Raw genomic sequence first — 72,089 nt, 5'->3', positions numbered from 1 at the left:
CATCAGAACTCGACTGAAGGAGACGGCTGTGCAAATTTATTGGAAACCAAATCAATCACTACGGATACAGTCTCCCAAACCCAGCGAGAACACAGTAAGCTGACCAGTGCCAGGATCTGAATACGTGCAGATCCAAATTCCGCCCCCCTCCCTGGTGGGTGTACCTACAGTGGGGGTGTCGCCGTGCAGTTTGTCTGCATCCAACATATAAAAATGAAAGGGACTCCAGTTTTCAACATCACAGTCCCTCTGAAACAACTGGTGGTCAATTAGCGTTTGTCGCCAGCAAAACTCTATTTTCTCCCCTGCACGTGGAGGTGAACACACAGAAGTGACTGATGATCCCCGCTGCGAGTGTAGCTAAGTGTTTCTAAGCAAACTGGCTCCATCACCCTCCTGATGATGAGGGGATCGTGTGAGCCGCGGGGCTCTGCACACTAACGGCCAGGCAAGGAGGGCGCTTTCTTACATTGGGGAGAAAAAGGCTGGAGCAGCACTCGCTGGAAATAAATTCTAATTAAACCTTCAGGTGCGGTTCCTGCAGCAGAACCCACGCCAATAGTTGAGGCTCCCTCCGTGCTGTCCAGTCATGTGAGCCAGGCTCATTAATATACCTGTGTGTTTGGTTTAGCAAGTGAATAATGTCTGTTTTCTGGAAATTACATGAGGGTGGAAAACCTTCCAAACATGTTCATTTATTTGCTGTGGAATTTGTTTAATCCTCTTAAGAGCATTTAGAATGAGAAACTTCTTAAATTAGCATGTTTGCCTGAGAGACCTTTCCAGGCACATGGGCCAAAATCTAGGACAACCGAGAAACAAATTCAAAACAGTTTCAGCTGCACAGCACCGCAGAATGTGTCCAGTTTGAGAATCAAGAATTTTTTCTCCACACACTTTTCCTCCTCTGCCCAAATTAATCAGCCTCTGCTGCTCTTGTATAATGAGTCTCGTATGAATCATCTTCTCTGCCTGTAAAATGGAAATGGGAAATACTTCTGCCCAATAAAATGTCATAGAACTAACCCCCAAAATTATATATATTAAAAAAAAAGGACTTTACGCTGTCCAGGGATATGAATAACTAATTTAATGTATCAATTGTTACTAGAATAAACTTTTTAGAATGTAACCCCTCCTCAGAAAACTTCAACTACTATTCAATAAAAATATCACAGGAAATTTCTGAAAAGAATTTAAAGGAAAATCATATTTAACTGAATCATATTCTAGGCACACTGAATAAATTCTCTTTAGAGAACTCCTACTTATTTTTTTAATAAATGACCTATAAGAATACACCCAGCATTAATCAGTATATCTTCATTCCTTTTTTTAAAATTCTGAAGGCATGCTATTTTTCTTAAACCAAATGAGGAGGTATTCACAAGCCAATGGACAACGGAATTACCTAAGAAGACATTATACAGCAGCAAGAGCAACTAGCACTATGTCAAACATTCTGCCTGTGAGTCACTCGTACCATCTCATTTTGACCTGACGGCTTGGAGGTGAGCTCCATCAGACCATTCGACACATGAAGAAACTGAGGCTATGGGTGGTCATGTTTCCAGTACTTGGTTGAGCCAGGATCCAAACCCGGATCTTTGTCTATAGAGCCTGTGCCTTTACCAGATCACACTACATTTCTCACTCTTCAAATGCACTCAGTCCCAAAGGTAACACACCTTCCTTGCGTTTCTAGGAGTTTTAGGAATTACTGAATTACAAGGACTAATCAGACATTTGTGTGGGCTAATTTCATATTTTCTGGTTTTACTGAATATGTTCAGGCCAAATTCATTCTACTTATGAGAAGTCTTGAGGCAGAGGAGAGAGGGGAAATAAGCCAGACATAAACAATTTCAAGGGATCCACTTCATGAAGGAAGCAAAGTATTAAGTAAACCACTTCAGCAACATGCTTGTCAATAAACCTTGGTGTCTCTGTCTCAACCTGAAGGAGGGTAAGCCCTCCAGCCCATCTGCCTTCCTGCCACATACCCTGGATGTTCTTGGTTCTGTGACACGTGTATTCTCCTAGGACTCTCAGTAGAGATTAAATGATAAAACTATATGCAAAGGGGATACCTCATTGCCAGACAGTAGGCACTGAACAAATAATAATATTATTTTGTTTCATGAAAATGGAAGACAAGTCTCCCAATTAAACATTCCTGATAGAATCCCAACAAGCACTTTAACTTATCTGCCAGAAATTGTAAAATAGCATTTCTTTTTTGAAGGCTGTATCCATTCTACCTACTTTTTACCAATCCTGGCTGTTATCCTGAAAATCTATTCCCAGAACTTGGCATCCATCTCCCATATTTAAATCCTTTAAGTTTGATATTATGATGAAGCTTGGGCACATAAAGATTCACACCATAATTCACAGAATAAACAAAGACCACAGGATCAGGGCCACCTCCAGACCCCATGTGCTCAGGACAGGCTCCAAACATCACAAAATCAGAAGCATGCTGTTTGAAGAGAAAGAAAATTGAATGTGATCAAGGAGGCTGACATAGAGCACCGGCCGGCTCACGAAACGACTCTGTCGCCCTCTCGTCCCACCTAAGTCATCTAACACAGTAATCCGTTGATCTCTAACTAAAACTAGAGTACGGGTAGGGTTGGAAAGTAACATTTTTTCCTACAATATATACATATTGTCAAATAAAAATTGGCACTTGTCATCTGCCTCTGATTTGCTTAAGTCATGAGCCACTGCAGCTGCTGACCTCCAACACCCTCTGACCATCAGGAATGGGGCGCTCTGTGCTCTGGGAAAATGAGCAGAAAAGTCTTCAGATAGTTAGACATTTTCAGGAAATTTTTTGAGCCCAAATTCTTGCATCTCTTCCTATCTGTAAAAGCACTAAAATCATTAACAGAGACACCTGCTCCTTGACTAGCAGCAGCCTCTGCCAAAACGTGTACTGGACCTCACGTCCCCCTTCACTGAAATCTTATATAATTCTGAGCTCCCTCTCATCTTCAGAGCAGTTCCTGCAAGCTTTCTGAGATGCTGTCACCTGGAATCTGGTCCTCATTTTGCCCCAGATAAACTTTAACCAACAAATCTCAAATTTTGTGGTTTATTGACAGTACCACAGAAACCAAGCTTACATACTTGAACTCATAGTAAACATTCAGTATCAAACATTTCTTGACTTAAATTCCTATTTAAATGTAAATAATTATTCCATTTCTTAAATGCAACATTTTTAAATATAAATTAACAGATATTTGTGAATCTTCGAAAAATATAATCTAGAAAAATTTTAGCAATTAAAAAAGCTATTGTGTGGAGCTTTAGAATTTCAAAAGTGGAAGAGAATAGTATTGTAACTCAACTTCTTGTTTTAAATGCAGGGATCCTGAGACCTCAAAAGACATATCAATGTGCCTGATTTTATACACTGTCCTTTAACAGAAAACCTAGAACTAATTTCCTGGTCTTTGAGAAACCAAGACTTCCTCTGCTGGTGCAGGGCTGAAAGTTATGAAAATGGGTCATGAGAAAGAATCAGAATATGGGGGCCTGGGTGAGGCAGCGGAAGAAAGGAGGGTCTCACCTGGTCGTGGGTGAGAAATAGGCTCCTGCAGTGCTGGTGTGCTGGGCATCCCTCAAGTGCCTGAAAACTACTATTTAGCACACCTGCCACTGAAATGTACACAAGCTGTTTAGCTAGAAGGCTGACCAGGAGGTTTTATCAGTGAAACAAAGAGCTATTTTCACCTTAATTCTACATCTACAGGAAGAGAAAGAATAGAAAGCTGATATTAATTATTAAAAATTTACATCAAGAACCAAGGAAATTCCAGGAGAAATATAAAGAATTGTTGGACATTTCATTATGGGAACTTACTGCCAATTCAGTTGTCTTAAAAACTGTGCTATAAAATATATTGTCTTTTGCTGTTCCAAACCACATTTGAAAGAAATAATGTTTCTTAAGGGTGTTTCTGGAAATTTCTTCTATTTCCTAACACCAAATCTCAGACCCTTAAAGAAATGGGGGGTTGGCATTTTGTCCACTGTTCTCTACGCAATTTGCTGTTCCTTTAAAGAACAAGGTGGGAATCACACTGAAAAGCATTTGAGCATCAGGCTGCTTACATTTCCTCCAGAAGTCTTGGCAAATAACGTGGAAATGAACAGCAGGACAGAAACCTGGTGGGCGGGTCCCTGGCTAGAAGATGAGAACAAATGTGTTCTCCAACGTGCTCTAGTAGCCACTAGTTTAAATGAACTGAGCAATTGTTCCAGCATACACACAGCTCTACATGAAAATCTCAACCGTTACCAGCCGCTCAGTGCAGCCCGAAGCAATGGACGGACTGCGGAGGCCCCTGGTGGCTCATCGTGGTGCCTTACACCAGGTTGAGAGGTGCCTCCCCGCCCACTCCCTCCCCTCCCCTCGAGGGAGATGGCTGGTCCTGAGTTGAGCTTACCTCATAGCAAGCTGTCTCTCAGCCCTCTGTCTAAAGCAAGGTAAAAGCAGGAAAGCTACCTGGGACTTTACAGAACCATTCCAAAAGGGAACTGAAGCACCTTTCTTCCCTCCTCTCAGCTGCCTGGAATGTGGACTTGATGGTTGACCCTCAGGCAGCCACTTTGGGCCATCAAGTTGACGGGCTGAAAATAACAGGCATCTGGTTCTCTGACCCTGGGGCCTTCATGCAAGCCAGCCCTGCGGTACTGATTGCTTGACTTCTTTATGTAAGAGGGAAATACAAGTTTAGCATGTGTAAGCCACTGCTGTTATCTGGGGAGCTAGCTGTTATACATTGCCACGGTAAGTCCTAATAATAAAGTTAAAGATTCACCAAAAACTATTTACCAAAAAGTTAATAAATGATAAAGAGTTCCTGATTTTTGTTTTAATGCTATGCAATGTAAATGAAGTTTCAGCATATGCTAGTAAAATAAGACACTGTGGAGGAAAAGCCAGAGATTGTAGAACAGAGACCCAAAGCATCCTCTTCTCCAAGGCACAGGAGGACAGTCGTGACTCTACGTGACAAGGCTGGAGTCACATGGGCTCCCTGTTTTCCTTGCCTTGGGTTGTGTTTTGTTTCCAGCCTTGGGAAAAATGGGTAAGGCTGCTGGTCAAATCATTTCAGGAGCAGATTCCGTCATGTAGAACCCCTGTCTCTTCCTTTCCTCTGCCTCCTGGAATGTTCTGACACAGTTAATCAGTCCAGCCTTCTAAATTGAGCAAATGGAGCTCAATCAATCTCTTTTAGACAGAGATAAGAAATAGACATTAAAAAGCATAACTAGGAAATCTTATCTTCCAGAGGTCATTGCACAGATGAAATAGGAGAAGAGCTGTGAATCACTCTGTAAACACTAAGTACAATACAAACAATATTAGTACTGATTCTATGTCACATTCATCAAAAAAGGAAAACAGAACAGTTTTTTACCAGAAGGAGAAGGTGCTTTGCAATTTTCTGTCAATTTAATTCTTCAAAATTTCTATAAAATTGATGTCTTTAAAAAAAATCAATGCACATTAGGGACTAATTTTAATTCCTTCATCTTCCCTTGTTTAACAGATATCAAGAATGATACCATTTCTAGACATTTTATCTAGGAAAGCCTTTTGTATACATGAGGCCCAGAGCACAACAAATTGTCAGTATCACTCAGGATAGGAAACCCATGTTTGATACCCGAACTTGAAGACATGAAGAAGATGCCTGACTTTTCCCACTGACCTTTCAAGCTATTATTTTGAAACACGTGTTTCTTCTTGGTCCAGAAAAGACAAGCATTTGTTGATGTGAGACTGTTTAAGTGAAAAGTCAACCCATCATTACCACTTTAGAGACTGAAACATTACCCTCCTCATCCATGTGGACATAGCATCCTTACTGATTCCTAACATGAAAAATGACCACCGATGACATCTCAGGATGCTTCAATGCAGAGGTTCTCTGCTGCAGTGAGGAGGAAAGAGTTGTGTGCTTCAAGACGCACTTACTGTCTGTAGCTCACTTGGCAAGACACTGCAACTTGTCTAAGCTAAAGCTTAAAAGTGGAAAATAGAGACAACATCCATGGCAGAGGGCATTCGGAGGCTAAATCCTTGGCCCCACTTCATCACTTCTCAAGAGCCGTGGGCAATACCTTGAGAAAGGCAGCAATATGTTACCCAACTCATCAAAAAGCTGCGCCTCCTACTAATTCACAGTGTCATCTGGCTCAACAGATCTCCCTGTGTCTCTATAGTGTACGTCTAATTTTTCTTTATTTTCTCGGTTGGGGGACACTGCTTTTTTGAAAATCCTCCTCCCTGCAGTAGAAGTTCTTAGTTTCCCAATCAGAATGCAGGCTTGAAGGGGGGCATCAGAGCTGAGAAAACATAAAGCAGTATTTATTCCTTGATATATTTTTTGCACATGGACTAAAAATCATTGGGTCAGTTGGACATCAATATCATATCTAATTTACACAATTGTCAACTGTCATTTTACTACCAGCTCCTGAAACAGTCACGTGGTCACTAGGTTTTTATTCTTCCCTTGACCCATGGATTTGATGATTTCAAACCAGACAAAATAGCTTTTTGAAAAGAAGTCTGTTTCACCTTTTGCTTTTAAACTAAACTTGTGTGCTTGACCCTGACTTCATTCTAACATTCACAAAAAGGTATCCAAAGACAACCACATTTGACATCATCACTAGATGTGTTGAATACAATGGTGAGCTGATTCTTCCAGATCATTAAAATATAAATGCACATTATCCTGTGGTCATCTTCAATTTGTGGTGTTTTCAGTAATCGTTACCTCTTTGGATATTTTATCACACATTTAGCATTTCTTTATGCAATTCAGTTACATTAGTATATAAGATTTCAAAAGAACTGCTTTCTCAAAATGATGACATTTAACATCTATGGTCTTTTTCAAATCAAGTAATTCAATATGGTTGTCAAGGACAGCAGTGAAGGTTGTATGTGGTGATTGATGCTTCAGAGTCTCCAGTCCTGCCCCATGCTCTTACAGGTGTTTATGCATCTTTGTCTGTGTTATCACATCAGTCTATTAGGAGCTGAAATTAAACTACCTGGATGCTAATTTTTCTTTTTAAAAACAATAAACTCAATTTCCCCTTCCAATTCTTTATTGTTTCTCATACTGAGGCTCACCACTTTTCCTAATATATATATTTGGTGGGGAGAGGGGCACAGCCCTGAAAGCCTGCAGACAGCACCAACTCTATAAGATTAACCAGAGGTGGCCGTGGATATTATGTGACTTCAGCCACTGAGCACGAGCACCTGCTGTCCCTCCAACTGTTCTGCCTCCATTGTTGACAGCCCTGAAGGTCACTGCACCTTGTAAAATTCTACAACATTACAGTCCATATATTTTTGAAAGTTATATATTTGTGAAAGTCGTCTGCTGTTTGTGTAAAAAGGGGGGGCTTCCCTTTGCTCATTTCATGCTAAACTAAGTCCAGAAAGACACACACACATACACACATGCAGTTCTGAGTGCCCCCAAGGAAAAGTTTGAAAGGCTTTGGGAGAGTGGTGGCACTCCAACCTTTGGAAATTTGAGCTCTATGAGAGCATCACTAATTCAGAAATTAAGCAGTATAATTCTTAATGAAGAGATTCATAATCACCCACTAGATAATTACCAGAATTTTTTTAAAGAAGTTATCTTCCCTAAAATCCAATGATAATTCAAATATCCATGGAAAGAAAGTAGATCAGTAATATCAAGCAATAATTTCTACACTTTTGCTTATTAGCCTTCAGCCCCAACCAAAGGACATACAAATAAGATACCTGGAGATAAAGAGATGGAAAAGAGGTATTAAAAAGCAAGAATATAAAAGAAGTAGTGGCCTTATGGAAACCTGTTCATTTTCTTTGAAATAATTTCTTGGTTACAGGAACTCACCCTTGAGGATCTGGAAATGCATCAGGAGGAAATCTACCAGGGAAAAGAAGGAGAAGTAATTCTCAGTTATCTCCGAGGCTGATCCTAAATGAAAAAAAATTTCCTTAGCTTCCAGAATAGACAACCTGCATGGTTCCCTTAGCAGAAGAGTGAGGAGGGGAGAAAACTGAATGTGTGTGCAAACCATCCTTCACCAACCGTGTTGGAACACAGAATTTTGGTGTTAGGGGCACTGCCTGACCTATAAATATAAGAGAAGGAACAAGCTCTAATAACGTTTTTGAGTGAAAAATGCTTTTAACTTTAAACCTACTCTAGGAAACATGCTGAGAAATCATGATAAGTGCTTGACGTGTAGCCTTGCTGTTTACGTTACATAAAGGAATGAGTCACCACATGTACCATTTTGGGAACGGAATCTGTGTTGCAGCCTCCTTCACTTAGGTTTTTGGAAACCCTTTGTTTCTGGCCACGGGGAATTAGGCTTGTTACATATCTAAGGGGAGGCAAAAACTCCAGGGCTCTTTTCCATTGCAAACCGCTTTTACTTGAGACCGGCTTTAAGAATCATGCTGAGAAATCAGAGTAAGTGTTTCTACACGTCACTCTACATTTTATGCTGGATGAAAGAACGTCTCTCCACATGGTCACCTCTGACATCAGTATGTGTGTTGGAGACGTCCTTCGCATAACTTCTTGGAAAGCCAGAGTTTCTGGTCTAGAGGAACTATGCAACTTACATATCTAAGGGGAAGCAATCATAGCAATTGTATTTTCCAGAGCAAACAATTTTTACATTGAAACCGGCCCTTGAAAACATACAGAGAAATCAGAGAATGTCTTACTACAATTCACTCTACCTTTTATGCTGGAAAAAACAACGCCTCAGCACATGCTGAATTCTGAGGGTTGAATGAGTGTGAATACTGCCAAACACTTAGCTTGTTGGGAAGACACAGTTTCTTTTGGGTGGGTAACTAGAATACATACATATATAAGGGGAGGTATTAATTGCAACTCAGTTTTACAGTGAAAATTATATGAACTTTGTACAGGCAATAAGAAACCATACAAGAATGCAGAGAAAGACTTTCTACTGCAATCCATTTCTATTATGCTAGATTAACGAACGTTTCTCCACAGCTAATTTCTGAGAGTTGAATGTGTGTGAAAGCAAACAATTCACTATTTTGTCAGGAAAACACAGCCTCTCTAGTGTGGGGAATCAAAACACACATATATATAAGGGGAGGACTAGCTACAATTCGGTTTTACAGTGAAAATTGCATTAACTTCAAAAAGGACAAGGAAACATACTGAGAAACCAGATTGTTTCTACGGTTCCCCACTCGTTTAATGCTAGATGAATGAATGCCTCTCAACATGAACAATTCTCAGAGCTGAATCTGCGTGAAAGACGACAATAATTTAGATTGTTGGGAACATAAGGTACCTTTCGATTGGGGAAACACACTACATAAAAGTATACGGAAAGGCACTCGTTAAAACAATGTTTTACAGAGAAAACAGTACGAAATTGAAACAGGCACAAGGAAAAATAATGAGAAATCAGAGAGTTAAAATTGCTCCACATTACAATAATGCTTCATGAACAATAGTCCCTGAACATGAAAAGTCTGAGTGATGGATATGTATGAAAGAATACAATAACAACAAAAACAAAGCTTGTTTGGAACACACAATTGATTTTGATCTACAGATATATATATGGGGAAGTACAAGCTTAAACTCAGTTTAAAAACAAATGGAATAAATTTCTAAAGGGCACTAAGAAACATAATGAGAAACCAAAATAAGTGTTACTATTGCAACCCATTCATTGATTTCAGATGAATGCAAGTCTATCCATGAGCAATATTTTGAGAGTTAACTGTGTGTGAAAGCAGTTAATCAACTAGCTTCTGAGAAATACAGAGATTCTATTCAGAGGGAAACAACAGGACATAAATATATACAGGGAAGAACTAGCTCCAACTCGGTTTTACACGGAAAACTGCATGAACATCAAGCCGGCACTAGAAAACACTGAGAAACCAGAGAAAGTGTTTCTCCTACAACCCGTTCCCTTTGTGCTGGATGAACGAACGTCTCTCCACATGCTCAGTTCTGAGAGATAAGCGCGTGTGAAAGCCGTACTTGACCTAGCTTGTTGAGAAAACAAAGATACTTTTCAGTAGGAAACACCACAACATATATATATATATGGGGATGTACAAGCTCCAAATCAGGTTTACAGTGAAAACTGCAAGAACTTCAAACAGGAATAAGGAAACATACCAAGAAACAAGAGTAAGTGTTTCTCCTGCAACACGTTACCTTTGTGCTAGATGAATGAACGACTCTCCACATGCTCAATTCTAAGAGTTAAGTGGGTGTGAAAGCCATCCTTCACTTAGCTTGTTGGGAACACAAAGTTTTCTTTCAGTTCCAAACTTCAATACATAAATATATATGGGGAGTTACAAGCTCCATTTCGGTGTTACAGTGAAAACTGCAGGCACTTCAAACCGGCACTAGGAAACAGACTGAGAAACCAGAGTAAGTGTTTCTCCTGCCAACTTTTCCCTTTCTGCTAGATGAACGAACGTCTGTCCACATACTCAGTTCTGTGAGATAAGTGTGTGTGAAAGCCGTCCTTCACCTAGCTTGTTGGGAACACAAAGATACTTTTTGGTTTCAAACTTGACTACAAATATTTATATTGGTAGGGACAACTCGATCTCGGTTTTACAGTGAAAATTGCAAGAAATTTAAACTGGCACTAGGAAACAGACAGAGAAACCAGAGTAAGATTTTCAACTGCAACCAGTTACATTTGTGCTAGATGAAAGAACGTCTCACCAGATGCTCAGTTTTTACAGATAAGTGTGTGAGAAAGTCGTCTTCACCTAGCTTGAAGGGAACACAAATTTTCTTTTCAATTTCAAACTCCACTACATACATATATATGGGGAGGTACAAGCTCCAACTGGGTTTTAAAGTGAAAATTGCAGGCACTTCAAATCTTAACAAGGAAACAGACTGAGAAACCAGAGTAAGTGTTTCCCCTGCGACCCGTTCCCTTTGTGCTGGATGAACGAAAGTCTCTCCACATGCTCAGTTCTGAGAGAAAAGTGTGTGTGAAAGCCGTCCTTCACCTAGCTTGAATGGAACAGAAAGTTTCTTTTCAGTTGCAAACTCCACTGCATTCATATTTATGGGGAGGTACAATCTCCATATCGGTTTTTCGGAGAAAACTTCAGAATCTTCAAACTGGCAGTAGGAAACAGACTGAGAAACCAGAGTATATGTTTCTCCTGCAACCTTTTCCCCCTGTGCTAGATGAACGAACGTCTCTCCACATGCTCAGTTCTGAGAGATAAATGTGTGTGAAAGCCATCCTTCACCTTCGCTTGAAGGGAACACAAAATTTCTTTTCAGATGCAAACTCCACTACGTACTTATATATGGGTAGTTAGAATCTCCAAATCGGTTTTACAGTGAAAACTGCAGGAACTTAGTACCGACAGTAGGAAACAAACTGAGAAACCAGAGAAACTGTTCCTCCTACAATCCTTTCTCTTAGCGGGAAATGAAATAACATCTCTCCACGTGCTCAGTTCTGAGAGATAAGTGTGGGTCAAAACCATTCTTCTCCTAACTGGTTGGGAACACGTACTTTCTTCTCAGTTGAAAGATACATAAGCGGATATACTTTCGTTCATCTAGCACAATGGATATGTGTTTCTGGAGGAACCCTCACCCTTGTTTCTCAGTCCGTTTCTTGATGCCGATTTTAATTTCCTGCAATTTTCAATTTAAATCCGAGTTGGAGCTTGTACCTCCCCATATGTATGTTTGTAGTGTTGTTTCCATCTGAAAAGTATCTTTGTGTTCCCAAAAAGCTAGGTAATTGTCGGTTTTCACACACACATCTCTCTTATGATTTATTTTTTTTCTCTCTCATAGTTTAGCTTGTGCAGTTTCATTCGTCTATCATTAAGTGAATAGGTGTCAGTTTTAACACTTACTCTTGTTTCTCATTATGTTTCCTAGAGCCGCTTAGACTTTCATGCAGTTTTCACTGTTAAATCGAGTTCGAGCTATTACCTCCCAATATATATGTATAAATTTTTTTTCCTGTAGAAAGAAACTATGTGTTCACAACCAGCCAGGTGATTCACGGATTTCACACAAACTTTTTCTCAGAATTCATCATGTGGACAGACGTCTATTCATCTAGCAGAAAGAGAATGGTTTGCAATAGTAACACTTCCTCTGGTTTCTCAGTATGTTTTTTAGTGTCTATTTGAAGTTCATGCAATTTTCACTGTTAAACCGATTTGAGCTATTACCCCCATATATATGTATGTAGATTGTTTTCCCACGGAATGAAACTCTGTGTTCCGTACAAGCTAGTTTATTGATGGCTTCCACACAGTCTTAACTCTCAGTACTCAGCAAGTAGAGAGACGTTTATTCATATAGCTTAAAGGGAATAGGTTCCACTAGAAACTCATACTCTGATTTCATGGTATGTTTAATATTTTCGGTTTGAACTTCATGATGTTTTCACTGTAAAACCTTGTTGGAAACTGTACCTGCCGATGTATATTTACGTAGTGTGTTCCTCACTGTAAACAAACTATGTGATCCCGAGGAGATTTGTGATTTTTGGCTTTCACACACATTCAATTTTTGAAACTGAGAATATGAAGAGGGATTTATTCATCTTCCCTAAGCAGAATGGATTGCTGTAGATACACTTACTGTGGGGTCTTAGTATGTTTCCTAATTCCGGTTTGAAATTGATGCATTTTTCACTGTAAAACTGAGTTGGAGCTAGTGCCATCCCATATATATATACACAGTGGTATTTCCCGCTCAACAAAACTTTGTTTTCCCAACAAGCTAGGTAATTGATGGCTTTTACACTGACCTAAATCTCAGAATTTAGCATGTGGAGAGATTTTCGTTTGTCTAACCTAAAAGGAATGGTTTGCAGTAGAAATGCTTCTCTGGTTTCTCAGTCTGTTTCCTAGTGCCGGTTTGAAGTTCATGCAGTTTTCACTGTAAAACCGTGTTGGGGCTAATACCTCCCCATATAAAATTATATCATGTATTTTCCCCATGAAAAACATTGTGTTTCCCCAACAAGCTAGGTGATTGACTGCTTTCACACTCACTTACTCTCAGAATTGAGCATGTTAAGATACGTTCTTTCATCTAGCATAAACAGAACAGGTAGCACTTGAAATAATTACTCTGGTTTCTCAGTATGTTTCCTAGTGACGGTTTGAAATTCATGCAGTTTTCAGTGTAAAAACGACTTGGAGCTATTACCTTCCAATATAGATATATGTAGTGTATTTCCCCACTCAAAGGAAACTATGTTTTCCCTACAAGCTTAGTCACAGTTTACATTTGCACATATTCAACACTCAGAACTGAGCATGTGGAGAGGCGTTCTTTCAACTACCATAAAGGGAATGATTTGAAGTAGAAACACTTACTCTGTTTTCTCAGTATGTTTCCTATTTCGGGTTGAAGTTCATGCAGTTTTCACTGTAAAACCGAGTTGGAACTAGTACGTCCCCATATATAGGTATTTAGTGTTGTTTCCCACTGAAAAGAATTTGTGTGTTCCCAAAAAGTTAGCTTACTAATGGGTTTCACACTCATTTAACTCTCAGAATTGAGCATGTGTAGAGACGTTCATTCATATAGCATAAAGGGAATAGTTAGCAATAGAAACACTTACTCTGTTTTCTCAGTATATTAACTAGTGCCGGTCTGAACTTCATGCATTTTCCACTTTTGAACAGACTTGGAACTAGTACCTCCTCATTTATACGTATGTAGTGTGTTTCCCCAATCAAAAGTAACTGTGTGTTCCCTACAAGCTAAGTGATAGATGGCTTTCGCACAGAGTCAGCTCTCAGAACTGAGCATGGGGTCAAGCGTTAGTTCTTCTAGGATGAAGGGAATTGGTTGCCGTTGAAACACTTATCTGGTTTCTCAGTTATGTTTCCTCGTGCCAGTTTGAAGTTCATTCAATTTTCTTTGTAAAATCGTCTTCAGGCTAGTACCTCCCCGTATATATGTATGTAGTTAGTTCGGCATTCAAAAGAAACTGTGTTCCCTACAAGCTAAGTGATTGATGGTATTCACTAGCATTAAACTCAGAACAGAGCATGTGGACAGGCTTTCATTCATCTAGTATAAAGGGAATGGGTTGCACTAGAAATAATTACTCTTGTTTCTTAGTATTTTTCCTAGTGTCAGTAAATTTGCGGCAGGTTTCACGGTAAAACAGTTGGAGCTAGTACCTCTCCATATATATGAATGTATTGTAGTTTCCCACTCAAAAGAATATGTTTGTTTCCAACAGGCTACGTGATTGTCGGCTTTCACACACTTAACTCTCAGAATTGAGCATGTTGGGTCTGGTTCGTTCATCTAACATAAAGGGAATGGGTAGCATAAGAAACACTTACTCAGATTTCTCAGTATGTTTCCTAGTGCCGGTTTGAAGTTCATGCAGTTTTCACTGTAAAATCGACTTGGAGCTAGTACCTCCCCATATATATGTATGTAGTGTAGTTCCACAGTCAAAAGAAACTGTGTGTTCTGTACAAGACTAGTGATAGATGATTTCACACACATTCAACCCTCAGAACTCAGCCTGTGGTGAGACGTTCGTTCATCTAGGATGAAAGGAATGATTTGCGGTAGAAACACTTACTAAGGTTTCTCAGTATATTTCCTCGTGCCGGTTTGAATTTCATGCATTTTTCACTGTAAAACAGAGTTGGAGCTAGTACCTCCCATATATATTTATATATTGTTATTCCCAACTCAAAAGAAACTGTGTGTTCCCAAAAAGCTAGGTGATTGATGGCTTTCACGCACAGTTATGTCTCAGAATAGAGCATTTTAAGATATGTTCATTCATCTAGCATAAATGGAATGGGTTGCATTAGAAACACTTACTCTGGTTTCTCAGTTTCGTTCCTAGTACTGGTTTGAATTTCATGAAGTTTTCACTGTAAAGTCGACTTGGAAATATTACCTCCCATATATATGTATGTATTGTTTTTCCCCACTCAAAAGAATCTGTGTGTTCCCTACAAGCTAACAGATAGATGGCTTTTGAACACATTCATCTCTCAGAACTGAGCATGAAGAGAGGCTTTCATTCATCTAGGATGAGGGCAATGGGTTGCAGTAGAAACACTTAGTCTGGTTTCTCATTATTTTTCCTAGGTCCGTTTTGAATATCATGCAATTTCCACTGTAAAACCAAGTTGGTGCTAGTATCTCACCATATAGATATCGTGTAGTTTCCAATAGAAAAGAAACTGTGTTTTCCCAACAAGCTAGTTGTTTGATGGCTTTCACACACATTCAACTCTCAGAATTGAACATGTGTAAAGGCGTTCGTTCATGTAGCATAAATGGATTTTGTAACTTTAGAAACACTTACTGCGATTTGTACATATGTTTTCTAGTGCCGGTTTGAAGTTCATGCAGTTTTCAATGTAAAATCGTGTTGGAGCTACAACCTATCCATATATATATATATATATAGTATAGTTCCACACTCTAAAGAAACTGTGTGTTCACAACAAGATAGGTCATTGACCAATTACACGCACATTCAACTCTCAGAATTGAGCATGTGGAGACGCGTTTGTTAATGTAGCATAAAGGGATTGAGGAGCCATAGAAACACTTAATGTGATTTCTCAGTATGCTTCTTAGTGTCAGTTTCAAGTTCATGCACTTTTCTTTGTAAAACCGAGTTGGAGCTAGTACCTCCCCATATATATTTATGTCGTGTATTTTCCCACTGAGAAGAAACTGTGTGTTCCCAACAAGCTAGGTGATTGACGGCTTTCACACACACACTCAACTGTCAGAATTGAGCATGTGGAGAGGCGTTCGTTCATCTAGCATAAATGGAATTTGAAAGCGAAGATAATGACCTACGTTGGTAGGAAAACAGTAAAGGGAGAATTAATTTTGGGCCTGTAAAGTTATGGTCAGCATACATGACAGAATTTTATTTTCAGCAGAAGATTTCTTTTTTTAAGCTTCAGAAAACTTAATTCTTTCCAGTAACTGGATATAGATAGTGAATGTTTTAAAGTCTTTGAGTAACTGCTTTAAAGTAGAACTGTTACTTTGCTTTTGGTCTTTAACCAAAGGGAATATACAGAAATCCAGTGGCAGTTCAAAAGCAAGGGCCTGAACCTTGCTTATTACTTGTTTTAAGTACAGTAAGAATAACTGTAGACTAGGGTACTGTGGGTAACTGAAGGGCTGCTTGGATATGTTGTATGTAAGTTATATTTTCAAAAATTATTAATATTATGAAAATCAATCAACCTTGGTGATCTATTTGGTATAATTTAATCTTTAATAATGTAGATTTTGATAGCCCTTTTATTTATGTAACTTATGAAAATAAGTTGGCTTTATATAACTACTTTCTAGATAAATGATTAAATTTTGGGTTTTTTAAATCATTTTCTTCTTAAAAATAGAATATTAATTACACAATATGTATTTTCCTTCAAGTTCATACTTTCTTCCCTAAACTATCTTGACTTGTTTAGATAAGTTAACCCATAGTCTGATTTATTTTAAAAACTCAGTATGTTCTTCTGTCTGTTGCTTTATTAGAGAGCAAGAATTCCTTATTATTTTTAATAAAATATACTTTCAGGAAACTATACTGGGATTCTTTCATTCACAGAGTCAAGCAATGATTCCTGTTTTGTTAGATCAGGTGTCTAAGCCTCTCAACTTCCAAAAGATTAAATGGACAAAGTTAAAAAATGCCATAAATGATCAACTAAGTACGTTTATTGTGTTCCTTGATTAAAAGTATAAATATGGTTCAGCCTTAAATTCGGATGTAAAGCTGTTATGAATTACATGAGTCTTCTCCAAAATTCTTTTTTTAAACATTTTTTATTGATTTATAATCATTTTACAATTTTGTGTCAAATTCCAGTGTTCAGCACAATTTTTTAGACATTCATGGACATATATACACTCATTATCACATTTTTTCTCTGTGAGTTATCATAACATTTTGTGTATATTTCCCTGCAAAATTCTTTAATTTGGGCTTTAATCCCTCCAGTAAAATACTGGTTTGAAGGAAGAAGAAAGTTGAGAAATGATTCAATCCAAATTCTATGGGAATAAACAAAGCTAAATGTTTCAGTCATTTTTTGAAGCAGAACAGATATGTTTTCTGCACTATATGATTTTAATAGTATTCATCTGAACATACAGTTTAGACACCATGAGACCACAAGCCAACAAACAAGATGTCAGGTAAAGCAAGAAAAAAAACTGAGGGGATTTTCTACTGAAAAATTTCCCCTAACTCGAACTAATAGAGAACAAATCTGACGCCACATTGGATCTGTTCCTTTAGTTTGAAGCACTGTGCCCTGTTTTCCAGGCTTAATCTTGCTCGCTCTGCACCTTTTGTAAAACAATGTTGCCTTTAGCCTAAAACCTACAGAAAAGCCTATTCTCGGGGCTCTGACCTTTAATGATGTTAGAACTTCTGCACTTATGCAGGGATGGCAAGTTGCAAAATAGAGAATAACCTTTGTTTTGTTGGAGGTTTACAGGGACACCACAGCCTGACCCACATGGATGGCTGCAGGAACAAAGAATGCCTGCAGCAAGAAGTTTGCACAGCCAACCACACCCCCTCCCCATTTTAGCTTAAAAGTGGCCTGAATTCCGACTTGGGCAAGATGATTCTCCAGGACATTAGTCCCCCATATTCCTGGTCTGCCAGCTTTCTGAATAAAGTTACTATACCTTGCTCCAAAACCTTGTCTCCTGATATATATTTTTATCACTGTGGTGCAGCAAGCAGAACAAATTTGGCCTCGGTAACAGAACCAGCTTTGTCATTCCGTCTAATGTGAAATCTCTCTGGGTGTACACGTGGTTGCCTGCTGCTGGTGGTGGTGATGGTGGTAGGCAAAAATATTTCACTTCTCCTGATTTCAATACGCTAAAATTTCCTGCTATTTATGTCAACTCAAGACTTTTACAGAATCACCTGCAGATGTGCTTCTGGAAGCTAAAAAAATTCCAACAATGAAAATAATTGTATTGTCTCCAGACAAGATACTTTTCCTAAAAACTGAATAGCTGTGAGACACACTTCAGGAGTAAAGATAGATGCAGTGTGCTTCATTTCCCATGTTGTTCCAACACAATTTTCCAGTTATATCAAAGTAAATTAAAATCGGTCTTCAATAGCAGATACTCTGGCATGATACAACAATGTCAGTTCCACTTATTTATTGAGCCAGAGCAGTTTTAGAGTAAATGATATTATACCAAACTCCTGCTTTATATCCTGTCTTCTCCCTGGTGGCTAATTCCTTCTTCTTTCTTCCTAAAAGTTCTCCTGTTATGGGAAGTTAGCCTTTACTCTGCACATTCAATTGGGAAGGCACAAATTAAATATATGAGGGGATGACATGCATATTTAATTCTTACTTATACATAAATACAAGCACAGAGGACCTGTGTCTTGGAAGACTTCACTTCCTATTGTAGGCAAGAGAATGGTGTATAGTTCAATCAATGATCAAAAAGCAGTTTTCTAGGATATAATAAAGCAATGCCTGAGTTATAAGACAGAACAACCCCTGGATATCAATCAGTGGCACCAATCAGTGTGGGCACATGTGTGCACACACACGACCATGCACACGGAGCAGCCTTGGAGACACTCAATCTGTGCTGATGGAGCAAATTCATGCTGGGGAGATGAAGAAGAAGTGCCTAATACAATCAAACCACGACACCTGAGGAATGGGTAATAGGAGTCAATTGAATTTTCTGGTTAGCTGAAGGTCAAACAGAAACACTTTTAGTTTCAAACGTCTTTACTAAAAATTTTCTTAAAGCACAGGAGCCTGTTTTCCTGCCTTCCTTATTGTCATATGGCACATTAAACATGACACATTCATGCTTCTCTGACTGTAGAACGGGAAAGGCCTTGCTGTCATATTCTGAACATTAGTCTATGTTTTGCAGCACAGTGGATAATGAAAATGGGGCAAATTGAGTGAATGGGAATGGACATAACCTAGCAGTCATTGACTGTGTGATTTGCCAACTTTCTCCAAAAAGCAGGGGTAGCAAGCAAATCAGATAAATTCAGGGATCTTGGGGTGGGGAGTCGGGTGGGCTGACTGCTGGGTGGTCTCAGGTAGCTGTTTTACTGTGTAAAATAGTGACTATGATCCACAGTGACACATTGTCAAATTCTTGTGCCTGTAGCTGTGATACCTGGCCAAGTCTGTGCAGCCAATTTTATCGATGGTGCATAATGAAAATAACTAACATTCCCTTAGGACCATCTTATGTGACATCCATTCACTGACACACTGAATTCCCTAAGCACAATTTTTGGTACATAACAGTCTTAAAATATGAAGCAGGGATAAAATGAAGCTCTGAAGTGTTGAAGCCTTGCCCGAAATCATGCAGATGGGAAGACGCCGTGCTGGGAGCTAAGCTCGGGCTAGACTACAGAACCTGAAGGGCCCAGCAAGTCCCCTCACCCAGGAACCTGGCCCACAGCCACTGCCAGGCCCTGTTCTGTTTCTATGAGTGCTCATGGGAAAGTGCCAGGGACTTAGTGTAAATATGACTTGATTAAGGAATTCAAACTGGGATAGCCTTTTGTTGGGGACTGTAACCTGGGAGTGAAACTGGCAGTGAAGTAAGGAAGGAAACTGCCCTGGTTGTAAGAATATTTCTAGGGAAGAAGTCTCCCTGATGGGCTGGCATGGGAATCGCTGTGGTTGTGAGCCGCCTGTTGCCCTGTGGGGGTGTGGGCAGGGAAGGAGACTGTTCAGACTGGTCAAAGTCACTACAGTTTGTAGACAGCTGAGTTCTGTTCCCTCACAGCTCAGACACATGCAGGACATGAGGATGCTTAGCTAATGACCAACAGTGGGTAGCAAAGGCCAAGTGTGGGGTGGGGAGGAGAGATGGGACCACCTTCTGGAAGAACCTCTGCCCCAGGGGTCCAGGAATGTAATGAATGATTGGGGATGCACAAAGGGTTTGTATGGCCTCATCATGTTGTTCCTACTTTAAACTGATAGTCTGGAATATATGGTAAAATACGGTGGAATGACTGCTCTTATTTTAGGTTCTACAAACTCTTAAATGGATGGATTTCTATCTCCATTATACAAGCACTGCTGGGTAACCTTTAGAGCCATGTGAGGATCAAACGAGCGAGTACTTATTAATACTATTACCATGCTTCTACTGAATTAACACTTCAGCAACTATATAATGGCCACGCTTCTTAACAACTGCCTCTGTAAGAGCTCTTGTAAGTCACAAATAATAATTATAAAGAAAATATATTAAAATAATAGCAATTACAGTTACAACAAATATGTTGTTTATAACGATGATAGTGTCAGCATCTCCCTCTCATATTAAACAATACCCAACACTGGATTCCTTAGGAAGCAATGCCAATGTATGTTTGGACTTTTCAAAGTCTTCAGCCCATGAAGCCTTTTTACTCACATTGGTCCACCACAGCCAGAATTGCTGTTACTTGCATGGTGGGCTGCCACGCTGCGATGTCCTGGGCTTTTTCTGGCACCATGCGTCTATACTGGGTAGTCAAGTTTCCACATACCCACTCTGATTTGCAATATATTGTTCTCCAGAGCCAACAGAGGGGCCACTGGAAAGAGGCCACAGATAAGGTGGTGAACCCAAACTGAATACCTGTTGAAGGAGTGGATACACAACATGGAGTGGTGGATGGATGGAAGGACAACATCAATTCCTTTACTCCTGTAAAGAGAGAGGGGCAAATGGTGAGCTAAATCCCAAAGAGAAAAGACATTCATGGTAATAATAATGTTTCAACAGTGAAAGAATCCAAACAAAAGGCAAATATAAAATCTCTCGGAAGAAGACTCATTACAACCTGTTTCTTTCAAGTATATACCCTTAGTATGAATAACATACTTAAAAATCTTCAACCAACCATAGTTATTTGCTGGTAATAAACTTGGGAATCTTGAAGCATATTATTCACTCTCAGTGTTGAAATAATACAATCATGGAAGATGATTTGTCATTGAGGATTAAGAAAAAGAATATTGTGGTTGTATATAAGAATTTAAATAGGAATAAGGAATGTACTTTTGGGAAAGCTCTGCATAGAGAATGTTGGAGGAAATGCACTGAAAACAGGCAAGTGAGCAAGCTCCCTTGAGTCTGAGAAGGTGAGTGCAGCACATTCAGAGAGTCTATGATGTTATTACAAGTCACAGTAAGGTATGCAATTAAAGTGTCTTCCTAAGCAAAATATCCTTCTTCAGGAATTTTTATCTTGATATTTCTATGATGTGTGTGGTCACAGGAAGTCAAAGTTATGGTGGTGGCTTAGAAGTTCTTTTCTCTTTATCTGTAATTTACAGGGCATTGCTACAGATCGGGCAGCAGAGATCTGCGGTAAGCTATTCCATGTGGTGGGGGAGCGGTTAGAAATGATAAGGCCAGAGTTCTAAAAGACTTTTAGACCCTAACTGGCAGACTTTTAAGTAAACTAGCACAGGTATGTAACTAAGACAGTAGATGAGATACAAGTTTGTAGTCCCTTTAGTGTTAATGCTCAGTCAAGGGATAGGGATCACTCTGGGCAGGAACGGCAAGACCATGGATGGGGTGGATGGGTAGGAGGAGCTGACATTTGCTTCTGACCTGAGAGGCAGGGGTGTGTTGCAGAAAAGCCGACAGTGCTGGAAAGATGCAGCAGGTCCACAGCCCCAAAGGAGCTGTCATATTCAGGGAGGTCACAGAGAAAGAACCAGAGTTAGTGATGCCACAGGGTCAGCAGCATGGCAGCAGTGATGTCAGTATCTGTTTCCATAACCCACCTAACCCTACATGAACACATCTGCCTACAGGGGGCATGTAAGTAGCAGAAATATGTGGAGTGGGTGCAGCCACTGGCAAATTGGCAAGTGGACATCCTAATGAAATGCATTGCTCACAGTCACCATATTGGAAAGTGGGCCCCACACTGTCAGATCCCCTTCTTATTCAAGAGAAACTAGAAATTAAGACTTCATTAGCAATCATCCCTGTTCAAACCCAGAAAAGATATCATTTATCATGACAACAAAGGCAAAGACTATTCAGAAATAAATTAATGAAAAATGTTAAATGATTCTGATAAATGACTTAAAAAAAGAAAAAAATGATGATTGAATTAACAGTAGAATGCACCATCCTCTTCAGTGGGCAGACTCAAATTTGGGGGACATAGAACATTTTTTCTCCAAAATAAATTTAGTATCTGAATGCAAATTTAGTCAATAATCCCAAATGGATTTAAGAAAAAATTCTGAAAGGTGATCCTAAATTTCTTCCAGAAATATACACAAATATACAAATAAAATAATGAGGAGGGATGTTTGAATTTGTAGTATTAAGGACATTCTTGAAAAGGATAAAATAGGACCGACTGTAGGAGGTATTAATCTATGGTCGTGAAAACAGTATGAATGAAATAGTATACATTTCAAGAATAGACGTGGATATTTAAGAGATTTTAGTAATATTATATAAGTGACACTTAAGATCAGTGGATTCAAGTACTGCTGTAATTAGCTAAATCATTAGAAGTCCTGGTACATTGTCCTCACTTTTGACATTAAAATAAATTCCAGATAATTTTTTACTTAAAAAATAAAACACTAGAAATAACCCAACATGATTTAATCTGTTCAGATAATCAAGCTAGAAGAACTTTCTAAAAAGCTTTTGGAACAAAGACCAACAAGAGCAAAGGCCTAGCAACTAAGCAAGGCCAGAAACGCCCCCTGTAAAACAAAACTGACCCTCGCCCAACCCTCTCTCACGGCCCTGTATTGCTCTCTGATACTTTCTATACTTTCTTCTTCCCTTTAAAGTCCAGTTTCTTGGAGAAGTGCCTGGGCTGATGACCCCTCCAGGGCTCAGAGCCCTGCAGCCCCCACGCCCCTAACCGCGGCACTGAGACAGGTGTTGCACTGCCGGTGGCTGTGTGTTTCAAACCAGTGGGCATTTTCAGCTCCTGTTTATTTGATTACCAGGTAGCTTTTGCCGTGGACAAATATTTTCCTCTCAGTGGAATGTTTTCCCCCCTTAATTTTTGTTTTACTTAAATAAATTTTAAAAGCCCAGGCAGAAAATTTGTGTGCACATATGCACACACACAGGCACACACAGATCTGCTTTTAAAGGCTACCTAAGTATAGTCCTCCTCCGTCTTTTCCTCAGTTTAGACAATTAAAGGTGGGCTTTAGCCCTTGCTTTTTTGCTCCACACACCCCCCTTTCTCACTATGCTCCTTTTAGTCATTGTTCAAATCCCTCTTAAGCCAGGTTACAGCCTTCTCTGTGTTGCCTCAACTAGTTTTCTCTCAACTTCTCTGCTATTCTTCTTTCTCTTGGTGGACCTCTCTTCTCCCATTTGCCACGTACATGGCCCTTTTCCCCAGGGCCTCATCTTCAGTCCTCCGCCTGGCAGGACTGAATCACCCGCATGGCCTCACCCACAGCTCCTCTGAGCTCCTGACTGGTGAATCCAGCTTAACAATGGACATCAGCCCTCAGATGTCCCATTGACACTTCGCACTCAAAATGCCACACACAGAACCATCTCCTAGAAACCAGCTCCTCCCCTTACACTCCCCCTGCAGATCCACTCTCCGGATGGGTCACTGGAAAGTTACCTCAGCAGCTCTGTGGCCCGCCACCCCGGCCCTGCAGTCCCCTCTGCAGCAGTCACCACTTCTGCCGCCCATGTCTCTCTCCTTCTGCCCAGGGCCTCTCTGCAGGCGTGTGCCACTTGTTGTCTGGATTACCTGGGCTGGTCCCCGAAATATCCTTTCCCCCCAAAATATGGGCATCCCCCCAAAAATACAATCTTCCATTCTGCTGCCAGAATAACCAGATATTCTTCAACATAAACATTATGCAATTCTCTTACTTACAAATATCCCAATATATTCCTGCTTCCTTAAGGATACACTGAAGTCTAAGCACACAAGGCCCATCATGACAGAGGCCTTGTGCACCTGATATTCCCACCTATGGATCCTTTGTTCTAGCCCTACTTGTTGTTCTTCAGTCTGGCCAAGCTGCTTCATGCTGTGTACTCTAATATGTCTCTACCTCTCTGCATGAAGTGTCCACTCCCTCTACCACAAAATAGAGAGCTAACTTCCTTTCACCTTTCAAGATTCAGTTCAAATATTTCCAGCTCTAGGAAGTCCAATTTGTGTTCACCTGCTTAGCAATCCATCAACTACTCGCCATGCCTCGCCTGGCCTGGGGAGTGCAGACACCAAGTCTTACCTGTCTTGGTCTCCCCAGCAGTTGATACAGTGTTTGGCATAGCAGTGCTCAATATTTGTTGGTTGGATAAATAAATGAATCAGTAAAGAGATGAGAGGTCTGCAATCCCCCCCTGTTACTCAGCTGCCATTTTGGAAAGTTAATTCTGCGGCGTTAAGGAAATGTCAGTGCAGGTGGTGGGCAGACAGAACAGAGATGAGGGCGTGGGGGAGACAGGCCTGATCCTGAAGAGCGCAGGAGAGGCGTGGGTAGGATAGCACTGGAGAGAGAGGGAAAGAAGGGGGCGGGTGCAAGGAGATGTTGAAGAACAACTGATATTAAATGCAGTAAATTAAATGGAGAACATAATATATGAAGGGAAGATCAAGTTAACACAGCAAGGGTGGAAAAGGCAGTACCAGAGACAAAGAGCTCTCACTTCATCCCTCACAGCATTTCACTTATGGCACCCGCCCTCTGGGAAGGCAGCGTCAAATTCTTGAGAGACTGGTGTTTGTGCTGTGGGTGCTCTAAGTACAAGATGGTATCTTATGGCTTCCAGATTTTAAGACTGATAGATTATTTCTCTTATGTCCCATGTCTGAGTTCTCAGGCAGCAGGATCATTGGCTGGTGGGGGGGGAGCTATTGTGGTTAACAACTCAGGGTTACTCTAATAATCTCAAAGGACAGTGGGGAATTCACGAAAACAAATAAAAGAGAAATTTCACTTAGAAAAAACCATATGCCATATAGAACCTTGTGGGGACATTGGGGGCAATGTTACCGCCACCTCATCTAACAGTTGTATGTGAGTGTGTTGAAACTACAAGCTCAAGTTACTTAAACACGTATGAGACCCAGGGTCCAGGCTGTGGTGCTCCAGACATGGACGGGAAGATGAAAAGCCTGACTACTGCCTCCGACAAGATCAGTCCAGCCGGGGAGCACAATGGACACGGACACGATCACGCACCATCAAGACAGGAATCAAGTGCAATTCATGCCTAGAAAGGAGAGCAGAAAATCTCTAAAAAGTGGAGGGGTCCCTGCCAAGGCTTGGCAAGAGTCCTTCCAGGCAGAAAAGCAGAGAAAGGTACTTCAGGCGAAGGAGACTAGGGTTGGTGGCTGGGTGTGAGGCCTAACGAGGCACGGGTGGAGGGCTCCAGGGTCATCTGTCAGAAGCTGTTCCCCTTCAGCAGCTAAGAGGCATAACTAAAAAGGCAGGTGGGATGTCATTAATGATCATGGGGAAAACTGGGAGGAGAAAACTGAGGTCAGGAGATTACCACCAAAGGCACTTAATTTTAGAGGAACAAAAAGAATTCAAAAAACACTTGGAAATTCTATCTCCCGTGAATGAAAAGAACACAAAAATAAGTTTCACTCCAGCGTTGAATACAGAAAAACAGACTGCCTACTCTCAGAAATGGATTGAATTTTCTAATTCATTACGGATTATTTAGATAGTGGGAAAATGAATAAATCTGGAAAATCTCTCTAGAATAGCTGTTACTCCATCCCGTTTTGCAGGGTAGGGGGAGGCTGAATTATTGGTATTTTAATGAGACTATAAAGTTCTAAATGTCCTATTAATTTCTCCAAAAGCATACTTTTCCTTTCATTGAACTTTATTTTACTTAATTAGAACAATAACTTTTTTCCAAGGCTTTTTTCATGTGTGTTAAAATACCAAATGATGTGCTGCCCCCAGATTGTTGTTGTTATTATTAATGCTGATAATAGCCCCAATAAGACATATTTACCATTATGACTCATTTTGGAATAACAGGTCATTGGCTTATAGTCCTTTTGAAAATAAGCAGAATAAACAAACATAACTTCTACACCAGAGACAGCAGCTACACCCTTAATGGCACCTGGTCACAAAACACAACAAAAGCAAAGATGAAACTCAAATCAGACACCAGGCCACAAAGCATAGCTGACTGAAGATGCCACAAGATGAGCTTTCAATCACCGAGGTAACCAGATGCGTTTCCATGTATAATGTATATTTTTAAAGCAGTTATTTTATATATAGAATGTAATTTAGGAAAAAAAAACTCCCTTTATCTGTAGACTTATAAACAGGAATCACAAAGGAGTGCCTTTACAGACATGAACCCGCATGCATAAATGCAAAGCCTATTGATCAAAATCCTTTCCTGTCTCCTAAGCTTAAAAAAAAAACTAAATAATTTAAGACAGTGGTGAGCTGAAAGGGCTCAGAAACAAAACGTGCACATCGTCAGCCTTCTAGTAGATAAAAGTGTGCCATGCATAATAGAAAAGTTGACGTTTCCTATGGAAATCTATTTTGAGATGCAAACATTTAAAGGCAACCGAGATCTCAAAACCAAGTTCAACCAAAGAGAAACAGAAGCCAACCAAGCAAATGTGCAGAAATGGACAAAGGTATTGGAGAAAGAGGGGATCTGTGTTCAACCGATACTCCAGATCAGCAAACTCATCCTGAATTGAAGCCAGTGATGTGCCATGAGGTCACTCAAGGAAACAGGCGGAAACCATCGGCCAGAAGAAATAGGAACAATGTCAAAGGTAGGTGTGAGATGTGGAAGGGATGACCCTGTGAACCTTGCTGCCATGAGGCAGGATGCTCTTGCGGGCTTTCTGCACAGGCTGGCTGGCTCACATGACTGTATAGAAGGATATCAGCCAACAGCTGTGCCACACGGGCTACAGCCTGAGCTGAGTCACATCTAATAACGGTTCTGAGTTCATCTTTAGATGACATGACCAGAAGGATCTGAGAATCAATGGTGGAGACGTACCTGAATATTCATTCCATTTCATTCCTTGGCAGTAAATCTTCAGCTTTCTACAACATAAATATTGACAAAGATACACACAGGCACCCTATTTGAAAGCCAGACTGCTTAATTGCATCTAATGGAGAAAAGCGGGCTCCGTTTCGGTATGCTAGGTCATTGTTTGCCTTGGTAACCGATGCTTCTGAGACCCAAAACATACTCTAGTATAACCAGCAACACCGAAATCTCCACTGATGACTTGCTCATTTCAAGGTATTTATAAAATAACCCCAGTTTGCCCATGGGATACAGATGGTTGTCCCTTTCCCATCGTGGGGTGGTCTGTTCTGCTTCCGAAACTGTGGTACCATTAGATTCATGACCCAGCTGCCAAACATATCAAATTATAAGGCAGGATATTATTAGACCAAGGTCATTAAAGTATAACTGACATTTCAAGCTGAACACATCATCTTCCCAAGAATTTAATTTCTTGTTTTCAGGATAAATTTCTTTTTATTGCTGCTGCCCTACCCCCAAATACTGTGAAAACTAGTCCTGACCACGTACCTTGGGTTTACCAAAATTGTAATGACTACTACTACTTTATCTCCTACCTCCTTTTCAGGTGGGCATTTCAGCTTTTAGAAGATATCTTCCTTCATGTATCTTTTTCCCCCCATTTCTCTGCTATTATCCACCATGGCCTTTCCAGTCTGAAAATCATCAGAGAAAATAAGTAAAAGCAAGTTATACAGGGTCTGTGAGCTGGTAATAAGTGCTGCAGAGGAAAATAAAGGAGGGCAAGGAATGTGTGATAGGGAGGAGTGGGGATGGGGTAGTGACCTTTGATTAAGGCAAAGACGGAGGCAAAGGAGTGTGCAGAGGAGGGGCAGAGGGAACAGTGATCACATGCCTGGAGGTCCCTCACGCTGGGCAGACAGCATGGAGACTGGTGTGGGCAACAGTGAATAGGAAATAAGTGGTGGATTTGGGGGTGGAGCCTAAGAGACTGCAGTGAGAATGTGGGCATTTTTCCATCTGAAGGAATTGCGGAGCCATGGAGGGACACCAAGCAGAAAAGTGATACTCTAACGTTGGATCAAACAGGTCCAAGACCCAAATTTAAGCTGAAAAAATCAAGGGCGAAAGAAGTGACATGCTGCCTCAAAGTGCAGAGCTTGAAAGAAACACAGCTTCGACTTGCAGCCCAGTGCTCTGCCCCCTCCTGGATGCTGTCTTAAAAGTTTATCTTTTTCCTCACTCAGAGGCGTGTGGGCCAACTGAATACTTCCCCTTTTTCAAATGCCAATTTGTCCTGAAATGAAATCGGAGTTGGCAGTGAAACAAGGCATGGACCTGAAGCCTACAGAGCTGTTGTCCCTGAAAGCAACAGCTGGTGCGTTGTTTACCCGTGGAGTTCAGCAGAAGAGACAGAGCAACAACAGACAACTTAGCGTCTGGCTGAGCTTCGGCTGACTGCACTGCATGTTTGGATGGATTTCAAATTTGGACAGTGAGGCAGCTTCACACGAAAGGCAGGTGTATACAACATGCATGCCCACACGTCTGTATGCACACACACGGACACACACAGAGTACATGATGTGACTTGTAAAGAGCTGTCCCTGCTAGGTTTCCCACTGCCTCTGATCTCAGCATTAACCTTTCACTGGCCATGCTCCCAAATTTGCTACGAGATTTCTTTGCAATGGAACATGCCCTTCGCTTCACAAACTTTCCACACCCTTTTCAATAACATTAGGGGAAGAGCAGGGAGCTCTGGGAAGTGGTGGGAATATGGACTCGAGATACCCCTGAATCTGAATCCACACTTCATGGCTTATTTCTTCTTTAACTTTATTTCATTCCAAATGCAACTGTTGCAGATCTCAGAAGATGATTTACACTCACTGCTATGGCAGAATGTTGTGGTTAGAAGACCCACCACTGGATCCTCTTAATCAACACGTTCTTCCAATAATTCAGATATTACTATATCACAAATGACCATTTCTATATTTTGGTATCTGGTTTTCAGTATAATTATCTTCCTTCTTTATTCTCTAAGTCATATGATTTTAAAACATTTTTCTGAGAAATGGTCCACAGGCTCTTTACATATGATAAGCTGATAAAGAGATCCTGGAGATCAAAACCACATATAAATCCTGAGATAAACTCAACTCTGTCACACATGGCTAGGTTTAGTCTGCCAATACTTTGTTTAGTAATTTTTGCATCAAACAACAAGGTCCTACTGTATAGCACAGGGAACAGCATTCAATAATTTTTAATAGCCTATACTGAAAAATAATATGACAAGGAATATGTATATATGTATGTATAACTGAATCACTATGCTGTACACCAAGAATTAACACAATATTGTAAACCAACTATACTTTCAACAAAAAATTTGAAATAAAATTGGGAGATGAAACTTCCACTGCCCAGGCTGCTGTCAGGATGAAACGATTCACAGCAGGCCAGGAAGTAGCATCCACCCTGACACATCAAAGCCCCATGTGGGATCTTCCTTTTGAGCAGCACAGGCTAACCGGCTGTGGTCACCTGTAAATAGGGTTGAAGTCACTTAGACCCTTGGCTTGGGATCACCGTGGCCACAGGTTTGGTGTCACTGCAGCTCCTACGAGAATGACGGGGTCAGCCTGCTGCTGAAGCTGATACCCAGGCTGCAGCCCGGAGCGCTGCAGGCAGGTCTGAGTTCCGGCCGGGGGCACGCAGCTCCACAGCCCCTCGGTGGCCTGCAGTGCGGGTGGCTCTGGGACCGCGCTCATCCATCACCCTCCCTGGCACCCAGACTCGGGAGTCTCCTGGGGGAATTTTTCTCTGCCTCATACTTCCTGTCTCAGCCTCTTGTGGAATCCGGTCCATGCCCCAGGGAAGCAGGGCTTTTACCCCCTGGACCCAAATCCATCACGGTATGGATCCAGGATGAAACTTCCATGTTAACTCACCTGGCGCTCCGTTCTTGTGCTGAACTGCCCTCCCCCGTCGGTGGCATTAGGTCATAATAGAAGTCCCGACTTGCTTGTCCTTAGCTAAGACTGAGCCTCTTGCTCATTCTTCCTGAGTGGAACCACTCATCTGTGGCAGAAAAGCTTGGGCTGTCGTCTACCCATCATTGTCCTCGGTCTTTTGGGTTTTCTGTTGGTTTATGGTTCTCGTGCAGGGATATCAATCTGCACATGAGAAGAACCTGTAGGCATTTTAAAAAATACCGACACTGGATCCGCCCCCCTTTCCAGCCAAGGCTGGAAGATTTCTCCATCTAGCAGGGGTTACACAATCATTTGCTTGGGAATTGACCACACATATTGGCATAATCATAGTAAATTGCCCTTTACTCAGTGCTTGCCATGTGGCATTTTCTACTTCATGTTGTCTTTGTACCTTCATTATCACATCTAATCCCTGCATTATAGATTATCACCAATACTGTTGAGGACACTCCCACTTGTTAAACTTGAATACAAGTATCTTTGATTCTCTTAATCTATTTCATTCCTGAGTTTCCTGTTCCTGAATTTAAAGAGTGAATTATGGACACATGTATTTAAGATTCTCTTATTATATGTATCTGACTCATCCTCTAACCAAATCATATCTGGAGAAGAGAGATTTTCTCTTTTAAACATTTGCTTTTTCTTATTATATAGTAGTGCATACACACAGTGGAAAATGTAGAAAACATATAAAGTAAGAAAAATATAGCCATACATTATCTAAACACCAAAGGAGAATGCTATGTCATTTTGGGCATTTAACTATTTTTCTTAATATTTTATCATAAAATTTCCCTAGGCAAGTTGCTTAACCCTGGAATTGTACTAGCGTTTTGTCAAGTACAGAATAACATTCCCAGAAATGACCCCAATATCAAAATAGTATGTGAGGCTGGGAAGGCCACAGGGCTCTCAGCTTATTCTCTGAGTCCTACAAAGAATGCTGTTAATTCACTGATGTCACGCATTCGATGCCTGTGAGTCGCTCACTCACTCAGCTGGCTCGGACTGAGACCTACTTTATACCAGGTGCCGATCCAAGTGCTGGGGAGACCCTAGGGGGATCCTGGATTACGGCATCACTGTCCTTTTCCATTTGCTCCCAGAATCCTACTCAAGAAACCCACATGGAATTGGGGGGGTGGAGGCAGGTGAGTTATGGTGAAATTCATTTCATTATGTTCCTTTAGACATATTTAAATAGCATGAAAATAGTCGCTAAATTTAATAAGTTTTCTTTTCCCTTCCTATGTATTTTTGAGGATGGGTATAGTTTTGGTGCAGCAAGAGTAATTGATAGATCTTTGGTATGTTAGGATTTTATACGAAAAATTAAGAAGGATACTGGCACCTTATACAAAGAGAAGAGGCAGTGAGGAAAACACAAGCCACCCTCGAATTTGGCTAGCATTCAGCATTCCTGGTTTTCAAACAAGTGGAACATAATTCAAAACATATTCCCTAAATATTTTAGCCCATAGTAGAAATACATGGAGGCAAAGTTCAGTTCACTGGAACCTACAACAATGTGCTTACTTAAGCGAAGGTATAAACAGACCACAGATACTATAATGCATCCTTTTCTTTAAACTAGTTCATGTGAGCAAGTTTCATTTCACATTAATTGCTCAGTAACAATTTAGGGAATATATCCTTCTCCTTGATTGGTAAAAATAGCTCACTGATAACCAGATTCTACAAAATTTATTGTTAAATAATTAACCTATTTCTTTCAGGAAATGCTTTTGAGTAATGTGATTTAAGTATTTCCTCTATCTGATCTATTTCTTTTCACAGAGAAAAATAGTATTATTTGCACTTGAGCTACTTTTACTCCTCTGGAAAAATCTGACTGTGAGATCAGGATAAGAGTTTTCTACTACACAGTACGGAAAAAAAAGATTCATTTCACAGCAAAGATCAGAATCTTGTTTTTTTTGAGGGGCGTGGTGAGCTGGGGGACAAGGGAAATGCCTTTGTTTAGAGACAGACCCCAGTAATACATACTGAAGCTGGAGGATGAAGCCCTTGTGAAGAAACGTGGAAGGACACACTGACACGCAAAGGTGTTCACTCGGCAAAAACAGAAAGAAAGAAAGAAAAACTAATTTAACTGCCCTATAAAGAGAATGTACAGAAACTTGGTAAGAAGGGAGAGAGAAGGAAGCTTAAGGATTGGAGGAGAAACAATGAAAGGGAACTTGGATGCGGTGGGCAGAATAGCAGGTTTCTGGAGCCTACAATGAAGGATGATAAGAAAAAAAGTAAAGTTTAAAAAAGTAACAAAGTTTAAAATAGTTTAAAAATTAAAAGTGATGTTAAAAAATAAAATTTTTTTTATAGTGACATGGAAGATTTTAAAATGATGGATGTTTCTTATTTCAAAGTTCAAGTGGATTGAGTTTCTCCTCCATGCTCCAAAAAACAGAAAGGCCTGCTTGTGTAAGTGGTTTTGGGGGACACCACAGAGAGGGGTGAGCTCTGCAGTTAGATTGGCCAGGAGTAGAATGCTGGTGTGGAAGGCAACACAGAAGAGAGATCAAGAGTTTCATGAGAACAGAAACTCAAAGCCAGAAATTATCTTAAAAACGTTAGTGTGGTAGGCAGAAAAATGATCCCCCCACCCAAGATGTCTATGTCCTATTCCCCAGAATATATGAAGAGTTCAGGTTCCCTGGCAAAGGGGGCCTATGTTTGCAGATGCGGTTAAGGTTGCTAACCAGCTGACTCTAAGAGAGATGAGCTGGATTATAGATGTGGGCCCAGTGTAATCACCAGGGTCGTTAAAGGAGGACGAAGGAGCAGAAGAGGAGAGAGAGGAGAGGACATGTGACCACAGGATCAGAGTCAGAGACACATAACCATGCTGATGTTTAGAGAGAGAAAAGAGATCACAGGCCAAGAGAAGCTGGTGGCCTCTGGGAGCCAGAAAAGTCAAAGTTACAGGTTCCCCTGAGGCCTTCAGAAACAGCCCTGCCAATACTTTGACTTCAGCAGGCTTCTGCATTCAAGAACACTTCAAGGTTAAATTTGTGTTGTTTAGTGGAGACTTTTTCTTTTTTCTTCCTACTACCATGACGTTTGGGGATACTTGTTACAATAGCAATAGAAAGCGAATACAGTAAGCTCCTTGAAATGTTCAGAAATTGCAGATAACACTGGACTGTCCACTTTGATGTGGGATTGGGCTTATGTGAAAATCAAAAGGACAGTGTGACCTTTGCTACCATCTGCTTTTCTCATTTTTAGGAAGAGAACAGTAAGTCAAAAACTCTGTAGTTATTATTTTAGACAAGTGTCTCTTAAAACATTATGTAACCCTGTGCCTTAGGAACACAAGAGAGTCTCTGTTCTTAGAAGAACATGGATTCAGAGAGATAGGGTCTTACATCTGAGTCCTACAGTGGTCTCTTATCGGCAATGAGAGCTTGGGCAAATCATTTACCCTCTTTAAGCCACAGGATCTTCATTTGCAAAAGGAAGATAAGAATAAGGATTGTTTGGGTGATTAAATTGTACACACACACACATGCACACACACATATATGTACAACATATAATAAAGTGACTAGCATATACTAGGCACTCAACAAATTCCTGTTATGGATTTTTAAATGCATGTATAAAAGGAGGAGAAAGTTGTGGGAACTTGTGGGAAAACTTAGTTCACGGCCCCAAAAAGGGCCGTCTCTCAAAGGGCTCTGATCAGTCAGTCCCCAGTGATGGGCTAATAAGCAGAAACTATAGCACTTGGAGATTTAAGTTAAACATAAAAAGGAAGGTATTTAAGCATAATTATTAAACAGCAGGTATGTTTACACTGTTGGCTGGATCATCATATCTGGAGAGCTTTAATAAGCAGAGAGTCTCCCCAGTTTTAGAGATGGGCACGCAGGAAAATGACGTGGATGGGTGGGCCGTTCTCACCCCAAGATCACATGACTGAGTACTCACGGAAGTAACACCTCTTGTATGTTATTCCTGATGGACTGTCCTCCCATGATTATTGTCAACTGTGCCATCAGTTCAAGGAAACAGCCACCTGGGTCACACTGGGGTATTAGGAAGAAATCTCATTAAATTTTAGATAGCTCTAACATGAAATAAAGTCATTATTTTATGCCTAAAATATCTAAGGAACAGAGAGTAAAGACACTCTTCATTGGGGAACTAAGAGAAAACATGAAACAGGTTAGAATGTCAGAACACAAAGCTGTATTCACATATTCACACCTCTTCATTTCTGTATTTTCACAGCCAATACACCAGATCTCCCGGATAAGTCACAAATCTGCCCTTAAATAATGTGATGTAGGAACACGAGGCATAGTAGTTGACAAACTGGAAGAAGAACACCTTCATGGCTAGGTTGTTCCCATAGTCAGTCTGGTCCTTGGGAGCTCTGCAGCTAGAATAAAGGAAAGTTAAGTCTGCAAAACTGTGAACGGCTTTGAGACCCTAATCAAAGCCACGGACACATTAGTTAACACTCTAAATATGTATATATATATATATATACACAATTCACACTGTTTTCATTTAAGCTGTTTTGAATTCCTTAACATAGCTACTATGTTGATTCCAAGTGTAAACACTGTTGTAAGAGTTTCTCCCACTATGAACGCAATATCCCACAAGGCAAAAAAAAAAAAAAAGTCAGCCATTCCTTAAAATTTATAAGCACAACAGTATCAAATGGGCAAGAGCTGTCGTCTGTCAGGTGTAAGTTGACAGAAAACTACTTTTAAACATCCTGCTAAATGATATTCTCTTGTCTCCCGGAACGGCAGTAAGGTAGGACTATTGAAGAAAACAAACAAAACACGGGGCAACTTGCTAGAAGCATTTGGGGAACATAAAACGGGTCATCCTCCTAGTTCAGAATTTGAATTGGTCTTAGTGTTTTCAGAAGATGACCCCTGAACAGACCACTGGGAGAAAGACCCAGCCACATGCAGCGTGTGGGAAGCACTTGGGCCGCTAAGCCGCTGGGTGGGATACAAGCCAGTGAGAAAAAACATTTATTATAGAAGCCACAGCTGATAAGAATGGAGCTACACTAACATGAACAGCATGGGGGGAAGACACACAAAACTGTGATTACCTGTCCTCTCCGTAACGCACAAGCAAATCTGCCACTGGAACCACGACCCTCTTCCACTTATTTGCAATACAAGATTATTTAATTTCAACAATAGGGTACATGATCTAATGTGATTGAAATTATTATTAAGCACTGACCTGTTTACACAGAGCTTGGATATTCTAATGCTTCCTTTGCCCCTTTCACTAATGCAAAGCTGGAGCTAATTCACTTCTCCCATAGGCTAGAGAAAGTACGCTTACACTTGAAGTTTTCTAAAGACTGTAATGTACTGGAATTGAAGTGCCTAAAAGGTACAGTCTCTGTTTTGACCTGGTTCTAAAGCTGGTGTAGAAATGACCTAAGCTGCAGGAGGAGCTTACCACAGTCAGTCATCATGATTGCCACTTTCTCATATATGGTGCTCAGGGTCACAATGATGATAAAACTGATGAGGGAAGCAGTGATGGGCGTGTCCCACCTGCACAGTCAGGTACTTCTGGATTGGGTCTCTTCCATTCAGGTTCTTGGGAAGTTTTTCAGAAAATACAATGAACACTGAAAGTCCGTAGACATTGATCCCAATAACTGAAGCAATGGTCAACAGGACCTGACAACCCAAAAACCCAGCAGCATGAGACTCACTAACGATCGTATTCTTACACAGAAAATTTGCCCCCAACCCACGCTTAAACAGACAACATGCATGGGCTGTAAACCTCACATAAATGTGAGAAGAGATGTAAATCGCACATAAATGCCACAAGAGATGTGAATATCAGGCATGTTAAACTTTAGGGGAGGAAGAATGAAGGATGTCAAAAAGAATGAGTGCATCCACTATTGTAACATGCTGACAGCAGGAGGAGTTGTGTGCAGGGCATAGGGAATATATGGGAACTCCACTTTCTGTGAATTTTTCTGTAAACCTAAAACTGCACTAAAGAAGGAAGCCTGTTAAGTATATCTTTAAATGGGTGAAAATGGAGTAACTGGTGGCATGTTCTCTTGGAGACAAGTCTGTGATAGCAGAACCAATGAAAATAGCCCTTCTATGTCTATAGAATTACTTAAAATATGAACTAGTTGTAACCCATGAAGGGGATACGCTTCCTTTCAAGGGAGAACCTACCACTGATTCAGGGGCCAGCAGGTAGTAGATGTCGTCTTCATTCTGAATAGGACCAGTGAAGCTGTGGACATGCCATGAGGGAAATAGTGGAAGTGACATCATGTCTCTGCTAATGGAAGCTTCACATGTTTTTCATACTCCTTGAGATCTTAAAATGGCAGGTATTCATACTCCCTGCATTTGCACAAGATTCACGTCCCTGATCCATTGTAGTTCTGACTGTGTGGACCCAAGGGCAGCGGGGGTGTCTGAAGCATAATTTGCACGTGGCTGATAGGGTTTCCGCTCCTCACTAGGCAGGTTTTTTTCTGGCCATTGAAAAATGCACATTAAAGATCCCATTTTTAAACTGTTTTCCTTCCATCTAGCTTCTTGGTCATTGTCCAGAAGCATGTACTCAGTGTCCCTGGCTGCTCCTGCTGGCTGCCTCAGAGAGAAGGCTACAACGAATGTGAATTTCAAGACTAAGTGAACCACATCATGTTATTTATAGTAACAGCGGGCGGCTGGCTTGCACCTGCAGGGGAGAGCAGAGGGGGTGTTTACAAGCCCCTCCTGGAGCCACACTCCTGCATCTGGATCCCAGCTCCGATGCTAGCTGTGGGGCCTTGTGCAAATTTCTTAACCTCTAGGGGCTTAAATCTCCTCACCCACATAATGGGGGGATAATAATAATAATTTATAGGACTATTGTGATGAGTCAATTGTTTACTAATTGTGAAAACAATTAGAACATTAACCACAGGCATGTGAAAATCTCTACCTATGTATTAGCACTGAATATGGTGACCAAAGCCTTAAAAAGTTGTTTTTCTTAGTTTTTAAGCCATCAGTTTGTAAAGAAAGCATTTTATTTCCTCCTCTACACTCTTTCATCATCCTTTTCTTCACAGTTAAGGCTTCATGCTTGTGAAAGGAATAACTTTTTGGTGTGTGTGTGATTAAATGTGAAAATTAGTTAAGGCTGAGAAAATGTATTATAGAAGCTTTATTAAGCCTTCCTCTCTTGTACAGCACATATAGGCCATTTAAAAAGTATGAATTTTTAAAAAGTCTGCATAATACTTTTTTAATTATGTATTAAGTAATCATAATAGTTAAGATTTTTAAATGCTTACTATTGCTTCAGAACACATCTATTTTTCTAAATCCTCACAATCACCTTGTGGGGAAGGTAATATTATATCTCTTTTACAGATGAGGAAATAGAACCACGTGAAGATGATGCAATTTGCCCCAAATGAAGCAACTATTAAGTGAAAGAACTGAAATACTCAAAGAGCCCAAAGACACACTAAGTGTATAGCACTGTCTCCTACATGGTCTGCGGAATCAATTCTAATTCATTTCAGAACTTTTACAAACTTGGCACATTTCCATTTTCCTTCCAAGCACTTAATGGGTTCAATATTTCTTAAGAAACAGGAAAGCTTTCCATTCTCCTTCCTCAAGTTTCTTCCTACTTATCATCTTTTCTGATCATAATTTTAATATTTGCTCATTAAAGAAAATTTGAAAGTACTCAGTGGTGGACAGGACTACTGTCCTGGATCTGTCCCCAGTCTTAGAAGAGGACCCAGATTTAGCTTTAGGATAAATAACCTCCCTTATGTTTTCAGTCCTGTGATTTAAGCTCGATTGACCCTCTCTTTCTGAAGCACCAGAGGTAGATCTCAGTTGGCTTAAGACTAATAATACCCCTCATTCTATTGGCCTCACACATGATTTGAGAATTGGCAAATAACCCATTAAGAGCCACTATTATGTGAGGAGATAAGTGCTGGTGCCCATGTGAATGATAAGCTTCCCCTATCAAGAAAGGAAGCTGCCAAAAGAGACCTCTCTTGGTTTGGATGGATGATCTGGAATGCTGAGTGCCTAGAAGCAGCATGCTGAGACATCCTTGGACACAGAATAAAGATAGGACAAAAGCAGCCCTTGACATCATCTGGGCTACAGTAGCTCCCCTTGACTGAAGCCAGACCTCAGACCTGAGGTTTTCATTTACAGGAACCAACAAATCCCATGCATCCCCATTTTTTGGTTGTTGTTTAAGCACATTGGAGATTGACTTTGTCATATACAATCAAAAGACTCCAACTCTGAATAAAAAATAAAATAAGAAAAATGCTTCTACCTGTTGACATAATCCCTTCAGAACTGTGCATTGTTTGTATATAACAAATCACTTTATATATTAATTTTATTCTCAAGCTTATCATAAGCATAACACTTTGACTTGTCATAAAATATTTTCCTGGACACACTTTTTCATGGCTGCATAATATTCTACTATTTGAAGAGTTGGAAGAATATTTTGGCTGAGATTTTATATATATATACATAAAAAAGTATGTCTGTGACTTGCATCCATACTGACTTTTCCCTGCAATTTTGAAATACTTCCTGATTAAAAGTTTTTCAAAGTAGAATTAGTGGATTAAAGCATATGAATATTTTTGACTCTTGATATGAAATGCCAGACTGCTTTCTAAGAAGGCTGGAAGAGTACACCAGAAATTAACACAGCATTGTAAATCAACCATACTTCACAAAAAATGTCCAGTAACCTAGGCTTGGGATTGGTGATCACTGGCACTTCATCCTCATAAATAGAGCTGTGTCAGTTGAGAGGTGGAAAATTATTTCATTCTAACGTGAAATGACTGAATTACCATTGGAGTGTGACATCTGTTTTTTCCTTTGTGAAGGTGTGTTCATCTTTTCTGCCTTCTACGCTCCTGAGATTTTTGGATGTTAACTTTGAAGTGATCTGAACTCTCTATGTATTGATGGAATTAGTCCCTTGTCGGATTTGTAAACAAATAACATCCTCTGGTGTTTTGTTTAAAATTAGGATGCTTCTGATGCATGGAAATCTGCATATATTTTCCTCTGAAACTTACTGCTCATCTAGAGGTTGTATATTCATCCATATTTATTTCTAGTTTTTTTCTAATTGTGTTACTTTTTTAAATCTTTCTGGAATTTATCCCAAAATATGGTTCACTGTATGATTTCAATCTTTTCTTTTCTCCCCAAGTAGCTAACGTGTTCCATTTACTGAATAACCTTTATTTCTCTCCATATTTGTAATGCCTTCCATTTCTTATATTAATTTATTATTGATATGAGAGTCCATATCTGGACTTCCTGTCTATTTTCTACTCTGGCTATTCTTGAACTTGTAAACCTCTCATTATCTTATTTATTATTATATTACTAATATGATTTTATTCACAATAAACCCCAAATCAATTTTATAACTTCTAATACTTTGGAGATATGATCTTTTAATCTAGAATCATGTGATTGAAGCATCTTTTATATCTTTCAGTAGATTTAACTTTTATTTATTTGATAGTTCCTACTATCCTTTTGTTAGGTTATTCTTAGACATTTTACCTTGGCTGTTACTTTTGGAAAATTTTAGAATTCTTCATGCCTCCATCTGGTCTCTTAATCAAACCCTGGAGAATCCTAAACCACTGATCTGATTTGAATAAATGAGGTGAAAAGAATTGGGGGAAGCACTGTGAGCAGAAGAGACTGTGGAACCTCCAGAGTGGCACCCTGCGTTGGCTCAGATGTTTTCTGGAAAAAGTTTTCTCTATGAGACTACATATTTCCCAGCTTGACTTTCAGTTTTCTCAGCATTTCACATTATATTTTAAAAAGTCTGTGGCAGGTTCTTACCCAGAAAAAGAGCACTTGCACAAATGGTTATATGTATACATTTTCCCCAGGTGGTAAAAGGAACACGCTCTTCTTCCTAATTAAAAAACAAGTTTAGTCAATCAAGGGATTACACCAATGAAATGATTTTTCTCCTAACAGGTCACTAAATCTTAAACATAATTTAAAAAAAATAATAATTTTCAGACATAGTCTCCTTATTTGTTGCTGAATGGGTTTTTTTCCTTTTTAGTTTTTTTTTCTTTTCTGTTAACGATGTCAAGCATACAACAAAATAAGTATAGTGTCCATTTTAATACTATTTTTTGAAAATACACATGTGAACAGCAAACTGTTTCCCTGCCATGGTCTGAGCTTAGGGGTCTGGGTACCTGACGAGGCCAAGGTGTAAAGCTCTACTCCTGAGCTTGTCTTGGATTTCAGAAGTGACGGTAGTGACAGCTGAGAGTCCGTGCAGGACAGAACGTTTCACAGGTGTCTGCAGCTAACTGGTCTCCACTGTGTGTTTCTTCATTGAGCTTTATGTATTAATTACCTCTAACTATGAACTATTAGAGTTTCCATTTTAGAGTTTATATTTAGATTTTTTCTTTAGAGATGATATCAGTAAGACTCAAGATTTACCTGGATTATAAAAGCAGATATAGTATAATAATAGCTGTCACTAAGCACATGGCCCTTCCTCTGTGCCAGGAATTCTTCCAAGTAGATTCTGTACATTAATTCGACCCGTCCTTACCACAGTCATGAGGAATCAACTCTCTTATTCTTATTTTATAAGAAACTACAGCACAGAGAATTTAAGTTGTTCAAGATCACTCAGGAAGCAAGCTGCTGTGTTCAAATATGGATTTCAGCAACTTCATTCCCAAGGTCTCACTACCACAACGCTGGCCTCTCTGAACAATGGAGCATGCATTTGCAATAAAAGTTAAACGCTTCAATTAAAAAAACTAAAAAACAAATTAAACAATTTTAAATAAGGAAGAATGATAAAGTGAAATGTGTCTTCATTTTCAATTTTTCAACAAGAATGTTCCAATGAAAATTTACACTTATTAGTTGGCAATTTTAAATTTAAAATTGTCAGTTTAAGTGACCAAAAACTTTTCTTCAGTATTTTTTGTATGCTGCCAATATGATACGCTTTTGTTTCTCAGAACTCAAAAACATTATGAACATCTAATTTTGTCTAAGTTTCAGCTTTCATCTCTGAATGTACAGTCTTTCACCAACATAAGCTTTGACCCCCATCTTCAGTTGTAAACAATGGGAACTATTCATAATGGGGATTATTAGAAGCTTATTACATTGTAAAAGACAAATGTCACTTTCTACTGGTAGCTGAACCTCATTTTTTTCCATTTATAAAAAGAGGAATTTGACCTGCTTCCTCCAGACGTTTTCAGTGCAAAAATTCTGTAGATCAGATTCAATTTATAAAATCTATAGTTGGAGATATTTTAGATGCTCCTAGTAAAAGCATTTTCTTTCCAAGAATAATTCATGCTCACAACCTACTTTCCTGCTGCTGCTGACTGCAAGCACCATCAGCTCTAAATTATCTCAGCTGATGGAAAGAAGCAATGATACAAATGACTCAAAAATTATCTTTTCATAGCTCTGAAATGTTGATACAAAGATACAGAGTTTTATTTTTTTACTTTTGCTGCAGGAGTGGCAGCAATAAATTTACATTTCCAATTATGTAAAATGCCTAGCTCAAACACTGCTCAAATACTGACGGCACCTCAACAAATGTTTCCCTGCTTCTTCTACACTTTCTCTGACTTTAGGATGAGAGCCATGCTGCTTTGTGCACATCCCAACCAGAAAGGGGAGCAGTGAGCGGGGCTTAGTTCAAGACAAAGGGGCACCTAGTCTACGATGATAAGGAGGCCGCAATAATGAAGGCACATGTGAAAAAATGGGAGTCAACTATAAAAACCAATGTGTCTTTCCTTCTACATCCATGTAATAGCGGCCAATTTTTTTTTGGATTTTTTTATTGATGTTATGAAAGGATACAAATCAATGCCTCTTTTCTTATACACTTATACCAGACTTTTTTTCTTTTTTCCATTTTTACTGCTATTGTGAAGGAAGGACCACACGTCTCTTCTGTGTCCACCATTCCAGGCAGTGCTCCTTCACCTTGGCTGCACATTAGAATAACCAGAGGAGCTTTAAAAACTTCCTTATGCCAGAATGCACACCAGGCTACTAAGTACCATCAGAGTTTGCAGTGATGGAATCCAGGCACCAACATTTTTTAAGTTCCCCTGGTGATTCCAACATGCAGCCAATGCTGACAAGTCCAGAAGTAAACAGACTAAAGTGCATCAAAACAGCGCCCGTTTTTCCTGGGTAATCTCATCTATCTCCACGTGGGGACACCACGCCTCCTATTCTGGCCGGACTTGTTCTTCCTGCTCAACCGTGTCCCATTCATACTCAAGTTCTGCCTGGAGCCGCTTCCAGAACTCCAGAAGTAAGGTGACTAACAGAGAGAGGGAACAGTAGATGTGGATCTTCAGTGATGACTGATGTTTCAGAAATCTGTACTTAATATTTATTACCCTTAAAACTTTGGTAAATGGTTAATAAACTCAAATTTTATTTATACGTGATACTAAAGAGAAACATGAGTTAATGCCTTTTTCAAGAAAAAAGGAAATGTAGATAATTTATTGAACTTTTGGAAACAGACTATCTAGCTCTCTAGCTCAGGGGAAAGGTATTAACGTGATGCTCAGAGGCAGGTGACTGTGTCTCACACTAAAGTACCTGCTACCAGCACATTATGCCCACTAAAAACACAAATATTGGGGGAAGGATGGGTATAGCTCAGTGGTACAGCACGTGCTTAGCATGTACAAGGTCCTGGGTTCAAGCACCAGTACCTCCATTAAAAAAGAAAGTAAAAAAATAAGCACAAGTAACTGTCATGATTTAAAAGCAGTGCACGGTCCACCGTCCAAGTCTTCTCCTCACATCCCTCTTTCTCTTCTGTCCGAAGGGCCTGAGGGTGGGGAAGGGGATGAGAATGCTTTAGTAGCCCCTGCATTTCTATTTTCCACCACCCCAGTCACACAAAATTAAAATAATATTCTTAAATATGGAAAAATGCCATTTTCCTCAATCTTCGGTAAAGAAATTTTTAGAATTCGTCATTCTGTTTTAAGACTCGTAACTTCAAATAGTAGACAAAAACAACATGACATGTTAATTGAAAATGTGGCTTCAGGGTAAATACCCTAAGCCCTTCTTCCAACCAGACTGTTACCCCTAGGCCCCAACTCTAGAGAGATTCCAGAATAACCACTGTTCCCTCCACCATTATACCTGAGTCTCTACCACGCTCTCAGAATAAAGGGAAAAAAGGCACAGTTCCTGCTTCCAGGAACTCCTAGGTGCACAGGAGTCATTGTGAAATGATGGCTGAGAAGGCGTGTTAAGAGGGCTTGGATAACAGTCAGCAGAAGGTGCTCAGGGCAGAGAGATGGAACTGTAGCCAAGGCTCTCCCAGAGGAGGGAACCACTGTGCTGAGTTCTGAGATGCCCTAGAAGTGATCAGGTGAAGGTATAATGTTAAGGCCATTTCTCCCTGGGGAGCTGTGCATGCAAAGGAGGGAGGCCAAACAGAGCCAGGTCCCTTCCAGGAACTGCAAATAGTCTAGAAGTGAGCACAGGGTGTGGGAGGCACATGAGGCAACCAGGTGGAGAGATCACAGGTGCACATCACACAGGATTCTGTGTGCCTCCAAGGTAGAGGTGACATACAAAGTGATCTAGAAAGAGACAAGATAGAGGCAGAGAGACATATTGGCAGGTTCTTGTGAAGACCTGCTGAGGCCCCGCCAGGAGGAGAGAGGAGAAAACATTTCAGCAGGTGGACAGATTGGCCACAGGTGTGATGGAAGTGCAGGAAGAGATCAAAGATGCCAGCCAGCTTTCTGGCTTTGGCAGTGTCCTAAATTATAGTGCCATTCCCTGAAATAAAAAGGGCAGGAAGAGGGGTAAGTCATGAGAGGATACAGCTGATTCAGTTCTGGCTGGGTGCCTGTGGGCTCCAGGAGAGATGTCCAGTAGGCAAATAAAAGTCTAGAAATCGTGAGGAAGTTCTAGGCTGAGCCAAGTAGTTTTCCTATTTCAAGTGGCTAATGGGTGTGATTGGACAAGCTCAAGAGAAGAGGTGTAGAGGGGTAGCTCTCACCCTCCTGCACATGGGAAGCATCTGGGAGCCTTTAAAATATAGTGCACCCCAGCCTGGAGTGGGGTCTTTGTACTCTTTATTGTTTTTTAAATACTTCTTTCCTTTTTTGGGGGGTATTTAGCTTTATTTATTTTAATGGAGGTACTGGGAATGGAACCCAGGACCTCTTGCATGCTAAGCACGTGCTCTACTACTGAGCCGTACCATCCCCACCTTTTTTGTTTTTAGGCATTAGCTCTACTGATCAGTCAGGGCTGAGAATCAACCTGTAGAGAGCAGAGAGCCTTGTGGGTAGAGATCAAGGAGAAGCTGCCCAGAGCCCCGCAGACCCCACCAGGGGCAGCCGGAGACGCAGGGAGCCTGGGACGGGCTGTGAGGAACGTGAACCCAACACTCCCCAATGGCGAAGACGACAAACATGTTTCAAGCACCCACTTCCCAGCAGTGTTTGTTCTGACTTTACAAGTTTTCCAGTAATACTGTGTGAGAATAGAAATAACCTGGACACAGGGATCAAATTCAAATGCTGGTTCTGACCATTCTTAGCTGCGTGATTACTGATTAAAAGGTTACCCGTCTGCCACGTGTAAAATGGGGGACATAGAACCGTGCTTGTGGGCTGCTGTGAGCGTAATGCAATGACACCTATAAAGGCCCTCCTGACTCTCAGACGTAATTGCTACTATTGTCCTCATTTGGGACACCAAGAAACAGAGGTGCAGATAGCTTCAAACATTTGCCCAAGATGAGGGTTAGGGTCAGGATTCAAGCCAAAGACTTCGTGGATACAGAACCCAGGATCTTACAAGCAACACGGCACTGCCCAGGCTCTCTGCTGCAAAACCTGCCTCCCTTTGTCTCAGTTCCATGGCGCCTGCGCTGCACAGATGTCCTCACTGCCTGCCTGCCGGCCCGGTGTCTGACCCTGGCACTCCTCCCTCCAACCCACGCAGCGCTTCCTTGGGCACACCATCCCCCATGAGGCCATTGCTGTGGCTACTCGGATGTTTACATGGAAACGCAGGTGGCAGCCCAGCTTTTTGCTATAGCTGCTGCTGTCAGTGGAGGCAAAGAGCTCACAGTTGGTGGAGGAGGCCACTTCTGGTCTCCTCCTTGGCTGGAGAGCTGGAAGGAATCTAGTTTCCCTCTGCAACTTAGACATCCTGCATGAGAGCTATGTAAGGCCTTCTGGCCTCTTAACATAGAAATGATACCCCTGCAATCGTACTTAACATTGTAACCTCCTGGCCCCACCAGGGAGCAGAGGCCATGGCCTGTTGTCCACCAAGTTTTGTTTCCTTGCACGATAGCTACAATGGGGTGAGTTAACACCAGACCAGAAAATCTACAAAGCCCTCGTGTACTATTTCCTGATACTTGCAGGTCACCCAAATACCACAGATCCTCCAAGTAAACAACTAGTAAGAGGAACTGAGATGGTTCGTCTGTCAGACCCCTGATGGCAGGACTGATTTGGCCTCTCCTGCTCTCAGGATGATCTGTTCTCCTTCTGTGTGCCCTTCCCCGAGGGAAAGAGACTGTTCTTTGTTTATGGGCTAGGGAGTATTTGTGGCTCTCTGACCAGAATCTTCAAAATAGAGTTCTTGGTGAGAGTGGAAGTATTGCACCCACGTCTCATGAGCACAGCTACCCAACAGTCTCATCAAGCCAAGACTGTGGCCAAAACCAGGGGTCCATGCTGTTGAGTGTTGGGTCTGGAGAGCAATGCCTCCACCACTGAGAAGCTGCCGCACCACTTGCTCCCTTGCCCCCATCCAGGGGGAGGTGACGCATCCATGGGATGAAAGCCTTGAGGGCACTAGGTGACTGTGGACCAAGCTGTGACTGCCTGGTCCTGTCCCCCATGTGACCCATGTTAGCCTCACATGCAGAAAATCCCTAAAGAGACCCCTGCTTGAGTGAATGGGTCACCTATAAGCCAACTGTCCTCGGGCTGCCTAAGAAGCAACACAATATACACAGTGAGCCACCCACTCACTGAAGTCCCCAAGGCTCACAGCTCCCTAATGTGACACCAGGTGCCCCCAGCAAGCAGAAGACCCTTACTTTACAATTGACTTGAGAATTCTACTGCCAACACTGCCTTCCACCTTCCACTTATCAAGTTCTTTCCACTCTGTCCCCTGCTCTGCAATTGTGCAATCAGTCCAGAGCTCCTTCATGAGACAGGAGGGAAGGGGGCAGGGCACAGCCATTAAAAGGGTGGCAGAGCCATTAGCACCGAGACGGTGGAAAAGTCAACTCCCAGTAGATCTTGAGCTTCAATACACACTCACCGAAATACCGCAGGATGCTAAATGGCACTCGCACAGGTTCCAGGACAGGTTCAAGTCTGACCATAAAAGGTCAAAGGATGAGTAGTGGCCCAATTTCTGGGAATCCCAACACCTTCCACAAAGCGGTTGGAATATTCCTCCCACTTATTAGCATATGAAGATACTGAGTGCATAAAAACTAACAACCCCACACCTCATGGCTGCTCTCCCTGCTGAGGGAGACAGCCCACACTATGTCTGTGGAGTGTGTATCTACTTTTACTTTAAACTGGAGCACCCAAACCCCACGCCTCATGGCTTTTCTCTTGCCTTCTTAAACTGCCCACTCTGTGGAGTATATATCTCTCTGAATAAATCTACCTTTACTGAACTCTGGCTCTCTTGAATTCGTTCCTGGGCAAACCAAGGACCCACACTTGGCGAGGTACATCCCAGGGACCCAAGTAAGACCTGGGATACGGCCCGTCCTCTCCCCCACATTTTCCTGTATCATACATTCCTTCCCAAAAGATCTCACCTTGTGCACTCCAAAATAGACAACACTCATGTGTCCTGACCTGGATCTGCTTCTGCATGTATCATTTTTTATGTCCACTAGAACGTCACCTTCATGAGGACAGGGATTTGGTTCTGTTCACAACGGAAGCACCAGCACATAACAGGTGCTGGAGAAGTGTTAGCTGAATGAATGAGCTGTGGGAAGTCCTGGGATTTCCACCTGGAACTCCTAGCCAGTTGGGCCCCAGCTGACCCCAGTTGCTCCCTGCTACTCATGGCTGACCTCTTGCCACCAGTCTCTGCTCTGCCATCACCTGAGCCGGGATGAGCTGAGATGATCACACACCCCGGAGAGCATGGCGGATGGTTCATGAGGTTGCAACACATTCGCCCTCTGACTGCCAGGGGTTACTTAGGATGGAAAAACTGAAGGCAGCACCATGTGCACCGCCCTACCCCACAACTCACTTGAAGCACCAGGACTGCACACAGGGGAAACCCTGGCCCTTTCCAACCTAAGGAGAGGGACTATGGGTGAGAAGAGGGCCTCTGTCAACTAACAGTCTCTTCACAAGCCCAGTCTTAGAAAAGCTCTTTAAAAACACTTCTGGTATCTTCCTTCTGTTTCTGTAATCCCGCTAAATTTTGTCATTTTAATCTATGCATCAAAAATACAGATGTTTTTGAAATCTCTATTGATCTTCAATGAAGAAAATCCTCAATTTCCTTCTCTGCTAAGAAAATTACTGCACTTTATATAAAAAAAAGCAGCTTCCTTTCATGAGTTTCTATCTTCAAACACCTAATTTCACAAGAATCAGTGAAGCAGAACATGAAAATCACACTGTGCTTTATCACCTACAGGTGGGCAGGGATGAAATGAATGAGTACTGATCTCATGAGATGGGAAGGCTGGGGCTCTTATTCCAGCTGCAGATGGAAGGGTCCATATCTGTGTGGGTGAGGAAGGACCAAGGACGAGAAACCAACATTTTCGTACCCATTTCTCTTTTTCAGAGTCCCAGACAAAACACTGTGATTTTATCAACAAAACAAGAACATCTGCACCCTTCTAAAAGCACCCCCACAACTTTACTACTACACACGACACTCTGTCACTGACCGAAAGGCTGATGACAGCCAAGAAATTTGCAAGGATCTTATTCTGTACTCATCCCTTTTTGTCTTTGGGACCTCAGGAAATTTGCCTCCTCTCCCTGAGTGTCATTTTCCTCAACCTTCAAATGGGAGTGTAACAATCATTCATTTGCTCAGTGTCTATTTGACAACAGGAGACGGCTTATGAAAACAACAACAAAAAAAGCAAAACAGCAATTCTGATCTGTGCTGTCTTCCTCCTCCTCCCTGAACATGAACTTACAGGGTAAAATGGCATCTTTCACTAAACCCCAAACTTAAGGAGCAGTTCTGATAAGGAAGTCACAGAACTGCCGTGTAACCGAGAAATGACCTGGTGAAAAAGAATGAGTTGCCAGCAAATCCTCAAAACACGTAAGGGTGCAAACCCTGGGAGCTACAGGCATGGGTGAGAGTTCCTTAGTTCCCCATTTCACAACGCCGAGAATTTTTCAGGGTCCATGAAAGACACAGCCCCGTACAACCACGCCATGTTTTGGAGTACACCGAGGCCACATCACTGCTGACATGCACTTCTGTGTGTCCCAGAGCAAGAGCCCTGGGCGGGGGTCACTGTGTTTGAGGCTGAACAAGAACTTCCTGTTCTGTCTCTTTTGCTCTCTCTCTTCCTGCAATAAAACAACAAGGACTATGGTGGGGAGCACTGCACCCACATTCTCTGGCAAACCACACACTAGGCAGCTCTAGATGATCTGAGAGAGGACCCTTTAATGAACATATATACACCAAAGTCAGGCAGAAGGCTGCCTGTGACCTTGGGAATCCAAACCATCTTGTCCTGTTAATCAGCATATTACACATCTAAAGAACGTGTGCACCAGATGAAGACGATGCCTTAGACAGCGTTGGCAGTTATGTCCAGCAGTGTCAAAGGACAAGTCATGCTCTGGTAGATGGGAGCATTTTGGTTGCTTTAAGTTTGCTACTGAAGGGCTGGTACATATCATTGGGCCTTGAAACTCCAGACCTCTTTACTCACAAAGGCAGACAAGTTAGGTGAGCCAGCTCAGCCTTTATTCCAACTTCCTAACCAAAAGGCTATGAGGTTGAAAATATATTTCTCAGACTCTTCTGCAGCAAGGGTTCCAGATGTGGCTTCAAAAATGCTCATCAGAGATTGAGATATGCAAATATTAACTACTATATATAAAAATAGCTAAAAAAACTAAATTTCTTCTGTATAACACAGGGAACTATATTTAATATCTTGTAATAACCTTTAATGAAAAAGAATATGAAAAGGAATTCATACATATGAATGTGTATATGAATGACTGGAACATTGGGCTGTGCATCAGAAATTGACACATTGTAACTGACTATACTTCAATTAAAAAAAATACATATAAATATAATGCCCATCAGCAGCATCTGAGTGTCACTGAAAGCAGAAAGCCAGATGAATGGAGGCAGAGGTGGTTGGAGGAACTACGTTATTTTGCTGGGGTAGATGCAGCCGGCATGTCAGAGATCTAGAAGGAATGCTCACAACAGCTACTCACTGATCTGCAAGTGAGTTAGGGTAACAGCTTCCTGAAATCCTCCCCACCCGTCCTGATGAGTCAGGTGTCTGGCGTTTCTCTGGAAATCACTAGGCGCAGTCTGGAACTCAAAGGTAAAAATTAGAAACTGCAGTCAGGCAGCAAAGGGCCTGGCAGGATGCGTTGGACAAAAGTAGGTCAGAATCAACAAGGAATGGGGAGGGGATAGAACGTGTGCTGAGGACCCTGACTTCAGGGGTGGATTGTCTGTGTTGAGGACTCTGAGTCAGTATGAGTAGATGGATTGGTGTGGACTAAAATGGTGGCCATTTTTCAGATAAGTGTGTGATTTGGACTATATTTATTAGAGGAGGGTTTTTCCCCTTCAACATTGATCATTTCTAGGGAGCAGAAAAATACTCTGCCACACAACATCTAAGTGCAAAGGAGATGCTACGGGATGATGGTAGTATCAAAAATTTCAGTTCTGCAGTTCCAAGATTTCCTTAATGAGGTTAACAGCAGTTGGTACTTAAAATAAAATAAGGTACTTATAATAAAGACATCATCATATGTATATATCCTTAAAGATATACATATGGTGCTATAAGTGGGCCTGAAATGTGTTCTGCATTCTAAAATCCGATGAAATAAAATCAGTAGCTCAATATGCTTGTCGGCTCAATAAACATGATGTAGCTAATGATCACAGAAAGCAAGATCAGCTAGGAAATTTCAGATTTGTCTTTTCCAGTGTCAAAGTTAATATTTTTTGCTTTACTTAAAAAGCATTTTTTTAATTAGGGCTGTCAGCATCCTTTGGTATATGGGGTTCACTAGATGTGTTCAGATTTTCTAGACAGTGAATCAGAGCAAAGACTGAGGTTTAGACAGTAGTTAAATGCCTCACCTGTGTGATCACCATCCACATATTGCTATACTGAAAATTCTTAAAAGTGAGATCTTCATTAAAGCAATGAAAAGAGAGGGAAAAAAATAGCCACAGAGTAGTGGAAGTTTTGTAACGTGTAAAAATGACAAAGGGCTATTCATGAGCATATTTTTAAAAACCCCTACACTTTAATAAGAAAAACAACAAATTGACAACAGGTTGCAAACTGCTCCCTGTAGGAGAATCCATGCAGATGGACTCATGTGAATGGGGTTGGAGCTGTAGAATTAGTTAGTCTTGCAAGAAACTCAGTTAAAAACAAATGCAATTGGGATACACGTCTAGAATATCTGAGTAAACATCTTGCAAAACTTACTCCTCTATGAAGCAATGACAATGGCAAAATTTGTCAAAATTAACCTCTGCAGAACTCTGGAAATTAAACCAAGGCTTCCAGCAATACGGGGAGTCTTTATTTGAGAAAAAAAAAACCAGCAAAATCTTCATAAAGATAGTGAGTTATGTTGCATTGTAACTTGATCTACCCCATTCCTGTATCCTCACCTAAATGTTGGACTTTAAAAGCAGTAGTCTCACAATCAAGGTAGGGGCAGAAGTGATTTAAAGTTACCCAAAAATTCCGCCCCCAGAGAGCTGTCACTATGTGACCTGTCACAAACTCATGCTGTGCAAACAGCCCGTCCCCAGGGTGTGTGTGGGAAACAATCAGCAGTGAGTATCTAACATTACAACCGCCTGAGGCAGTGGTACCAGCAGAGGCTAACTAGGTGCTGACTAGGAAACTAAGAAGGCAAAATTGAGTAATGAGACGTTCTGGGGGTGGAGGTAGGGTTAAAAATGTCCAAAAAAATTCTAAGAATTGTAGAAGGAAATATACATGTGTGGCACATGGTAAGGAAAGATCTGAGAAAATCCTAAGCCTTCAACTTTGACTGAACTTGAGGTTCTGCATAAGCAAGAACTAAAGGCAACGGAAGAGCTGCAGACTGCCTGCCGGTGCTGAGGGCATCCCTCAGCACACAGACACACAGCCACCTGGCAACAGCTCAAATGATTGGCTCCAGGCATTGAAAGAAATCACTGTCCAATCATTATTACAGTGATGGCAACTGGGCTTTCTGCACACACACTGATCTCATGGTCATGCATGATAAAGAATACAGACTTTACAGAATTTGTTCACGAAAGTAAATAAATAAATAGCAGCAGCAGCAATGACAATGAAAACAACGATAAACCCTGGAGATGAGGAAAATCAAGCTTTCAGATCTGCCACATTGTAATATTTTAAATGTCCAGTTTTCAACAGAAAATTAGAAGATGTACAAAGAAACAGAAAAGTTTGCCCATAACAGAAGGGGAAAAAGTAGTCAATAGAAACTCCCTGAGGAAGCCCAGACACTGGACTTACTAGACAAAGACATAAATAAGCAATTACACATATGTTCAAAATACTAACAGAAACCATGCCTAAAGGATTAAATTATGTGCACATCTCATTGTACAGAGAATATCAATAAATAAAATTTATAATAAAAACCAACTAGAAATTCAAGAGATACAAATATAATGACTAAAATAAAAACTTCAATAAGAGGTTTCTCTGTAGATATGAACTTGTTGAAGAAAAAGTCAGTTAAATTAAAACTACTGAGATTATCCAGTCTGTGGAACAGAAAGAAAAAGGAATGAAAAAAAAACGAACACTGTGGCAGAGATAGGTGGGACACCATCAACAATACCAATACACACATAATGGGAGCGCCAAAAGTAGGGAGAGAAAAAAAGGGGGAGAAAGAATATATAAAGAAATAATGGCTGAAAACTTCCCAAATTTGATGAAAACATTAATTTGTACATCCCAGCAGCTCAACAAACTCCATGTGGTATAAACGTAGAGACATCTAAAATAGGCACATCAGATTCAGTGTGTCAAAACACAAGAATAAAGTATCTTGACAGCCAAAAGAGAAAAGTGGCTCAACATATAGAAAGGCTCCTCAGTAAGACAGTTGATTTCTCATCGAAAACTATGGAGACCAGAAGACAGTGGATGGTATCATCAAAGAGATAAAAGGAAAAGACTGTCACCAAGTATTTTATAGCCAGCAAAATGATCCTTCAAAAAAATTAAAGGAGAAATTAAGACAAAAACAAAATCTGAAAGAATCCATTTCTAGCAGGACTGCCCTACAAGAAATACTAAGGAAAGTCCAGCAGGTGTAAATGAAGGGACACTCACCTGAAAAATAAAGAGCACTACTACATGAGTAAAAAAATAAAACAGTATAAATCAAGTATTACATGTAAATGTTTTGTTCTATTTGATGTAAAAGACAATTGCATAAAACAATACTTATGAAACTGTGTAGATGCGCTTATAAATGCATAAAGGTGCAATTTGTATGACAGTCACAGTATGAGGAGGGGGAGGGAAAAGACTGTTACCAAAGCAAAGTTTTTGTGTACTGTTGAAATTAAGTTGGTATTCATGTGAACTAGATTGCTTTAAAACAAGATGTTAATTATAATCTCCAGGGCAATGGAAGAGAAGGAGGAGGAGGAAGAGGAGGAGGAGGAGAAGAAAAAGATAAAATAAACAAATTAAAATGACACACTTGAAAATGCTTACTTTGTACAAAAATGTGTAGGTAATAGAGGAATGGGAAAAAAAGACATATAGAAAGTAGACAGCAGATATAACTTCAACCTGATAAGAAATTACATTAATGTAAATGAATTAAACATTCTAATCAAAATACTAAAGGCAGAAATAAATGGAATAGACAATAGATAAACAACAGAGAATAATCAACAAAAGGAATAGTTGGTTCTTTGAAAAGATTAATAAAATTGACAAATTTTATCTAGTACTGAAAAAATAAAAGAGAGAAGATTCAAATTACTAAAATGAGAAATGAAAGGAAGGATGTCACTACTGCCCTTACAAAAATAACAAGGAATATAAGGGAATACCATGAATAATTATATAGCCAATAAATGAGATAACCTAGATGAAATTGATAAATTCCTAGAAGTACATAAATGACTGAAGTCAATTCAAGGAGAAGTAGAAAACTCAAATAAGCCTACAGTAAGTAGTGACTGAAATAACAATCCAAAACATTCACAGAAAGAAATGCTAGGCCCGTATGGCTTTGCTGGTGAATTCCATCAACTACTTAAAGAAAAAACAAAAACAAAAACAAACAAAAAATGCTTCACAAATTCGTCTGAAAATAAAGAGGTGGGCACACTTCCCAATTCATTCAATGAGACTAGTATCACACTGATACAAAAACCAGACAAAGGCATCACAAGAAAACTAAAGACTATCTCTTATGAATATAAATGCAAAAATCCTCAACAGAATACAAGCAAATCCAAAACAGTAACATATAAAATAGACCACCATTAAGTGGGATGTATCCAGGTATGAAAAGGCAGTACAACATACAAAAGTCAATTCATGTAATACACCATATTAATAGAATAATGGATAAAAACTAGGAATAGAAGAGAACTTCCTCAACTTGACAATGAACATCTATGAAAAACCTGAAGCAAAGATCATACATAATGCAGAAGCACTGAATAATTCCCTCCCAAAATCAACATTGTACTAGAGGTTCTAGTCAAAACAATCAGACAAAGAAAATAAAGTCTCTAGATTAGAAAGAAAGAAATAAAACTGTTTCAATTCCAGATGACATGATATTATATATTGAGATCACAAGGAATCCACAAAGGAAAGATAGAGAGAATAGAAAAAAATCCTCTTAGAATTAACAACCCAGTCTGACCAAATTTGTAAGACACAAATAAATATATAAAAAGTAATTATATTTCTATCCAACAGCAGTGAATAATCTAAAAATAAAATGAAGGAAACCTTTTCATTTACAATAGCATCAAAATGAATAAAATAATTAGTAATATTAAGAAAAATATGTGAAATACTGAGAAAAATATCTGAAACTTGTATATTGAAAACTAAAATACTACTGATAGAAGTTAAAAATGACCTAAAATAAATGGAAAGCTCTTCTGTGTTCATAGATCAGAAGCCTTATTATTGTTAGGATGGCCATTGTATTGTCCTCAAAATGACCTATATATTCAATGATGCTCTGGCTTTTTGGCAGAAATGAACAAGCTGATCCTAAAACTAATATGGAAATGCAAGATACCCAAAATAGTCAAAACAATCTTGAAAAAGAACAAAGTTTTGAAGTTTCCAAATTCAAAACTCACTAACAAAACTGTGATCCATACAGTGTGGTACTTGCTGAAAGGACAGAAAAATAGATTGAGAGAAAAGAACTAAGAGACCATAAACAAAGTCTTACATGCAGCCATTTAATTTTTGACAAAGGTGCCATGACAATCCAAAGGGGGAAAAATAATCTTTACAAAAATGATGCTGGGACACCTGTACTTACACCTGGAAAGAAAGAAAACTGAACTTTTATCTTAACACCATTTATGAAAATTAACTCAAAATAAATCACAGACTTGAAAGTATAAAACATTTAGAAAATGAACAATGAGAAAATCTTCAGGACTTTGGATTACAAATACTTGTAATATATGACACCAAAAGCACAAACAACAAAAGAAAAAAAATTAAGTAAACTGGAATTCAGTAAAATTAAAAACTTCTGTGCTTCAAAGGTCTTCATCAAGAAAGTAAGAAGACAATCCACAGGATGGATGAAAATATTTCCAAAACTTTCCCTGATAAGGGACTTCTATCCAGAATAGATAAAGAAGGCTTAAAACATGACAATAAAAAGACAAATATAATTAAAATGGGCAAAGAATTTGAGTAGATGTTTCTCCAAAGAAGACATACGAATGGGAACTAAGCACATAAAAAGATGTTCAACATCAGTAGGCATTAGGGAAACAGAAATCAAAATCACAATGACATACCACTTCATACCAACTAGGATGACAAATATATATGATATATGATATATAAATATGAATCTATAAACCCATTAATAAAAAGTGTAGATGAGGATGTGGAGAAACTGGACTCCTCATACATTACTTCTGGAAATATACAATGCTTCAGTCACTTTAAAAGCTATATTAGCAATTCCTCAAAATGTTAAAAGTAGAATACATCCCAGCAATTCCATTTTTTGATATATCCTGAAGAGAAGTGAAAATATGTGTTCACACAAAAACTTGTCCATGAGCATTTACAGCAGAATTATTCATCATCAACTGATGGATGGATAAGCAATGTGGTGTATTTATAACTATGGCATATTATTTGAATACAAAAAGGAATTTGGGTATTGATATATGCTACACGATGGATGAGCCTTGACAACGTCACACTAAATGAAAAACGATAATCAAAAAAGGCAGCATACTGTATGGTTCTACTTATATGAAATGCCTAGAACAGGCAAACCCATAGAGGCAGAAAGTAGAGTGGTGGCTGCTGAGGGCTAAGGGAAAGGAAGGTTAGGGACTGACTTACTAAAGGGTACAGGTTCCTTTTGGGGGTGATGGCTACACAAACCTGAAATGTACATAAAACCCTAATGCACACTTTCAAAGGCTGCATTTTATGGTATGTGAATTATATCTCCATAAACCTGTTATTCTTGAAGCTGAGACCACCTATGGAGCAATTGATACAGCACTGACTGTGGCATCCAGACGGGGAGTGACCCACCCGCCCACCGCAAAGGAGAGCAGCACCTGACCCAGTGTTGGAGGGGCACAATCTTCTTGCCAATGGACACTGTGAGCAGCACAGACGAGGGGACCAAGAGAGCAAGCTGAGTTCATGTAACAGGGTGAAGACACAAAGACCTCTCAATAAAACCATTAAGAGCATTCAGTCTCTAGGAGAACACATCTTTGTTTTTTAAATCTTTTTATACCTGTTTTATTTTCTATTAGCTTTTTAATCTTTACTTTTTAAACAGTTCTATACGTTTACAATTCTCATTTCATTTTTAATTCTCTTGGATTTGATCTGTTATTGATTATTCACAGGTTTTAAATATTGTGTATTGATTTTTTTCTTCTTTTTATTAAGGTTTTAAAGACATCTCAACTCGATTCCTATTCTTCTTCAACTTGCTCTTCTATTATTGATTATACAATGTTTTCAAACCTTCTTTTCCTCCATTCTTTTAAAATTCTCTTTCTCTCTCTCGTTTTTAAGTTTTATTCCAGCATAGGCCTTAGATAGATAAAGAAATAAACCCCTTTAAGGGCCACAAAAGATAAGTGATACTCCTTAAGCCACAGTGCCAGAGAGATATGAGCAGTTGAAGAAGCAGAGGAAGTATTCCCAATTAAAAGAGCAAGAGAAATCCCCTGAAAGTATGATCAATGAAATAGACATTGATGGCCTACTAGATCAAGATTTCTAAAAAGAAGTGATCGAATTACTGAAGGAACTAAAAGAGATAGTGTTTAGAGACATAAAATATGTCAAAAACAAAATAGTAGCTATAAAGAAGAGCCAAGTAGAATTGGTAAATTCATTGGCTGAAATGAGATCTGACCTAAAGGCTGTACAAAGCAGGCTAGATAATGCAGAGGAACGAATAAGTGACCTAGAAGACAGGACAACAGAAAGCACACAATCAGAACAGTTGAGAGAAAAAAATAAAAAACAATGAAAACAATATAAGGAACCTATGAGATAATATAAAGCATGCCAATCTATGCATCATAAGAGTTCCAGAAGGGGAAGAAAGAACAAAGGGGATGGAAAAGGTATTTAAATAAATCATGAATGAAAAATTCCCAAACATAAAAAAAGAATCAGACACCCAAGTACAGGAGGCCCAGAGGTTCCCAAACAGGAAGAGCCTAAAGAGACTCACACCAAGACATATCAAAATCAAGATGGCCAGACTGAAGGATAAAGAAATGATCCTAAAGGCAGCAAGAGAAAAACAAAGAGTGAGTTACAAGATAAGTCTCTCAGCTGATTTCTCTACAGAAACACTACAGGCCAGAAGGGAGTGGAAAGATATATTCAAAGTCCTGAATGAAAAAACAGATGCAGCCTAGGATACTTTCTGCAGCAAGGCTATCCTTTAGAATAGAAGGAGAGGTAATGAATTTCACAGAGAAGAAAAGCTAAAAGACTTTAGCAACACTAAACCCATGCTAAAAGAAATATTGTAAGGTATACTCTAAATAAAAAAGAAGCAGGATGATACAGAAATGAGAGCTCATAACTGGAAAGGTGATAACTACCATGAATTACAAATAGAATAAACATGAAATTGTAAAAGAAGACATCTAAATCATTGAGTGGGAGAGGGAAGCAAGAAAATATAGAGTATTTTTTCTTTCTTCTTTTTTCTTAAATTTTTTATTCTCGGTAGGATGGGTTTGAGATTACATTACTATCTGTTTAGTACACACAGTTACAGTAATTGGTTAACAGACTTACAAAAAAGTGTAACCACAAGCCAAAAACTTACAAGTGAGTCACAAAAACTAAATAGAATCCAAGATAACACAAAGGAAAATTACCAAACCACAAAAGGAAGAAGAAAGGAAGAAAGAAGAAATACGAAATCAACTGCAAATATAAGTTCAAAATAGTAATAAACACTCATTTATCATTAATTACTCTTAATGATAATGGACTAAATGCTCCAGCGAAAAGACAGAGTGGCAGACTGGATAATAAAGCAAGAAACTTCAATAAACTGCATACAAAGAGACATACGTTAGGGAGAAGGACACATATAGATTGAGAGTGAATGGACGGAAAAAGATATTCCATGCAAATGGAAACTCCAAAAAAGCAGGTGTAGCGGTTCTGATTTCAGACAAAATAGACTTTAAAAGAAGGGTCATAAAGAAAGATAAATAAAGGCATTTTATAATGATTAAAGGAGCAATACAAGATGAGGATATTACAATCATTAATATATATGCATCCAACATGAACACCTAAGTACATAAAACAACTACTAACAGAGATAAACGGGGAAATTGATGGGAATACAATCATTGTCAGAAGTTTTAACACCACATTAACATCACTAGACAGATCTTCCACACAAAAAATAAATAAGGCAACAGAGAAATTAAATGATACAATAGAAAAATTAGATTTAGTGGATATTTTCAGAGCATTACAACCACCCAAAATAGGATATACATTCTTTTCAAGTGTGCGTGGAACATTTTCTAGGATTCATCATGTACTTGGTCACAAAAGAAGCCTCAACAATTTTAAGAAGACAGAAATTATCTCAAGCATCCTTACTGACCACAATGCCATTGAAACTAGAAATCAACTTCAGAGAAACAAAGCATAAAAAAAAGGAAAGCATAGAGATTAAACAACATGTTATTAAAAAAAAAAATGGGTCAATGATGAAATCAAAGTTGAAATTAAGGAATACCTTGAGACATATGAAAATGAAAACAACCACAAAAAACTCATGGGACAAAGCAAAAGCAGTGCTAAGAGGAAAGTTTAGGGCGATACAGGCCTTCCTCAAAAAAGAAGAACAATATCAAATAAACAATCTAACCCACCAGTTATAGGAACTAGAAACAGAAGAGCAAAAACACCCAAAAGTCAACAGAAGGAAGGAAATAATTAAGATCTGGGAGGAAATAAATAAAATAGAGATTCAAAGAAATAGAGAAAATAATCAATCAAACCAAAAGCAATTTTTTGAAAGAGTAAATAAAATCGAGAACTTCTGGCCAAACTCACAAAGAAGAAAAAAGTGAGAGCACAAATTTGCAAAATAAGAAAGGAAAATGGAGAAATTACAACAAATAACATAGAAATATAGAATATCATATGAGGATATCATGAAAAACAACATAAAAAAAGGGATAACCTAGAGGAGATGGACAAGTTTCTGGAAACATATAGTCCACTAAGACTGAATCAAGAAGAAACTGACCACTTGAACAAACCGATCACTAGGAATGAAATCAAATTAACAATAAAAAAAAAATCCCTACAAATAAAAGTCCAGAACTGGACAGCTTCACCAGGGAATTCTACCACACATACAAGAAGTACTCATAACAGTCCTTCTCAAACTCTTCCAGAAGATTGAAAAGAAGGAATATTCCCAAACTCATTCTATGAAGCCACAATCACCCTGACACCAAAACCAGGCAAAGACACCACCAAAAAAGAGAATTACAGACCAATATCACTGATGAACACAGATGCAAAAAAGTCCTTTCCAAAATACTAGCAAATAGAATCCTACAGCACATAAAAAAGATTATACAACATGCTCAAATGGGGTTCATCTCAGGGACACAAAGGTGGTTCAACATATGCAAATCAATCAATGTAATACTTCATATCAACAAGAGAAAGGACTAAAACCACATGATCATTTCAATAGATGCATAAAAGTTTTTGATAAAATTCAACACCCATTTATGATAAAAATTCTCACCAAAGTGGGTATTGAGGGAACATAACTCAACATCATGAAAGCTATATAAGACAAACCTACAGCCAGCATAGCACTAAATGGTGAAAACCTCAAAAGCTTCTCACTAAATTCTGGGACAAGACAAGGATGCCACTATCACTACTCCTATTCAACATAGTCTTGGAAGTCCTGACCATAGCAATCAGGCAAGTAAGAGAAGTAAAAGGGGTCTAAATTGGAAAAGAAGAGGTAAAAGTGTCACTACATGCAGATGACACGACACTATATATAGGAAACCCTAAAAGGTCCACACCAAAACTACTAGAGCTGATTGAAGAATTTAGCAAGGTAGCAGGTTACAAGATTAATGTTCAAAAATCAGTTGCATTTCTTTACACTAATGATGAATCAACAGAAAAAGGAAGTAAAGAAATAAAACACTTTAAAATAGCACCCAAAGTAATAAAATTTCTAGGAATAAATCTAACCACAGAGGTGAGAGAATTATACACAGAAAACTATAAACCATTGGTGAAGGTAATTGAAGAAGACTTTAAAAAATGGAAAGGTATCCCATGCTCTTGGATTGCAAGAATCAATATTGTTAAAATGGTCACACTGCCCAAGGCAATCTACAGATTTAATGCAATCCCTGTAAAATTACCCCAGACATATTTCATAGAACTAGAACAAATCACAATAAAATTTATATGGAACCATCAAAGACATAGAAATTCCAGGGTATTACTGAAGAAAAAAAAGAAAGAGCCTGGAGGAATAACTCTCCCAGACTTCAGACAATACTATAGAGTTACAGTCATCAAGACAGCATGGCATTGGTACAAAAACATACATATAGACCAATGGAACAGAATAGAGATCCCAGAAATGAACCCACAAACTTTTGGTCAACTAATCTTCGACAAAGGAGGCAAGAATATACAATGGAATAAAGACAGTCTCTTCAGCAAGATAAACATAAGACAAGATACAATAAACCTCCTAGAAGAAAATACAGGCAAAATATCTGACATACATCTCAGAAATGTTCCCTTAGGGCAGTCTACCCAAGCAATAGAAATAAAAGCAAGAATAAACATATGGGACCTAAAGAAACTTACAAGCTTCTGCACAGCAAAGGATACCATAAGTAAAAAAAAAGACAACCTACAGAATGGGAGAATATTTTTGCAAATGAAACTGACAAAGGCTTGATCTCCAGAATATATAAGCAGCTCAAATGACTTAATAAGAAACAACCAAATAACCTAAACCAAAAATGGGCAGAAGACCTAAACAAGTAATTCTCCAAGGAAGACATACAAATGATCAATGGGCACATGAAAAAATGCTCAATATCACTAATTATCAGAGAAATGCAAATCAAAACTACAATGAGGTATCATCTCAAACCAGTCATAATGGCCATCATTCAAAAATCCACAAATGACAAATGCTAGAGAGGCTGTGGAGAAAGGGGTAATTCCTACACTTCTGGGTGGAATGCAGTTTGGTGCAGCCACTGTGGAAAACAGTATTGAGTTCCCTCAAATGTCTAGGAAAAGACTTGCCATATGACCCAGGAATCCTGCTCCTGGGCATGTATCCTGAAGGAACCCTACTTCAGGATGACACCTGCATCCCAATGTTCATAGCAGCACTATTTACAGTAGCCAAGACATGGATACAGCCTAAATGTCCATCAGCGGATGACTGGCTAAAGAAGTGGTATATTTATACAATGGAATACTACTCAGCCATAAACCTGACAATATAGGGACATTTGCAGCAAAATTGATGCTCCTGGAGAATGTCATTCTAAGTTAAGTAAGCACGGTAACAAGGAATAAAGACAAGTTACCCACAGGTACAGTTATTTTGATTAAAATATCCACACAGAAAGCAAGTCACCCCCACGACTGCTGCCAGGAGGAGCATCTGAGTGTAACAGCCCAGCCAAGCAAAGTAGATTCCGACCTTCTCTCCGTAGAATTTCCTGCAGAAAGACAGAAGGAAGTTTCAGAAGACACGCATAATTACTCTGTAGCTTCATCCTCATGTTACTTTATTTTTTCTTTTTGGGGGGGGGCATAATTAGATTTATTTATTTGTTTTTAAATGGAGGCATTGGGGATTGTACCCAGGACATCATGCATGCTAGACATGCACTCTACCACTGAGCTATACCCTCCCTCCATCATATTAATTTCTGATTCTAAATCAAGGGGGCTTTATGTTTAAACCTCTGACTCAATTCACTCTTAAAACATATGCGTTTTCATAGCAGCCCCCAAATTCTACTGTGAAATTAGAAGTATTTTACGTATCATAGAAGTACAGATCGCTGGCTCATCTGCTGAAGAGAGATAAATGAGAACAGAGCAAAGGAGGGGATGAGGCCGACTCCAGAGCAGATGCAGGGGATCATCACCACTCACTGGACAGTCTGGCACATTCAACAAATCCCCCCAAAAATCATTCTTAACAGGCTTGACACAAGTGGACATCAACAAGTGGCTCAGTCATCTGCTGCTGCCTTATCTTGGGAACTTCCCTGGAGCAAATGCATCATAAACCGCAGATAATAAGGAAATGGCTGATAATGATAAAAACTGGGAGTGCAATGTCTGTCTGACAAAATATTTATAAAACTCATTGTGGGACTGGGAGAGGGCAGGAGGGATGTGACTGAGGAAGGCACTGCCCTGTATTCTTTGTATCTAGCACGTCTGTTGTTCTTAGGTTTTAGAATCTCCTCAGTGTTTCTCAGTTAATCTGGAGTAGATGGAACAGGCCAGGGAGGCAAGATTAGAAGAAAGGAGGCAGGGCATGAAGCGGTGCCAGGCTGATCCTAAAAGGGAGACAGACACAGACAGGCAGACACAGAGAGTTTAGGGATGAGGCGGAACAACGAGACGGCGGCTCAGGTGTGTCTTGCTGTTGCTGATAATTCCCTCAACTGGCTCACTGCTGACTCGGCAGTGCTGGGTAAAACCTGTGGATTTCCTCAGCTCTGAGTTCTCTCTGAGGCTTCCGGCTCAGTCTGGAGCTGAGATGAGTTCCGTGGGCTTAGCCTAGGGGGGACTCAGATTTGAGAATAGCCTGGAATCCTGGAAAACTTCACGCAGGAACCCCTTGGGCTGGACCAGCGCTCACAGGGCTGCTGTGAGACCAGCTCCATCGTCAGAGACCTGGGCGTGGACCATTCCATGGGGAAAAGGGCTGAGCCCGATGCCAAATCAGATAGGAGCGACAAAATGTGTTCATTCTCATGTGACTGGGCTTTGTGGCCTGGCTCACGGGTGGCAGGCTCAGGATGGTGTCTGGCAGAGAAAACCCTGGCAATGGGTTTGAGATGTCTTGGACTCTTTCTTGTTAAGCTTTTTGTAATACATTCTTATCAACTATCCATCCTGAAAATGCCAAATTCAAAACTGAAAGAATGTTAGAAGTTGCCTGCTCCAACTGGCCAATGGTAAGCACACCCTGCTACAGTTAGAGAGCTGGTCAGGCAGCCTCTGCCTGGATATTTACAATGACGGGGAGTTCATTACTTCCAAAGGTTACATGTCGGAAAGAAGGTCAGACAGAATTTTTGAACCTTAAACAGATGTCAGCCTCCTAGTCCTTGCTGAAAGGCAAGGAATAATGAGGATCCCTTCAAATGTAGTTTTGTCTGATTGTTATCTCTCTCTGTCAAAAGCACCCCAATTCTTAACATAAATTTTTCAAAATTCAGCTTTGATTTCTTTTTATCAAAGTAATGCCATACATTCAATAAAGAGTCAAACAGTTCTCGAACACCGATTGTAAAAAGGAGCAGTTCCCAACAACCGCCCCATTTCCTGGCCAGAAACAACCACGTTCAGCTCCTACTGCTGACTCTTGGAATACTTATTTCCTTTCTCTGACTAATATCCTTGTAACACAGCCTACTGACTTTTTCAGCTTTATGTATCACCTATTTAACATTCTATTTTGGAAAATGAGGATTAAGCTCTCTTTCAAACCCCATCTCATCTACACACCCAAACCTTCATTCTTCCAAACTTTTGATACAATTACATTATAATTTTGATCAGCTCAGTATCCTTGCTTTACATTATTATTACTCTGTACAGACTATTCAAAGCTGTAACAATTTTTGCTAGTCTTACCTTTTCTTCCCTACTTCGTTTTCCTGGAGTTAATAATTGTCTTGGTGGTTCATAGCTTAGATTTCTGTGCACTTAACAATTCAACCTCAGACCTTCCCTTAACGAACAACTTTCACAATACTTTCCAATACATTGTCTACAAATTTCATCTCCTTGAATAAATCTCTTCAGATCTCCTTCCACATGGATTAACGACATGCTAGTCTTGTCACAGAGCTCAAGGGGCCACTAGTGGGAAGTAACAAGGGAATACATGGACCAGGAGCAGGGAAAAGATCAACATAATTGCCTTAGCAATACATACTTAAAATAGTGGGAAAATTGTTTTCCTTACAAACACAAACACACACACAAACCCCAAAAGCCCATAAAGAGTGATTAAAGAGCGGTCAAACCCATTGCCCTGCCTTCAAATTCTGTATAACATAAAACAAAAATAACAGAAGGAAAATATCATATAAATATGAACCTCAAGGGGGATGGGGTACATTCAGTGGCAGAGTGTGTGCTCAGCATGCATAAGGTCCTAGATTCAATCTTCAGTACCTCCATTAGAAAAAAAAATTAAAAAGAAAAAAATTTATCAATTTTAAATATTTGCATATTAACAAATATCCTCCTTTAAAACTGTGTTCTAAACGATAACCCGGGTTAAGGAGAAAGTGCCTCTTCATGACTGGTGATCCTGCTGATAATTGAGGGAGGAAATTAGAGTATGACCACATGAAATAAAATTCCTTATGAAATAATGATCACGGGTTACAATCATTATTGGCTGCTGTCATCACAAAAAAGAGAGTCAAATGGAAATTATGTACCTTATGACAGGAGTACAAAACTTCACATAACAATTATTTTTGCACAAAGTTGAACCTCAATCAGATCAAACTTTTAGGGGAGGATCAAATCACTTAGCTAAAGCCAATACATAGGATGGAGAAACAAGTCTAACACCATAGGGGAGAATGAAATCAGCCAAACAGGAAATAGAGAAACCCCTCAGCAATTTCAAGGAAAATGAGAAACAGGAAAATTATAGATTAGAACGCACTTGAGACATATGCTAGCTGCAATGTCTGAATCTTGTCTGGATCTTGATTTCAACCCCGAAACTACTTTAAAGTGTATTTTTGTGACAAGCACGGAATTATTTTGTAACCCTAAAAAAAAGGACTATTCCAATTTTATTTGAAAGAGACCTTGTCATTTCACTAATGAAAGGTTAAGCTATGTAGGATTGTCTTCAGAATGACCCCGTAGTGGGGGAAGGGAGGAGATGGAGATGAAAGATGCAACAACAGTGACTCTGAGTTTATAATTCTGGAGCTGGGTGACTGATACAGGCAGGCTGGCTGTACTGTTCTCTGTATTTCTGTACATGTTTGAATTTTTCCATAAAATGTGAAACAACAAATAGACTTCAGTGTTTTAAAACCCTCACTTTGAAGGTTAAGAGGTTTGCCCAAGTAGGTGGGCACCTGCATGGGGCACTGAGATAAGAAAGAACAGACACCTGGCTCCAGACCGACCTGGGGCTACCTTGACCCTCCTCTTCTCCTAACCATCCACAGCCAGCCCATAACTACATCCTGTTAGCCCCACTCCCCAAACGCATTCCTCATTGGCTCCCACCATCTCTCATCTGGCCCAATCCAAGAGCCTCCTACCCGGCCTCTCTGCTTCCTGGGTCCCTGCCATTCATTCTCCACATTATCTTTGCAAAATGTGAGTGAGAGAAAATTACTTTGGTGCTTAAACTATCATGACTGCTTCTCACTGCGCTTAGAGTCTACACTCCTTTCCGTGCTCCTGATGCCCTTCTAAACCGCGCATCTCAGCACTCTCACCAGCGCTGGCTCCAGTATCTCCTCAAACCTGCTGAGCACATTTGTGCCTCGGGGTCAATGGACAAGCTGCCTCTATTCCATGGGTGACTTTTCCCAGATCCTCAAAGTCCAGCCTCCTTATCGTCATCTCAGCTCACATGTAACCTACTCAAATATAGCTTTCTTGACTCACTTCCCCCAAGTCTCCCATCTCAACACTGTTATTTCTTCATTTCAATCTGACATTGTTTCCTTACTCGCCCGATTATTTTTTTTTCTCGGTTGTCCTTGTCCTACATCCCCCCAGCAGCCTTGCCCAAACAGCATAAGCTCCCGGGGAGCAGCCAGCACTGGTGCTCTGAGAAGACAAATGCTGAGAGCGACATTACAATCACGTGGTGTAGTGAAACGGTGTCGAACAGCAGATATAGCAAAGCAGTGAGAATTTCTCTCTTATTTTATAATTTAAATGATATATAACATTTACTACTGTTTAATAAAGAATTTGGTAGGTCTTTGTTCCCAGTTCCTAGACAGCAACCACTAAAGCCTCGAAATTTCCCGAGATAGGATTGTCTTTGTTATTCATGGTGGAAACTTGGATGGCTTGTGTTCATGAGATGACTCAGGATGGGGACTGGCCAGCCAGAGACACCAACCATGTGATTAGAGGAGTGGGGCTTTGAGCTTTGTGACAAGTGAGTGGCCACCAGGAGAGGAAGGGGCTGAAAGTTTAGGGCTAAGGAAAGGTTTGACTTACAGTTAGGGTTTGGGTTAACCATGTCGGTAGTGACCCAATAAATCATGGCTTTGTAATAAAGCCTGCAGTAAAAACTTGGGACAATGAAGCTCAGAGCTCCTGTGAGCTTCCTGGTTGGTAACACTCTTGGAGGACTGTCACTTTCAGATGCCATGAGGACAACCCTGAGCCCTTCCCACTGGAGTGCTCTCCACAACAGCTCACCTGATGAGATCTAAGGGCTGCTGCTTGTCTGTGCTTTGAGGAGGATCCCATTCCCTGTACAGAAGGCCCTGATCTCTGGGGCAGCTGAGGTCCTCTGACGGAGGCTGAAGTGGCACTGGGAATCAGAAGCAAACAGGTGAGCGTCACTGTCACAACGTGTTCACATGTTCTGTTGATAAAATTTGGTGCTAACACTTCGTGTTCATTTGTAAATATGGGGCCCTCACTTGCCAGGAGGGATGGAGGTATCATATAATTTTTCATAATTCTCACCCAGGATTAATACTAACCCCTTGAGGGTCATTTGCGAACGTGGGTGGAAAGGAACCCTTGGATGTTACAGTCCTGGGACCACCGTGGGTACCTGGTGAGAGTCTTGCAGTTGCTTAATGTCCTACAACCGGGCCAGTCTTCCACAGCAAAAATCTAGGCCACCCAAGTGCCCAAACTGCTGCAGTGGAGGGACACCTGACGGTCCAGCCCCCTCTTTGGACACCCAGAGGAACCTGGATTCTGGCAGGTTAGGGGCAGGGTCAATTCTACAACCCAGGCTTTTTTGTCCCCACAATTCAGTAGTTATTCGGTGACAGCACATGGAATATAAACAACAAAGTAACTTGACATGATGTAATATATTTAGCTTACTCAAGAAACAAAATTTAAATCCAGTCATTCTCCTTCCCACCTGACCTACTTTCCTTTCTCCTATACTAGAACCAGATTATTACACACCCAGCCTTAACATGGGTCCTGACTCCACTTACCTCCCTCCCAAACACCACATGAGATGATTCCTCAGCCTGGATGTGGGACCAGCAATTACAAGAAGCTTTAGTGGAAAAGAACTGGTTATGCACAGATGCCAACTAAACACTGTAGAATCCTGGTGTCCCACATTAGTAATCATGACAGCTGTTTGCAAGTGTCCCCAAAGTTCATTTAAGACTCTCACTGCTAATTTTGCTGGGACATAAATATGAAACATGTGGACTACTGGGCTGGACTGCTAAGCTGGGTCTCTAATCCAGGAAGCTCAGTGTCTGCTCCCTGCACCCAGCTCCCTGTTCTGTTCATGCATGTGCATCAAGAAGCTGTTTAGTGTCCATTTTAATATCTTAAACAGTGCATTTCAATATTGTCTTCATCCACAAATACGTGTACCACACAGTAGTAATGATCAATCTTATTATTTGCTTTCTTTGGTCTTAGAGAGTCAGATAAACGGATAGCAAAGATAACAAAGTCATAGAGCGCTATAATATAGTATTTCCTATATTTCAATGACAGGATTTATTTAAAGAGCTTAGATATAACATCCTTGCATTTATGGCATCATTAAGCGTCTGAAGCTGTTACATTATAAAAACTTCATTTCTAGCGAGATGTTATCAGTTAGAGAAGCGCTCCTGAATTTGAGGGGTTGCTGTCATCTCAGACGGAGTCCCTAAAAAATGTCAGCACTCTGCAGTATTGCCATCATGACAAGAACCCAGACAGATGAAATTTGGAAAGCCCTGTGGCTTTCTAGTGCACAGACATAAAATGGTATTTCAGAGGGAAAAGCCTGAATTACAGAAAGTGATAAATGAAATGGTCTAACATGCATTTCCCTTTCAAAGAACTAATACGACTTTTGTCAATAATAACATCTGTCAGTAATTATGAAAAGAGCTGACAGATGCATAGTACTTAATATAAGCCAGGACTGTTGTATCACTGACACAGATTCATTAATCCCCATAGCATCTCTACAAAGTGGGTACTACAATTATCCCCATTTTATTGGTGAAGAACTTGATAGACACAGAGGGTAAACGACATTTACCAGGTCGACAGCGAGAAACCAACACAGGTGTTCCAGCTTGAGTCTATGCTCTTGGCCACTTCTCTTTTTTTTTTTTTTTTTGGTGGTGGGGAGTTAATAAGGTAATTCTGGTGGGGGGTGGGGAGGTAATTAGGATTATATGTCTATTTTAGAGGACGTGATGGGGGCTGAACCCAGGACCGTATACTTGCTAAACATGCGCCCCATCACTTGAGCTGTACCCTCCCCTCTAGAGTCTATGCTCTTAGCTGCTAATCTTCACTGTCCCACATGGTTACTCTGGGGGAACTACAGTTCATTCATTCACTCGTTAAACTCAGCCTTCCCGATGCCTGGGATTCAGCAGTGAACAAGACAACATGCTTCCTGCCTTAAATGAGCTTGTCGCCTCCTGACATATTATCTTCGTTTTACCCAGGAAGAAACAAGGTCAAGAAGATTAGCCTTTTCCTGTTAACACCGGAGGATACATGAGGTGCTTTAATTCAATTCTGCCATTTGACTTACACCATTGGGAGGGAAATCTGCCTTGCAAATCCTGAAACTCACAAACCTGTTAATCCTGAATTTTTTTTAACACTGTCCCTTACTTGATACTTGATCTGAGAAAGGATGAAGTAAACCTAAAAATGTTCTTAGAGAGCTTGTGGTTTATACAAGGTAACTAACCAGCCACTGTTTACTATCCTAGCAGGAATCTGTAGGCATATTTCTTTTCTTTCTCTTTTTTTCCTTTTTATGGGCAGCTTTTAAAAACCAAATCAAACCAACCAAACCAAGTCACTGATAATTCAACAGCAGGTTCTAAATCACCCCCAAGACAGCAGCTAAACTCGGTTTAGACTTACAATGCAGTTTCTGGTGGTTGGATTGAAGAATGTATCTCTATCCTGAATATAAGAGTCATTCACGGAGCTCTTCTCAAATAGGGCAATGAAAAACTCTTGCTTCAGCTTGATGATACTTTGATCCACTTGGAGGACTTTCATAAAACAGCTGAAGTTACCAAAGGCTGAGGACCGGGTTTTCAGATAATTGGGCTTCAGAGGCAATATTATGTGCAGTATCTCAGCGTATGTACACAGCACCTCCCACAGGGTGTGTACTTTTGTAAATACAAGCTTGTCATCGAAAACCTATATTGGGAGAAAGAAAACACAAACCAGGAAACTATTTTCACATTTTTAGTACACAGATTTTTCTTACGTTGCTGGTAGTTAAAGCACTTGTGTAAACACACACACATATGGCACTGGTAAAAGTGAAGATATAATAAAAATAGATTTGCAAACCATCATACATTTTTGCCTTAAAGATAATTTCTTTGTTGAAATTACTGAAAAGTTATTTAAAATCCTTACATTTCCTTCATAAAATAACCAATGTTTTAGATGAAGAAAAGCAAACTTGTTAATTTTTAGTCCAAATTAGTAACTAAAAATAGAAACACCAAAATATTCTTTGCAGTGGTATTGTAATGACAATTTTTTAAATTTGTGAAACCTAGGACTATTTACTTATCTGTTCAATATATTGTTAAACAGCCATTAAAAGGGATTTAAAAGATTTACATTTATTGATATGGAATATATAATAGAAGGAGAAAGCAAAAAAATGTGAAACAATAATTTTCCTTTTTGGAAGGGAAAAATATCTTCATTTGAACAAAAACAAGTTTAAAAGGATTTTATGATTCTTCATGTATAATTAAGGTACAGATGATTTTTAATTCCACTGTTCTTTCATTTTCAATTTTGGAGGGTAACTTTTAATAATAAAAATGTCTTTTAAAAGGTTCTTGCATAAATATATTAATAGATATATTTATGACTATATTCTCTGGCTATTAAAAAAGATCTCCTAACTGTGAATCTGAAACATACATTCCATAATGCAGATTCTGACTGACTCGCCTCCCAGCCCACAGTGAAGGCACGGCTAGTGTGACATGTTTCAAATACCATTACAAGGAACATGCAGTCTCCCAGCCAGTGGCTGCAAGGGGACTGACACTGACTGGTTGCTCCCAGCTGCAGACCATCACAGATGAGGTTAGATCCACAGGCTCATGTTTTCTCTGTCAAAAGAAATCAGAAAATGTTAGGTTTTACTTTCACCAGGGAACAAGAAGTTGTTTTTTAATGCAAAAAAATAACAACAAACCAATTTGAACCTGATGAAAAGACATTTACTCAAAACAGCACAGTAGCAATGAAGGTGCTCTGGTAGACAGGGACTTGTTGGATTCCTGTGAGTGCTGGACTCCTCACATGGAATTCCCTTGGCAGTCCAGAAGGCCTGTGGTTGTCCTCATGGGTTTGTGGCCATAAGTGGTGCACAAAAGTCTCTGCCTTTGCCACAATTTCAAAGCCTTTTTGGCTTATGAAAGGTTTTGCCCTCAAATGGAGTTTTCTTGAGTCCAGTCACTGATGTCATTTACCAGAGTTACAGTCCAGATCTGATATTCTAGACTCTTAAAATCTTGCAGACATTCAAATGGTTCAGGTTTGGATGTGTATTCACCTCTGCAGGCCTGGGCCAAATCCGATAAAGACACCCGGACAAGTTCAGCAAAATGCAAAGAAATTTTCCTCTCTGCAAGACTGAAATGTCTGTGAAGCTATAAAAACATCTGCACCTACAAAAATAGGGAACCAACTCATCAATAACATATCTATCCATAATGCATGGACATTCAAAATAAATACTATATTTACTCCTATTAAATTCTATCTGGCTTTTGCCAAACTGTGTCCTAAACTGAAAGGAAAGTATGTAAATGTAGAGAATTTTTTACCTTTTAAAAGAAAAAGGAACCCTCCTACTCGGTTGCTGGGAATGTAAATTGGTGCAGCCTCTATGGAGGACAGAAAAGAGGTTCCATAAAAAAATGTAAATAGACTTCCGTGTGATCCAGCAATCCCATTCATGGGTATATGTTTGGAGAAAAATTTAATTCAAAAAGACACATGCACCCCAATGTTCACAACAGCACTATTTAAAATAGCCAAGACACTGAAACAACCCAAATGTTCACTGACAGATGACTGGATAAAGAAGTTGTGGTATATTTTATATATATATATATATATATATAAAATATATATATATATACATATATATACACACGCATATATACACATTGTGGTATATTTTATATATATATATATTTTATATATATATATATATACATGTATACATATATATACACAGGCATATATACACATGAACACACACAGAAATGAAATACTGTTCATCCATTAAAAAATAAAATAA

Source organism: Vicugna pacos, chromosome 23 (assembly GCF_048564905.1).
Source record: "Vicugna pacos chromosome 23, VicPac4, whole genome shotgun sequence".
Classification (NCBI taxonomy): Eukaryota; Metazoa; Chordata; class Mammalia; order Artiodactyla; family Camelidae; genus Vicugna; species Vicugna pacos.
Note: the sequence above shows the minus strand (reverse complement) of the source record.